The 69,692-nt window shown below is 43.0% G+C and overlaps 6 protein-coding genes across 6 annotated transcripts in view; 3 read left to right on the top strand and 3 right to left on the bottom strand.

Annotated features, from left to right (window-relative positions):
* Window positions 1-20,815: 20,815 nt before the first annotated feature.
* On the bottom strand, window positions 20,816-25,825 carry LOC115394623 (inositol monophosphatase 1-like). Its single transcript, XM_030099966.1, has 9 exons — window positions 25,688-25,825; window positions 23,588-23,684; window positions 23,205-23,344; window positions 23,012-23,110; window positions 22,609-22,654; window positions 22,410-22,518; window positions 22,210-22,318; window positions 21,256-21,407; window positions 20,816-21,073 (listed from the first exon to the last, which is right to left on the bottom strand). The coding sequence occupies exons 2-9, from the start codon at window positions 23,648-23,650 to the stop codon at window positions 20,931-20,933; spliced, it is 861 nt and encodes a 286-aa protein (XP_029955826.1). The 5' UTR covers window positions 23,651-23,684; window positions 25,688-25,825; the 3' UTR covers window positions 20,816-20,930.
* Window positions 25,826-31,544: 5,719 nt separating this feature from the next.
* LOC115394615 (inositol monophosphatase 1-like) lies at window positions 31,545-42,008 on the bottom strand. Its single transcript, XM_030099959.1, has 9 exons — window positions 41,931-42,008; window positions 41,520-41,632; window positions 40,542-40,675; window positions 39,870-39,974; window positions 39,571-39,616; window positions 39,254-39,362; window positions 38,988-39,096; window positions 38,262-38,413; window positions 31,545-32,170 (listed from the first exon to the last, which is right to left on the bottom strand). Exons 2-9 carry the CDS (start codon window positions 41,580-41,582, stop codon window positions 32,049-32,051), a joined length of 840 nt encoding a protein of 279 aa, XP_029955819.1. The 5' UTR covers window positions 41,583-41,632; window positions 41,931-42,008; the 3' UTR covers window positions 31,545-32,048.
* Window positions 42,009-46,408: 4,400 nt separating this feature from the next.
* On the top strand, window positions 46,409-49,741 carry LOC115394534 (ADP-ribosyl cyclase/cyclic ADP-ribose hydrolase 1). Its single transcript, XM_030099865.1, has 10 exons — window positions 46,409-46,519; window positions 46,732-46,848; window positions 46,985-47,108; window positions 47,457-47,583; window positions 47,675-47,810; window positions 48,118-48,200; window positions 48,317-48,390; window positions 48,490-48,582; window positions 49,228-49,314; window positions 49,605-49,741. The coding sequence occupies exons 2-10, from the start codon at window positions 46,740-46,742 to the stop codon at window positions 49,702-49,704; spliced, it is 933 nt and encodes a 310-aa protein (XP_029955725.1). The 5' UTR covers window positions 46,409-46,519; window positions 46,732-46,739; the 3' UTR covers window positions 49,705-49,741.
* Window positions 49,742-53,187: 3,446 nt separating this feature from the next.
* On the top strand, window positions 53,188-58,757 carry LOC115394477 (ADP-ribosyl cyclase/cyclic ADP-ribose hydrolase 1-like). Its single transcript, XM_030099794.1, has 8 exons — window positions 53,188-53,518; window positions 55,135-55,261; window positions 55,374-55,509; window positions 55,901-55,983; window positions 56,887-56,960; window positions 57,264-57,350; window positions 57,465-57,548; window positions 57,639-58,757. The coding sequence occupies exons 1-8, from the start codon at window positions 53,334-53,336 to the stop codon at window positions 57,694-57,696; spliced, it is 834 nt and encodes a 277-aa protein (XP_029955654.1). The 5' UTR covers window positions 53,188-53,333; the 3' UTR covers window positions 57,697-58,757.
* A 3,647-nt stretch (window positions 58,758-62,404) lies between these two features.
* LOC115394506 (TNFAIP3-interacting protein 3-like) lies at window positions 62,405-65,365 on the top strand. Its single transcript, XM_030099831.1, has 10 exons — window positions 62,405-62,439; window positions 62,826-62,932; window positions 63,013-63,088; window positions 63,309-63,383; window positions 63,457-63,522; window positions 63,633-63,752; window positions 63,839-63,961; window positions 64,044-64,121; window positions 64,395-64,520; window positions 64,611-65,365. The coding sequence occupies exons 1-10, from the start codon at window positions 62,437-62,439 to the stop codon at window positions 64,749-64,751; spliced, it is 915 nt and encodes a 304-aa protein (XP_029955691.1). The 5' UTR covers window positions 62,405-62,436; the 3' UTR covers window positions 64,752-65,365.
* Window positions 65,366-66,743: 1,378 nt separating this feature from the next.
* The window catches only part of LOC115394647 (F-box/LRR-repeat protein 7), a 25,613-nt gene continuing 22,664 nt past the window's right edge, over window positions 66,744-69,692 (bottom strand). The window contains exons 3-4 of the mRNA XM_030100005.1: window positions 69,422-69,692; window positions 66,744-67,656 (exon numbers count right to left, since the gene is read on the bottom strand). The exon at window positions 69,422-69,692 is cut by the window's right edge and continues 347 nt beyond it. Of these exons, the coding sequence (XP_029955865.1) occupies window positions 66,920-67,656; window positions 69,422-69,692 (1,008 nt within the window). The 3' untranslated portion in view covers window positions 66,744-66,919. The remainder of the gene's footprint in view (window positions 67,657-69,421) is intronic.

The following is a 69,692-nucleotide window of genomic DNA, read 5'->3' as shown; positions in this document are numbered from 1 at the left end:
GAAGCTCGCGCTCACCAACTCTGCAAATGTTCAAATAAAAATGACACACATAAGTTGCTTTTTTTCAGACTGCGGCAGCGCGGCAATCTGTTAAGGCAACACTGACATAATGTCACCTCGCGGATATGGACAATATGTTAGCGGATTTCTTACGCAAACGAGGGGAGAAAAAAAAAACATTAGCATTTGTCTGGAGTCATGTGTTGTCATGTTTGTGGCCACCTGACAAATGTCAGCATAATATTGGCTCTCCTCGGGGAAATATCCTCCTCTGCGGCTTCACAGACACTTCAGTTGCTCAACAGTGAGTCGGTATCTCTGTCGGTGTACTGTGGGGTTTTTTTTTAAGCTCTAAAACCAGCCGCCTTCTGCTTTAAAAGTAATGTGACAGCAGCAGGGGAGAACCAGACATGAAGGAAAAAGCTGCTTCACAAAACCAAAACAATGAGTTTAAACACCTTGAAACAGGCTGTATGGAAAAGACTCATCCATTCATCTCTAACTTCACTGAAAATGAAGCGACCGTGATGGGATCACTCTGAAGGTCTGGATTCTAAAAAGTTTGTATTTAAAGATGTACAATACTCTAACATTGTACTTTCAATATTGTCAGTCGTTCAGTTTAGTTTTCACATTACTCTAATTTGTTTTGAGGTACATGTACTCCGTTAAGTATTTCAAGTATGTAATTGTATTTTGTCTGAATTAATTTTAGACTTTTAAATATCCTGCTTTGTAGCTTATTTTTTCTTTTAACTGAGCAGTTTGCCAGAGAAAATGCTCCAGATTACGTATTTTTTGTTTGTGCAGAAAAATCGTTAAAAGAAGTAGATATTACATAAATGTACATCAGAATTGATACCAAAGTTATCACTACTTTAAAGGTGCATTAGGGAGTTTTTCAACTTTAAAAATACTTATTTTCCACCATAAATATGTTACAAATATTCAATGATGTGTAGAATGTGCCCTGACATATTCATTGCAAGTACCGCTAACAGCGCTAAATTGTCACTTGAAAGTTGCAGAGAGAAATTTGAGAGGCTGTGACGTAATGCGCGCTCCCGCTGGCCTGATTTCCTTAGGTTTCGTTTTGTCCGCCATTACTCCACCAGATGCTTAACTGAGCAGTACTGAGGATGGATCTTCCAGAAAGTAAGAAAAGACCGGCTTCTAGCACTGCCACAACTCCAGCATAGACTCCACGCAGGCAAAAGAAACTTAAATTTTACTCGAGCGCTACGAGAACAGCGAGGATGGAGTTCCCCTCTTCCGTGCACGTACATGGACGCAAGCCACAGGGACGAGTATTTCACTAAGCTGCAGTTACGCCCAAGGCCTACAGGGGCCGTTGTTTCACATAAAACGTGCAAACTCCTTAATGCACCTTTAAGTAATTTGAGTATTCTGTGTTCAATTCCTTTGCAAAATTTACCTCTGGATCCTGGTCTTAAAGCACATAATCGTAATAATAATAATAATAATAATAATACAGTTGATGCTTGAGTTATTTTAACCTTCATGTCTTTATTTCATTGTTAGATTATTTACTGTGTCAAATATAGCATTCTCTGGTACACTTACAGAAGTTTCTGTTGTTTTATTCTGTGTTTTTTATGAGTTTATCTTCTTTTGTTTCAACAAGATTACCTCTATATATACATATATGTCAAAATAAAAAAAGATATAATGATTTATCCTGTCTGCTATGGTCTCATGTGTACCATCTCACATGCGTGTGTGGGTGTTGCACTGCAGATGGTTCAAATAATCAAGGTTTTAATAGTAAGAGGATGGTAAACACATTTCACTTATATACAGTGGCGGCTGGTGGTTAAATTTGTTGGGGGGGGGCTAACAAATGCTTGCATAATACTGATTAGTTAACAGAGCTGCAAAAGCAACATCTACTATGATACACAGTTACATCAATTACAGATACTATCCTTTTTTTAGTGCGGTCTCTCTCTCTCTCTCTCTCTCGCACACACATATACATTTACACACTACAAACTTGTTCTAATCCAACTTCAACGACTGCCCACAGATAACCTGCTGCAGCTGTCTTATTACAGCTGGTTGGTGACATGTAGCCAAACACGCCTTCACTCAGCAAAAACAAGGCCTTTAACAGGTCGACATGGGCCTACCTTATTTGAAAAGAAGCTCACATCGACGCCTTTCTGGGATGCAAACAGGTCAATCACCATGTCGCTGAAGTCGGGTAACTTTTGGATGAAGTCCGTCTGGATAGACAGCATATCAAAGTGCATTCAATCAAAGCAAATAGTCCACCTGGTTCATGCTGACGCCGCCATTGCTGAACTTTTTCTCCCTCCCTCCCAACTCTGGCACCAATAGCAGCCCTGCTGCGTTAACTCGCTGCTGTTGGTCAAAAGTCAGTGGCCTGTGGGCTAACTGAAGCTAGCCCAAAATGCTCAGTAAACCACGGGGGGCGGGACATGGCACCTGTCAATCACTTACAAGAACGAAATGAATGTATCTGCCAAGCGCCAACCTCCGCTCATAAAACATTAAGATAATGCGGAAATGCAAAAAAGCTGTAATTCCGGAGAGATTCCAGCAGGGGGCGATGATGCTGGTTTCAAAAAGAGCCCAGGTCCCATTGGAACCCATTAAAAAATGCCGATTTTCAGAGTGCAAATATACATATAAAGCGCCCGGTTTCAGCACATATTTTGGTCTCTATCACTAGTTTCTATAACCGTGTTGGCTTCACCAGACTCTGATTTTCACATAAATCATCTGTTGATTTTATATTACGAGTTAAAGTTTTGCATAAATCGCCCTATCACAGCGCCTCCTCTGTCCACGTGATGCGGTCACTTGACGGGCGGGACCAATCACTTTACATCCGGTTTCAAATATTCAATGTGGAGACGTCCTGCTGGACTCAGTAAAGTCTTCAGAACGGCGGTTGGGAACTCTATGGGTGACGTCAGGAAAGGTCTATCCATTTATATACAATCTATGGTATCTGCTGGGGCTGTAAAAAATCAGCCCATTTAGAGATATTCTATGTTTTCCTTTTGACTGATTGGTGCTGTTGCTACCTTTGGTTTTATCTAAACTTAAAACAATCAGTTGTAAGTTACTTAAAGCAACACTAAGGAACTTTCAGTTTTCGTTGATTTTGGCGGCGCCAGTGGACAAAAGCGGTAGCGTTTTGCCTGACCGAATACTACAGTTCCCATGAGGACTAGCGCGTGGTGTCGTAAATTGCTGCTCCTGGTGGGCATGCTGTCGGACTGAACTCGCCTTCATTTGTTTCCAGTGGCTGTGTGAAGGATGGATAGCGACGAGGTAGTGAATCTAAATTAATCTAATGGTGGCTAAACAATGTTATATCATGATGTGAGGCATGCCGTAAAGCAGTTCGCACATTTGGAGCTTTTTAGTGTGCAGGTTTCCTACCACCCTCCTCACAGCTGCTTAGTCCAAGTGAAAGCAATACTGACGCCCTTAGCCCGTCACAGAGGGGTCATTCAACTAGTTGTAAGTCGAAGTATCATCACAAAAGATATTAAAATGTTTTATTAAGGTTGAAAAGTTCCTTAGTGTAGGTTTAAAAAATAATTTTCTGATCTTTTTTGTGTTAGCTGTCTTTTTGTGCTGGGAGGGCTCAGCCCTGCTAGCCCATTTATACCAGCCGCTTATATAGCAGTTTACATTGTTAATCATTTTCACGGACCTGTCATTCAATGTTCTCAGTCCATCCACTGGGAGCAGTTTGGAACTCAGTGACTTGCTAAAGGATGCTTCCACAGGGAATCGAACCGGCAACCGTCCAATCAAGAGAGATAAAGCCGTTTTATTATGGATAAACTCAAAGTTTTGAGAGAATAATGAATTATATCTAAACTTTTCTACGTTTTGTAACCTGTCCAATCAGAGAAGGAGGCGGAGGTTTGGGTGGTGGAGCAGCTCTTCCATCACACACACACCCCTCCTCTGTTCACACACCGAACTCTGAGTTGTTCTCAGTGATGTGCATGATGTTGAAATGTGTGTGAATGTGTCATCACAGCCTTCATATCAGTAAAGTCTGTGTAACATTTACAGTCCCACTCGGACCATAGAATAAAACCTGTATGTGATTTACTTAGCTCAACGGCAGCAAATTGCTCCCAATTTATTACAAACTCCCATGATAAAAACACAGAGTAAATATTTCCTCTTGGCCCAAAAACACAGTTTGTCTTCTTGCAGCTTTTATGCTCCTCCCATAGGTCACCGTATAGCTGGAGTGGATAGATAAATACGCAAGGATATGAAACAAAAAAAACATTTAAATGGGTCTGTTGGGTTATTATTCTCACTGAAGCAACGTTGGCATGATGAACATAACAGAATATAATTCACGATACACTGTAAAGGTAAAACCAGGACTGGCGCACCTTTAAGAGTTATTCATTTAGGTGTATCTTCCTTTTTACAGTGCACTCCACATTTCTAACTTAATTTGCGGCAGTAAATGTGCAAAGCACAATGTGTAATTTACAACTGCTGTTTTTCAAACCTCCCTTGACTTTATTCACACAACACCGTGTAGGTTTTATATTTGCCGCTGCCGCCTGTCTTGCGTCGCCTTATATTTGGAAAGTCCTGGATTTAATGTGCCGGGGTGTGTGTCATATTTCCTAAAGTTTTCCTGCATTTTAATGGAGAGTCTGAAAACAGAACAGAGCCCGCAGAGACCATGTCTTGGCACAGTGTAGCATCCTTTTAGAGGGAAATGACAACCAGGAAGCAACATGACATTTTCCCCGCGCTGGAGCAGGTAGCGTTGCCGGGTTTGTACATGAAGCCGCCGCTTCACGGCTCCAAGGCGAAATGGCAACTGAAAGCCAAAGATGACGCCGGACTGAGGTATTAACTCTAATCAACCAGGGAAATCTGCAGGACTCGCGTGTGGAATGTATTGTCCTTGAGAAGAAAATCCCTCTACGTCTGTGTTCGTCCTCCAGTTGCTCCTTTGCTCTGTTCAGTCACTCACAAGAGTCTTTCATCATAACAAAGTTGGTTGAGGGGGAAAAAAAAAAAGTGTGAATTCGGGGGAAATTGCCTCCTGGAAATAATTAGCCATAATCATGCTGTTCCATGGCGATTGGTGGCATTAGCTTACCTTCACTTTTAATCACTGTTTGTTTATAAGCACCCAGGGGTTTTTAAAATTTAAATATGAGCACAGGACGGGAACTTCAGAGGTGGCTTTATGGTTATGTATGGAACACTTTCCAGCAGCAGCGCACAGGAAAGAGAGCACTTCACTCACGTTAGCAGTGCTGCTGGTGAAGACAGCAGACAGAAATCTTCCTGTTTTCTGTTTTGTTGTTTTTTTTCCTCCCGTCACCTCACACGTTAGTCCTATTAAAATAAAAGACACTTGAGTATCGGCTCCTCCATTGTTCTCCAAATATGTATCCAGAGTGAATCTAGTCGTGTTTGTTGGGACTTAGAAACCCAGTTGCTCATTACGCTCATCTATTGATCGCCTCATCCAGAGAAGGGAGATTAGCGGTCAACTTTCAACACCTCAATCAATAATCATCTCCCTAATTGGGTATTAGCAACAAGAAAGTGGATTCACTTGTCACACAAACAAGCAGAGAACGGCTAAATTCAGCATCCTGAGGCTCCGGTATGGGCTGTTATCCGTCCAAAGCTCGCTTCCGGACCTTTATTTTAAATGAGGGCGCTGCTCGTGTCAGGGATGTGCTGTTTGTGTTTCCTGTGAAACATCATAATCCAGGACTTAGTGAATAATACTTCAAATCCCACAGGACGGAGGTGCACATTTGGATTAGTAGGCAGACTTTCCTCTGTCCGTTCAGTGTTTGATGTGAGAGGAATTTCAGAGATATGGTACTGACCACAGAGAAATACACACAAGGAAGAGAGATCTAAATCCACAGAGAGAAGTACAACACTGTGTGACCCTGATCCTGTGACCGAGCAGCCCGACGGAGTCAGTTCATCACACGATGGAGCCCTGAATCTATTGGCACTGAGCTTTAACACAGGATTAGGATTTGAGGGGACTGAGATTAACCTGCATCTCACTTAAATATCGATGTTTTCTGGGAATTTAAATTGCCTGTTGTGGTTGATGTGTTTGGGGTTCATCGTTTCTCTCTCAGTGATTCAGTTTATGGATATACCCTGAGTTTTGTCCAATGTTCAACAAAGACAGTTGTAGGGATAGAAATAATGTAAAAAAAAACTGCATGTATCTACAGATGTTTGCTTTTACACAGCAATATTTTGAAAACAATGTCAGAAAACTGCAGAAATACAGAAAATGAAGTAGCTTTCATTTTGCTGTTGGTTAGTTTTGTAATGAAGCAAACATTTCTAATTTTCATAATTTTATATTCTTTTGTTTTCATTTGGAAAAATCATGTAAACGGGGCCTGAGAGTCACCGGTTTGCCTCAAATGAATGATTTTGGACTTTAGAAAGGAACTGGATCAACCATAAATAACCAACACATACACAGGAAGAACATGCAGACCCCACACAGGAAGGCATCCACACAAACAGTCCCTCCAGACTGTAGCCATTTAAAAGCCTTTACCATTCCTCGGTGTGTGTTGTGTTTATATGTGATGGATTTGTCTCGGCCACTTGAACGCCGTACACCCTGAGCACGCTCTCCGACATTCTTCTTCTCTCGCTCTGCTTGTTGGCTTCCCATCTGGCCAATCGGAAAACGACTCAAAGAAAGCACAAGAGCGGCTCGGCTTCTTGCTCCATCTCGATAATTGAAACAAATGCCCCTTTGAAACCGAGAGTGTCTACTTAATTTACAGAAAAATGCAATTGGAAAAGCATTTTCGGAGGCGCCGACATTTCATCCGCGCTTGCTAACGACGTCGCTGCGCTCAGAGCCAGTTTGAGAGCGGAAAGGAGCGTCGAGCTGCAGATGACTCTCGTTTCCTGAGAAGCTAAAGACAAATAAACAGGAAACAGTGATCAGAATACATTACTTTTAATTGGAGTGTGGTCTTCCAAATTAAAATACAAACTCCTTCACTCGCGGTGTGAGAAGAATATATTCCTCCTCGAACGCTTGATTCAGAAGCAAAGCTGTAATTTGACAGCGATGCTGGGAGGCATCGGTGTGACTGTGGTTAAATGTACAAAGGAGAGTAGAGAGAGAGAAATATTTGAAAAAGATGAAGCTATTTTTGTCTTCACCTAAGATACACCTTGAACATTTATTATCTCCTCCCTGGCAGAAGTAAAATAACTACTCAGCGCTGATACGGACAGGCGGGTGCCGTCTTATTCAAGCATTTAATAACCGAGTAAATATAACACGAGATCTTGGTGTCGACTGAGGTACCAAAGTATGACAGTCTTACATATGAGGAGACGAAGCCAACGGTTTGTTTGTGGTGTTTGAAGGGAGTTCAGAGTCCCTCACTGCTGAACCGGAACAATTAGAGCTTCTGCTTTTATCTCGGTCCAAAGTCTCCAGAAAATAAACTATTGGGAAAAATAATAAACGAACTGCATCCATGCACAAAATTGGAGAAGGCTAAGCAAGTGAAATCCTGAAATGGAGCATGAGGCTGTGCAGCTATGGCCTTCTGTCTCTGTGATGAATTTCCAAATGGTGAATGAACGAGCGAACTCTTTTCTTACACGATGGCAAATTCTGATTTGAATGCCAGTTTCCAGGGTTGCAGATGCTATCTAGCTTTAGTTTCTGATAAAGGCTACAAATATATCAAATATAGGTATGAAACCAACGATAGTAAGAGTACTTTTTTTTTTTTTTTTACTTTTTTCCATGTAGAAAATGATAATTTTCTGTACAAACCATCAGGTCTTCTCAGAAGGCCTATAAAAGCCCTCAGGGTTCCCCTCCGGCATGTCCCAACATTTTCACGGCAAAAATAAACCGGGACAAAAATGGTCTGCTGCAGATGATGGGCTCAGAAAGACAGGAAAGCACGAACCGTCAGACCGACAGAGACGCCGACTACCTCCAAGAGTCTGACAGGAGGGAATACAAACATGACTTTTATGTTTTTCCTCATTCCAGCTTCGACACGTCCAAGAAATTTCTGAATGATTTGATTTAAATGAATCCCAAAACAACGTGAGCGACCTCGAGCTCTCTGCACAGGACCAGACCGTCCTCTCACGCCAATAAACACACAGAGGAGGGCGACAGTGCTCAATATAAAACACTGGCTGAAGATCCATAAATACTTGTAAGATGTGTGATTATTGTGGTTTCTTTTAAAACAAGTCTGCTCTGTGATGCTGTGAACAGGGTGGCTTCTCAGTTCAAGGTACTTATAAGTTCATGCACCTTTTCCAACACTGGTGACTTCTTCCCAGCAGTCTGATGAACCCATTATTGACTACTGAGATGCCTTCACTCCTCATAATCTCCAGAATATCCCCAGTAATTGTGTTCCGTGTTGACAAGGCATCATGCGATCTTTGCAGCTTCGCCGGCTACACGTCCACGATGCGAATCCCCTGTAACACCCCGTCCCAGAGGGGCTCTATTGGACTGAGATCAAGCGAGTGTGGAGGCCTTCTGATTGCAGCATCATGAACGAGAACTTCAGTCAAACTGAACTGAGCCGCCAGAACTCCGCCAGCCAGAGCGGCGGGGTCGAGCCACGCTTCCACGGTGTTTGCACCAACTTCCGACCATCTGAATGCTGCAGCAGAAACCCCGAATCACCAGATCAGGCAATGAGTTTCAGTCACAATCCGAGTTTTCTGCGAATGCCGCCGTGCTGTGTGCTGAGAGATTGTCTTCTGTGTAACTTGGCTGTATCGAGTGATTATTTGAGTCAGTGACGAATTTCTGTTAATTAAAAACAACCAGGGCATTTTACTCTGACTTCCAAAAGACACCTTGGACAAATGAACTCACCGGAGATTTGGTAGCATTTGTGAGACGGTTGCATATGAAAAACGCATTTTCACAAGTCAGGTATCAACCAACATGTTTAAAGTCAATGAAATCTCCTTTATTTCCGATTTCTGATGTGAGTTTTATCAGATTGTCAACATGTCTGTTACCTAAATGTTTCATGTATATTATGACTGTGAATCCCTTCCAGATGGAAATAATCTTTAAGTGCATTTTACATTGAAAACTTTGAGACTCTTCACTCTTGATGTCAACCTTCTGTTGTGTTTGGTTTGTTTTTCTCGCCACTCTGAGGTTACATCGTGTGACATTTCCATTACAGACAGACAAAACCAAGTTTTTCCAGTTTTTTTGTTGTTGTTTTTCTCTTTTTTTCTGCCATTGCTGTTCACTTCACCCAACACGAACTCAGAGGAATTTCTAGTTTATCTTAAGGCTAAGGCTCGGGTCCTGACCGGGCACTGCGGGGGGCGGCTAGAAGGACCAGCGGACCATGGCGTGAGCAGGCGCTGGCAGCAGGGGAGCCGCAGCACCCCTTCCTCTCCGCGAGTCGGCGGGGCTCCCAGAGGGCCGCTGGTAAACACTGCGCACCAACCCCGAGGCCAATTAGCCCGCGAGATGGGCCTAGTGAGCGGCCTGCTGGGAAGGGGAGGGGGATTTAATTCAAGGACCAGACACTGTGAGAGTTCAGCTATCCTGATCGCTAAAAGGGCTCAGCTCCCAGGGGTATCGTTCAGGCTTTCAGGAAATATAAAGCAGTTTTAATGTTTGCAACAAGAAAAAAAAAAGAAAATTGAGAACTAACACACCATGGAGATTTTATATAATCACGAAGCGCTATAATCTGAAAAATAACAAGCAAGAAAGAAGCATCTAGAGGTTTTTAGTCCGTGACCCTTGAAGGCAGATTCACACACTCATTGTCAGTGTCTACTATTCACATAATTCCAGTTTGTTTTGCCTTTTTTCCTCTGCTATTTAAGTAATGACTTGACAAAATGAATTTCATCTTAAGTCTAATATCTGTCACGGCGCCTAATCCAGTCAACTAGAATAGCATAGCGAGCGTGTGAAGCCGAGGTTAACAGGAAAGCCTGTAAAACGCAAAACTGTTAATTAGAATCGCACAGTATCTAAGCAACAGTTACAGGGCGCCCGGTGAAATTAGCTATTTAGCGGGACACCATCCTGCTCCTGTTGGCTCTCCAGTTGACCTCTGCCCTGGACACTGTGTACCCATCCTGTTTTACTGCCAGATAGCGAAGCCGCGATGCTACAGCGAGTTGCTCCGCGTGGGTGAAGCGTGTGAAACAGATTCACAAGACATGACAACACTGATATTTACTTTTCGTTTCATTTTTATATTTATTTATTTATTTATTTATTTATTTCTGTTTCTCAATAAGTGGGGCTAGCACGAGCCAAATGTTCCGAAAAGTATGAAAACAAACATAGAAAGTGTACAGGGTCTCGATGAAAGGACATGGATCTGTGCTCGTATTGGAAGAGACACACTAGAGAACTGAAATATACCCCGAAGCAGTACAGAAAGTATAAGTAATGAAGCGGCTTGAGACCTTCTTCTTCTTCTTTTTTGTTTTTTTTAACCATCCACATATCTCATCCACTTGTCTTGATGCTGCTAAAAGGATTTGGAGTAATTGCTATAATGTGGTGATGTGAATTATTAACTTCCCGACAGTTCCGGCTTGTAATAATACACACAGTGAATCTACGGCTGTGTCTACATGTTTCTGTTCTCGACCCGAAATGTGCAAATGTTGTTCCCCGTTGTCAAGCGCACGGCCAATTATTGCTCTGGACCAGTGGATGTTAACCGCTACACCGTCACGCCAACCGATGAGGAGCGGAGAGGAGAGCAGAAGGATTTCTGCGAGTTTTCCAAGACGGTTGGCCAGAACATCTGCTGGACCGCCGTGGCTTTGGGGTCTCTCCAGCCCGCACTGGTCAGTATCGATTAGAACTGGAAGAGCAGCGGACCGGCCGCACGCCAGAGCTCATTGATACACATGTAATGGAGGCCCCACGTCGGCGCTTACGGGACTTAAGGGATCAGACGCTAACGTCTCCCCGTCAGATAGCGCCGCGCACCGTCAGAGGTCAAGTGAAGTCCGCGCCTCGAAGGCGGCGGGGCTGTTTTGGCAGGAGAAAGGAGACGCCATGTACATATGCGCTGCGGCGTTTGTAAATCCTGCTGTATGAAGTAAGGCGAGCGCTATTTACTGCTTCAGCTTCTCAGCACATCGACGTTATCCAAAGATTTCATCTCCAGTGCAGAGCAGCTTTGTTGCCATGGTAAGTCATTCTGAAAGCAACAGGAAGAGCTGGATTTTTCCAATAAGTACCTTTTTTTAATGATACGCCACGTCCTCATTAAGGCATCTTCCTTCATTATGTTGAATATAAAGTTAAGCTTAAAGGCATCTTATTGTGTTTAGTTATCTTTAGCTCTAATGATCTACTTCTTCAGTTCTATTTTCCCTGTTTTTTTCTTAATTGAGTGACAAATAAAACCTTTTCTATTCGAATATAATCACATGCATGTGTGTTTTTACAACATGAGGATGCTTCTTCCATCGTGTGGGCTCCATTCACTTCCACAAAATAAAAAAAAATAAAAAATGTGCTTCAATCAAGAGAAGCCTCTTTTTCCTTGGTCTAAAGCTTTAGCGCACAGGTCGAGTTCAATAAAGTAGTTTTCCAAGATTGCCGAGGAAGATCTTGACTGGCCTTCAGAGGAGTCTGACCTTGACCCTGGCAGACACCTTTGGGATGAATCGGAACAATGCTGGCGCTCCAGCCAATCACGAGAGCCGGACTTTCACAATTACTCTTGCAGATGAACTCCGTGAACCTGAGAAGTAACACTCAACAGTGGAGGCGTTATTAATAAGAGCATGTTAGTGCGCTGACTTTCGCGATCTGGAATTTCACGTTGGTTTATTGTGAACTATTGAGCACAGCTTAGTGCAGAGACTCCTGTTATGCTGTAGGATGAACCTGACTTGGTATGATCCATATTTGATGAGCCACAGTGTCAAGTGTGTGTATGGAGACCCACATCCCAGGCTCACCTGCTGCGGTGCCATTATAAAGAAGTTCGAAGCGTCTCTACAAACACACACAAACGCCGCTGAGAGGACCCGTCCACTGCAGCAGTCGTTTGTTATCTCCCTGTCATAATAGGTGAATGTGGACTTTGTGCTTGACTAGAGGCCATAAACCTTCACAGCCTAACAAGACTTGTCTGCTCCAAGACACTGAAGCAGTGTCTTCTTCCAGCCTCTCTCTCCCTCTTTGCTTCACGAAATGAGAGGAGCTTCTCAAAAAAAAAAAAAAAAAAAAAATGTGACTCCACAACACCAGCCAGTGTGTCCCCAAGGATACTGAGCTACTACGGTCTGCCAGTCTATCACACAGGAGCACACTGCTTTTGTGACAAACTGGCAGACTAACATCTTTCATTTCAGTAGCTCCTCTGTGCCGCTCCTCTTCCTAGACAATCCTCACAATAACCTCGGTGGTGAGTGCATGACTACACAGTGTTCCCCGTTGCTTTCTGTTGATTCAGTGCAGCGCACTGGTGGATATCAGCTCTCCAACACTCCACATTCATTAAGAAAATGCTTTAAATACGCAGCAGAGAGCCGTCAAAAACCCCACAAAGGTCAGGATGCAGATTTAATTACTTTTTCGGCGCGTTGACACTCGCGTGCGCGACGCTGAATAACAAGCGGCCATCCCCGCTAACCCCCCGGATTATTTGCTCGCAGCAGAAACGTCATGCTTTGTCGAAGTTTTTGCCAGAGGATAGACTGGCGCGCGAGCTCTATTTTAACAGGTGAGCTGTCTGGGCCCCCTTAAATCCTTCGGAGGCTGTATCCATTACAGGATCCATGAGAGGCGGGTAAGAGGCAGAGAGCATGGAGGGGCTGCTTCACTGCACACCACACAACCCCTCTTTACACTCCAACTGGCAATTGTTAAATTCACACCCGTGTCAGTCTTCTTCACAATTTAGAGCCCTGTCAGGTATCTCCTTGCGGACAAAACTTCCCCGCAGCCGCTGATGTTTCAGAATGAAACGGCAAAATGGTTCTGCAGTCTGATGGCGGCGCCTTTTTTCTTTCCTTCTTTCTTCCCTTTTTTTTTTATTACACAGCCTTAAAGATTCATGAGGGAACTCGCGTTCAAACTAGCTTAATATCCTTCCTGTTTCATACTAGTAACAACACAGTCTGGCAGAGAGAAGTGAATCATGGTGCCCCAGTGGCTTGGAAGTGCCCAGATATGCAAATCTGTGAGTTGGTGCGATAGATTATTCAAATGCGCGAAGGCTTTGCCGTTGGGGTCGCCCTGCCGCTCAGCCGTGGTCACTGCGCGTGGGTAATAAACCCCTCGCGCTGTGAGGGTCGGGGGTGAGGTGAGGCGGGCCGACGGGGTCACGGTGATCGTTTCCAGGACAGACGACAGGCACAGGTCCATGAAGTCTCCGTACAAATGCATGTTCGTTTTTTGTTTTATTTCCTCTTGCAAAATAAAAATGGAGTTAATTTTGGAATCAAATAATCGGGTTTGTGAGAACACCGACAAACGCTGCTTGTTATTCCTACGATGCATAATCACAGGCATCTCTGGAGGGCGGCCTCCCGATTTCAAACTGGATAACAGATTTATCGCAGAGAAAAGAGGTTAAAAACTCTTGATTGTTTGAAGCTTTGAAGCGATTGTGCCTTAAATTATTTTTAAATCAGTGGTGTCCTTTGATTCATTGCAAGCTGCAACAAAAACAAGTTTTTCCGTCTGTTGAACCTCTACAACACAATATTGTTTAAAGCCAAATATGCAACTGGAACTTCAAACCAAACATATTTTGTTGCATATTAGTGCACATATTTTGTCATTTTTCTGAAAAATGTGAGCAGTTTTAACCCTTTTTTTTTTTTTTTTTTTTTTTTTTTTTTTTTTTTTTAAGCAGCAGTCAGTTGTGGATTTGTTTGAGCATCATTTTTAAGAGAAACACACAGCGTGCCTCTGAGGAGCAGTTTGCTTTTTGTTTGCATACTGGGAAGACAAAAGATTTCTTGGACAGTGGTTTGGTTGGAAGCTCCTGACTGACTTCCTCGGGCTGCCTTTGACTCTCTGTGCCAAGCCAATTTGTTCCTACGAGAAATGCCTGCTTCCTTTTTTCATTTCCACACTTTCTTTTCCCTTTTTTTTTTTTTTTTTTTTTAAAGGCTAAATAATTCCCAGAAACACCCCCACGTAATCTCTTTCTGCTGGGCACTGTAGCTGTTAGCAAATATTACTCAAAGAGGAGTAAAAGTGCATTTGATGGGAACTGTTTCCAGCCTTGTTAAGCCTATTGTCGGCACCAATTATTGATATAAAACTCCATTGTGGTGCAGAAGAATGACCCTGTGAGACAGAAGTGAGGCGTCATTATCTGCGGCCGACGTTTGAAACATCAGCTCAGCCTCATATTTTTTAAGGTTCTCTCGGTAAATTTTTCGCGGTGGCTTTAAAAAGTATCGGGCTGCTGAAACAAAATAAATTACGCTTTTAAAAACGGGCGCTCGATGTCTCGGAGAGATCAGGGGTTAATTCATTTTGGAGCAGCAGCGGGAAACGGCTGCGATACAAAGGAACGGGCGAAGAATAATCTCATAATGGCATTTGTTCCGATATTGAGCATCATCAAGCTGCTCCTTTAACTTTTCCATTAGGAGTTCAGAACTTTTACGAGATCCGCCACTCCTGTCGATTAAGAGGTGCCAGAGTGCAAGGTGAGGCTGCTACATTTTGCAGGGTTATTTGTCAAATTTGCAACTAATAAGAAACCTTTTCCCCACAGCGGTTTGATCCATCTGCCACTGATCTGGGGCTGTAACTGCTAATTGCTAACGCCTACACAAGCACCAGGCGGAGATATCGATTCCTCGTTCTCACGTCTCAAACATCTTGAATGACGCAGAGGAGCCGGTGGTGATGGATGCCCACCGGTTACGGGACCTGGTGCTGCCGGGGGAGTCTAATTTCCTACCGCTGTGTACGTACGTGCATGTGCTAAAAAAAATTAAATAAAATCCTCAGACTGAAACACAGTAATTAAATGTGCAGTTTTTTTTTTTTTTTTTTTAGATTAAGATTGTGTTTAATAGATCAATAATGATGGACAGAGAAGACAAAGAAGATTAATCAAAGTGCTCTGAAAATTGAGCACTTAGGCAAGCAATTAATATGTCAAGGAAACCTCGAAGGGACAAAAAAATCCGTTAAAATAAATGTAGGCAAGGCTTCGGGGGCTATTACTTAGGATTATCGCCATTGATTTAGTCTATATCTGTGTGTGAGTTTGATCTTAATATCCCTATTGATTCACGGCTTTTTAGCAGCGTTTGATAGACACCGCTCACACAGCGCGTCTCATAAAACTTTCAGTCTCACTACGACGTCCGGACCGTTTCCTCAAGGAGGGTTGCGCACATCGATCCGTTCCAGATGGAGAGTCACAAGTTCAGCGCGCGCTTTCACGGAATGCGTCTTAACTTTTATATTAGCGTAATAGTGCATCACAAACAACTGGGACTGGGAACCCCCAAGTCAATATGGCTACCGGCCAGGACAAGCTAATTTCTTTGGCTTTGCTTCAGATGCTTTGCATAACAGGACATAAACTGACTGACAAGAAGTAGAAGGGAAAGACAAAACATGGAGGCGGGAGGGGAGGAATGGTCTGAACTGTGTATCCGAGCCTGTATTACCAAATGATGACAGCTAAATGCTAACAAGCACACATTTAAAGGGCTTCTGGCTTTTTCCATTCTGATCAAAGCTGTTGTTGTTTACTTTGGGGTTCTTTCCCACCCGTGGGATCTGCAGACTCCATCTCATGCAGCCCGCTTTGTTTCTGGCTCTACTGAAGCAGAAAAGGTGGACTCTTAGTGGATATCTGGGGGCTTCTCTGCCTGCGATGGTCTCCCCTTCCCGTGTCTTCGGTTTCACAGCACATACCGACACACCTCCAGACATTTGCCATGAACAATGATCAAAGTGTAGTTTCTGTCTGGGACTGTTTTAGAGCTCTCCACCGGCACTGGTGATTGCAAATATGCACTCAACACTGTTTGGGTTACATCATGTGTCTATTTTTTACAGAATGGATGATTTTCTCCATATCTTTGAAAAGCAATTTGAATAATTTCACCTTCAGTGCTGCACTCAAAATTTGCTTAGATTTTTGACACGATCTCAACTTGAAAAGTGAACAAGAGTGTTTTTCTCTTCCCTTCTTTTACCCTACATCTTCTATAGCCAGTGTGTTATTATTGCCACTTAGCAGCAACTTTATGGACCGACAGGCTCATGCAGCCCTCAGCCGGTATACTTTTAACTGCACTTTTTCCCCCTCCTAACAACTTGCCCTTTTTAAAATCAGCTCCACAAAGCTGCTTCTTTAACGGAGCGCTGAAAATTGTGGAAAAATATAAATAAATATGTTGCAGGATGTGTGATCTGGGTCCCTCTCTGCTTGTCATGATCGCGCATGCAGATCCTGCTTGGAGCACTGAGAGTGATTAATTAAAACAGAGAAACAACCAACAGTCGAATCATTGTTGTAATGCTGCAGATCATTCAAATGTGTTTTCCTCATCTTTAACTAAAGCACTGGGACAATATGAGGGACTTTTGAATGTCAAAGCAGCGACATGTTTTAGGTTTATTGCTTTGTTTGCTTGGGGCTTTGTCACATGAGCATCACCTTCCAAATATCAAGAGAAATGCAAAATGCTGCTCCACACTGACTGGTAAACGAGCCACTCCGTCAGTTTCACGTTACTTTTGCAGGTAACTGTAAAGAGGAACTGAGAGAGAGAATTCAAAACGCCAGACGCCATCATTTAAGTCACAAGAGCTCATATTTATTCCAGCAAAAAAACAAAGTCCACCAGATCACAGAGCGGGGGGGGGGGAAAAAAGAATATTCACTCAAAAGTCCAAACACGCAGAACACAGACTGAGACACTGGAGAGCTACCAGCACAGAAACACAGAAGACGCCCAGTGTATCCACCACAGCCGCCACGCGAAGACCATCACACACTCAGACGCCGGTGAATCACATCTGGCCAGGGGATAATAAAGGATACCAAGATACAAGAGACGAAACGTGACAGATGCTCATAAAATCAGCATCGCCGTTATTAAAGCAAGTTGTGGAGCTGCTGTCTCTGTCCAGCTCTCAGATGGACTGCGGGCTTCAGCTCTGAGGGAAACAGCGTCTGATGTTAAAATAAAAACATTAAGATTAGGACATCTGCATTGAGAAGGATATTTGAAATTAAAGCATCAGTTTTTTTTTTTCTTTTTTTGGTAAGTAGTGACTTTTCATAACCAGTGAATATCTCAACTACAGGCAGTTTTTAAATAAGTGACAACTTACACAAGGTATTATTTTATGTGTGTGTGTGTGCGTGCACCTGTTGAGATTCCTTATCACACTCCCAGCTTTGAAGAAAAGCTCCTATAAGCATGGAAATATGGCGGTAATAATGGGAGTTTTGAATGTGACACCTTGAAAAGATAATTGGCTGGAGCTGTGAGCCCGGGCAGCAGATCAGCAGATGGCGGCTCCTGTAATCCACTTTGACTGAAAGAGGGGAGGCTTCTGTTCTCATTTCCTTGGACTCTGTTTGGCTCTGTCTCTCATTTCTACCGGCTCTCTGTAGATTCTTTTGTGCGTGCGCTCCTCCGACACGTCGAATTTGTGTTTCGCACGTCCTCCGGGTCACAAACCCCACGCTGGTTGCCACATAAAGTCGCTGGCATTTCCAAGCTGTTGCTACTCCGTCAGCCATTAACGCCTAATGCGATCGCTGATATCAGGAGTGTATGGACGACAGTTACCCGCTTCAGCGCTGCTTTATCCGGCTCAGGGTCGTGGGAGGGGGGTTGATGGTCTTCGAGGTGATCAGTGAGTGAAGGCAGGGACAGGTCACCACTCCATCACAAGGAAAACACAAAGAAACAAACATACACTCACCAATCAACCTCCAGCACATGATTTTTGGTCTTTTGGAGGCAACGGGTTTATCGATAGAAGATCAATGCACATACAGAGAGAGAGAGAGAACGGGATCTTTCCACTGTGAAACAACCACTACACCATCAAATGGCCCATGATATTTCCCCGCATTTATTTGCTCCGGTTCCTCTGCAGGCAGTATAATATTTAATGTAGTGCTGCAGCCTGTGGAATGGTCAGTGTTGTCATGACATGGGAAGATTTTATCTTGTCATATTTTCTGTTTTTGTTCATAGCCGCGCATAAAGAACCAACGTTTTCATACTGGGCACACGATTAGCATTTTCTTCAGTAGCATTTATGAGCAGTGCGTAAACACCTAATGGATGGTACACTCTTCGTTATAAAGGGAAGCAGATGTGTGATTTGCTGTCTCATTAATCTTTTTACGAATGAAAGGATGAATGGATGGTAACCAACGCATTTAAAAACATGTTTGTTTGTAGATTCATTGTGTTTCATTGTGAATGCGGTTACAGTAATAAAGTTTAACACGCTCATAAAACTGTAAAATGTCCTGATGTCAATTTATGGCAATGTTATACGCATTCTTTTCTTCAATGTTGTTGCATTAGTGTTTAAATAATGAGATAAAAACGCCGGCATCCAGCTGGAAGAAACATATTTAACATATTTAAATGTGTTTGATGATAATATTATCAGGCATCCTTTATATTACAGCTATATATATATATTCCATATGTATCTCTTTACTTTGAGAGTTCAAACCTTGAAGTCAGCGGTATTTTCTCGGTGTTGATGCTTTAGAGGAACATGCTGCTGAATACAAACCAGGGTTTTATTATTAATTATCCTAAAGTCCTTAAAACACCAAATACGGGATGTTTGCAGGAAAATGAGTCAAAACAAAAAGTCACAGTGTTGAGTAAATATGCTAAATTGACTTTTATGAACTTGCATGCGGCTCCCTGACCTCTGTGGCATTTACTGTAACACCCTACAAGGCAAATTCCAACCATCTGGGTAAGTTCAAGCAAATGTTAAGATGTCCCACGTTCGCAACAATTTTCCCCTCCCACCACACACACACACACACGCGCACACACAAAAAAGCATATCTGACATTACATATGCGATACTGGAAAGTGGAAGGGAATTGTGTTTCATCCGTTCAAAGATTGACGAATGATCACCATCACACAGCCTCATCACACACTGCGGCAGTGGCAGATGTGTAGGGGCATAATTATACACAGAAACTGCAGTTATTTATGTTTCAAAGGCAGCAGCGTAAACATGTTCATAGACCCCCTCCTTCACCCCAGCATCCACCCATCCCACCTCCTGCTGTTATTGTTGCTGCTGTTGTTCCTTGCTGATCCGTTTGCGACTGGCGCTGCGATTCACTCTGTTCACGATTCCTCCACATCTGCGTTTCTTTCTCTCTCTCTCTTTTATTTTTTCCACAAGCAATCACAAAGCCATTTGTACATTTACAGACGAAGAAGGAATCCAAAAGTGCACCGAAGACATGAGAAATCTGCCTGATATTGGCTAATTTTTCCTCCAAACTGCAGTTTTTTAGCACATGAGGTAATTTAGAGTTTGTGTTCAGTCAATGCCAAATGCATTGATGCAACTTTGAGTGTTTTTAAGAAATCCTGGATTGAATAGAAAGAAACAAGAGACTCCTGATGCTTCCTTCTAATTGCTGATGCATTATTGACCTCTAGTGGTGAATGATAATACCTGTGTAATAAACTGCAGGAGCAGTAAGAGGGCTCTCAGGCTCCAGCTGATTTTAACAGGAAGTTAATTATGTGACACTTGACATGGCCCGGTGTTTATGAAGTGATTTCAGCGCTGACCTGAGGACTGCAGCCTCTCGTGATAATAGGCGCCCCCTGCAAAAGTTCAATAATTTCATCCACATAATTTCATTTTGGAGGAGAGGAGAGATTAGAGATCTAGTCAGTAATTGATGGCGGAGTGGGAGTCAGAGGGCTGTTTTTAACATCAGGCTGAGGTGGCATACGGCTGGATGTCAATGAAGCACCAAAAAATAGAACATTTTACTGACATATAAGAATTTAAAACATCAATTAATATCTTTAAAAGGTGGATTGCAAAAGGGTCGACCTACAATTCAAACACATAATTATGAGGCTGCCCCTCACTGTCTTCCCACTGACTAGGAATGTTTTTTCATGAGGGTTTTGAACATTTTATTGCAGCAAATACTCAAATCTTTCAATGATTAAAGCTAAACCCACAAGAATGAACCATCTAAAGCAGATATTCAGAAAGGGCGAGCGTCAAACCATCTGCAGTGTAAATGCATAGCAGTAAGATTTAAGTCAACTGGCCCATTGATCAACGAACATGCCATTGTCACAAGCTAAGTGGTCAATTTTGGTGAAATGTTTGATTTCGTGATAATTTTGACATATTGTCAATGACTGTTGGAATCTATAGATAATAAGCAGCATGACAGTGAAGTGCTTTCATTTCCACATGGCTGGTTTGTCTTGTTAACTGATTGCAATCGATTCAAGTGTCGTTTTATACTAAACATTATGTGTCAAACTAATCAGTTTTTATTGAGTTTCAGCTCTAAAAATGTACTTTAATAAAACAACAGTTTAACCCGTCTCAGGGGAAAGATATCCCCCTGATCCCAGATTTGTGCTGTTGCAGGATCCCACTCCCCCAGATCCCTCAGCCCCCCACCCCCCGGGACCAACACTAGTACAGCAGATTGAAGAACTGTCGAGAATCAGATGCATTCAGATGCACTGGAAGCATTAAAATGAGGGTAATAAGTGGAGAAAGCTGCATAACTTTATTCAGACAAAATACAGTGAAGGACTCAGCGTTTCCTGCATGTTCAGTGGAAAGAAGCTTCATTTGAGAGGGAGTGTCCTCCTCACACAGATGTTTAAAAGCTGCTTGGCTGCTGCAGATGTTTGACTCCGTCATCCCTTGGCACTTCGAATACTTCGATTTCCTTGATGATCCGCTTGGCAATATCTTCGTGGTTTGCTGAAAGCATCCTCCGAGACATCAAATCGAACGGTCCCCCTAAGATACCAAACAAAGCATTCATTAAAAAGGAGTCTAACATTCAATCTGTGCATCCAAAAAGAAAATCCAGCTTGAAGCCATATTACATTTTTTTTCCTTCTTTGATGTTCTTGTTTGCTACTAAATAAAGTGCATAAGAAGCATTTATTTTGGTATCAAAGGCGGATTACAAAGTTTACCAGAAACATCCAGAACTATTCCTCCGGCTTCTCTCACGATAACGGCTCCAGCAGCGACGTCCCAGCAGTGGATCCCGATCTCGAAGAAGGCCTCCACTGCCCCGGTTGCAACCAGACACATGTTGGTGGCAGCTGTCCCTGACCCGCGGAGCCTGCCGCACAGACAACACAGCAAGAATCTTATAGTCTTTATTCATTTTTCTGCTTTAAAACCCTCAAAACTTGATTTTGATTGCACAGCGTGGCTTTCTGTTAGTCTGTGTCTCTGTCATGTGAATTGTAGACAAAAACACCCTCGGTATATTAGGATTGGTCTTTGTCCCAGTTCAGAAAACATCTTTTATGCAGTATGAATACCATGAATACCCACATGAGGTTCAGTGCACAATGTCACGGCCAGGGCTTTTGACCCGAGAGTCGAGAGACACAATGAAACCTTTTCACGGGAGGATAAACCACAGAAGATGACAGGTGAATGTGCTGCTGGTCACAGTGTGTGAGACGAAAGCAAAGTCTTCAGGACTCGACTGGAAGGACAAAGTGTGCCAGGAAAAAGTGCTTCAGTAAGAAGGATGGAAAGGCCTTGAGGCTGTTGTCAGGTGAAGTCCATTCAAGAAGCTGGAGGAGCTTCTGAAGGAGTGGAGCGAAGCAAGCAGCAGAAGCCTACCTCTAGGTTTAAAAGGATTCTGGATTCTGGCTTAGAGTGCGGTGGAGGACTGGAAGAACTGTCATCCTAAAGTGATCCAAGGTTTCCACTGCCATGTCATCTGTGAGTGCTGCTCAGCAGCGTTCAACAAGTCCAAAGTCTCCACAGCAAACACCCGAAGGACTCTGGAGCACTTCATTCTACCTCTCTGCTTTCTGTTTCCGTCAGACCCATCATCTCCATGCCACCGATGCAGTAAGCCATGCATCACACAATACTGAGAATCGAGCACGCATCACTACACTCACCCATGCACTGGGATGCAGAGGATCTTCTGCATGGTGGAGAAGATCTTTTCCACTTTCGCCGGAGTCCTGTCAGTCCCATGCTCAGAGATGATGATGGACTTTGTGATGTCTATCAAGGCAGTATGTCAGGAAGTTATGTTTGAGACTCAGCCTGTTGACTGCCACTCCGACGGCTCAGATATTTACAGTATTTACAGTACCTTTGACATCGGACACAGATATCGGTTCATCATTGCAGAAAGCTCCTTTTCCGTTGCGTGCTCTGTACATCTTATCCTCCAGGCAGCTGTACACCACACCGAACTCCAGCTGGAAGCACAAGTTCCACCAGCATCATGAATGCCTTGCATTAACTACTTTTATTAACACTCAGGTTTTGCTTTATTTAATCAGATTTACCTCCTTCTTGACAGCGAAGGCAATAGACACAGCTACGAAAGGGAATCTGTGAAGAAATCAGTTAATGTATATCAAATTAATGGGTAATTACAGCCTTACAAAAAACCCTCTAATGCTTGTTTTTGGGGAGTAAAGATCAATATCATTTCTCTTTGTGGAGAGAAACCTGATGAGAGGGAGAAGTTCACATCGATTAGCATAAGCAGTCAGACACAGCGAAATGAGCTCTGGCCAAAGGTTATTTCAAAAAGCTGCTTACCAAACCGAGTCGATTTTACATTTAGCATGAAGCAATATGAGAAAACCTCCTGAAGATGTAACGTGAGTAGATGAGCTTTTAGGAAAAGCAAAATGAACTGGGCTTGTTAACTCAGAATGTCAGACTGTTTTACCAGGATCTTACCCATGGACGAAGTTGGTGGTGCCGTCTACCGGGTCTATGATCCACGTCGGCGCGTCAGTCAACTCACAGCCCTTCTCTGTCGACTCCTCCCCAATGAACCTGGAATATCAACGAGTAGGAGAAACACTGATCCTCCACACACTTGAAAATACCAGTATGATGTGTTCCTACAGTACATGGTAGTTGCTCTCACTTGTGAGCTTTTTCTCCAAATTTAGTTTTAAGAGAACCGATTATGATTTTCTCCACTCTCTCGTCGGTCTTGGTCACAAGGTCCACAGTGGAGCTCTTTGTCAGGACTTTCATTTCTTTGTCAATTTCTTGTTTAATTACCTGTTAACAAAAAAAAAAAAAAAAACACACACACAAAAACACTTTCTTTTATTGTCAGACTCAGAATCATTTTTATTGGCCCAGTACAGGTGCCCATACAAGGAATTTGCCAATAATTCAAAATGGATCAATGTATTCTGACAGGACATTTCCTCAACATCTTCTAGGAATTTTTAGTGCCACTTCAAAACAGTTGGCAGTATATTGGATGTGCTCTTCGCAGAAGAATAAACAGGAACTTACCATCCCGGCTTTTCTTGCCACTTCAACGGCAAACTCATATGCCTCCTGCCATTCGTCGGCCATTTTTGTTTCAGTGGTGTGATGCGATTAGGAGGATCTGTGAATAAAACAGGTCAGCTCTGCTCAGTTCACACAGGTTTAAAAGGCAGTAATTCACAGGAAGTGTAATAAAACTCTGTGACACAATGTTTCTGACTCAAACAACGTACGGGTATTAGCACAGGTCTGTTTACCACATTTCTTTTGCACCAGAACTTGTCGTGCAACACTTCCTCTGCAGCTGAGACGTTCCAGATCAACAAGTCAACAAGTACGAAACACATTCAGTTGAAATTCTTTATAATAAAATAAAATGCATTGAAAGAAATTCTCTTCTTGTTCTGTTTCAGGCTAAAAATGACATATGATCTGCCTTTTCAGTTTTGGGGGGTTTATCCTTTGGAAGCTGGCGCGCCCTGGGCCTGGCCTGCAGTGATCCTCTCTGACTGAAGAGTTCTCCCGATCAGTGTGAGTCTGATCGGGAGTGTGTCTTCAAGTCACTGTGTCCTCTTTTAGGATCTGCTCCCATTTCAAGTGGAATTCAGAGAAACCTCCACATTTCTCACACTTCAAAATACAAGGGCTCGTGTGCAATAATAGACTCATGTCGTGCATCGTACTGATGTAATTCAGCTTTTAACACTGTTGACATTGACCTCCAAACTGTGTGCCTGGAGTGTAAAAAGATTATTTTAATTGATTTTACACTGCATGAATATAAGATTGGATAAAAGTGTCAATGGTGACAGGAAGGAGGATAAAGGACGACCACAAAGTCATTTTAATGACAATAAAACTCAATCAAACAACTGTGGAACCCAATCAGAGTGCATGAAGAAAAACTCAACCGTACATGGTCAGGATGGAGAGTAGAAAAAGAGAGAAGGGGAAACGGAAGGAACAGCTGGTACCATGGGGGGGGTGGAGCTAAGAGTAGAAGAGCATCATCTTCAAAAACAAACAACAGCAGTAGGTGGTGATAGTGTTCCACCTAATTGCAGACGCAGAAGAACACACTCCTCCAAACTCCACACAGACGTGGAGAGCAAAGATACTCCTTATTTTATAAAAAGAAAAAGATGGTAAATACAGGATCAAAACTGAAATGATGCAGTGTCTTTTAAAATCGAAGCTTCAGTCAGTTATCCAGAGAAGCGTCGCTTCCCACCACACAGCAGAACAGGCCGCCTCAGAAAGAGTGCAGCACCAGAGCAGTGAGATAACCTTGTCCATTAGTTGGTTTTGTGCAGCCAATTCATCCATTCATCCGTCCATCCACTTCCGACCTGGAGCAATCTCATGTGACTGTGTGTGCAAAAAAAACCACCCAGGAGAAGTCACCAGGCCATCACAGATTTCATGCTTTGGAAGTAAGAAATACAATACTTGTGTTTAAGTCATTATAGCAGCCGTTTTTAGCTGGACTGAGTCAAGAACTGAGCTTGTTGTGCTAAAATTAAACACACGCTGCTCAGGAAATACACAGTGCTGAGAAAAATACTGCTTTCCAGGATCAGATGATCCCAGTTATAAACAAGAATATATCATTTGTGTAAAGAACTTTTTTTTCCAAGCTGCTCCTTTGTGCAGATGTCACTTCACTACAGTGTGACATGCTGGTGTGGCTGCAGCAGTGTTTTCAGAGAAGGCAGTATTTCAACTTCACAGGATGTTATGGGTCAATTTAAACTTTCATGTCGGTCCTCTGGGTTTGTCACTGTGGCTCAGGTGAGTGTGTCAGCTCTAATCTCCCCTCCTCTGATCTGTCATGTGAATCCTGGAAGATGCTCCAACAACTCAGTGATAAAAATGAATGAAAGACAGTTTTCTTATGGGTTCAAAACTGGAGAATTTAAAGACGACATGCGAGTTCCTCTGCAGAGGACATTGTGTGCTACTTCAGGACGTGACGTGACACCACCTGTAAACTCAGTGAACCCCGCTCTGCTCCTACAACACATGCACCTATCTCCATACAACACATCATGTGGGTTATTCCTGATATTTGCATGCAAGAAGAGCCCGAGCTCTCCACAAAGAAAATAATCAAAGAAGCATTACCTGCTGGATTCAGACACTTCTCTCTCGTATCCGCTAGACGCAAGTGCACTCTTGTGTAAAAAGCTCAACTTTAAATTGCCTCATTGGGGAGATTAGGCAACTACAATGTTGGCACAACTAAGTGGGAAAATTACTAGCCCCGCCTCCGCCTGCTTTCTCACAGCAGCCAGAGAAGGTAATGTCCTGTCCTGTCGAAATCAGACCTGCAACAACATGATGCCACATTATATGAAGCGAGTACAACCGCTGGATCCACTCAGTCAGTGGAAATTTTTAAGTTTACGAGTAGTGAATGAGTAGGGGCTCAAGCAGAGCCACCCCGCCGTGCACGTGTCTGTCATACCTCCTCAACATGCAAACATGAGTCATGCATTAGATGTTTTTTTCGACGCAGGATCTGGCACGACAAACAAAGCTGCACGCCGGTGTCTGTCGTAGCTATAGGGATTTCTCTGGATGTCCTCTCATTGTTTTTCTGTGGAGGGAAGCAGTTTGAAGGCTCCCCTGTTGAGTCTGGGTGGATTGCATGTGAAAACACGCCTGGTTCTCAGTCCTGAATAAAAGTCAGACAAAGTTTTGACAGCATCTTTGTGAAACCTTATGTTTGGCAATATCAAAAGTTGACCTGTAAAGGAAATTCATGCTGCATGGACTGAGACACCATCATTACAAAACATGTCCTTCATCAGACAGTCAACACCAAAAAGCACTGATGACCACTGAATCATTATTCTTCTTTTAGGTGGAAATATTACCCCCTGCTCTCTCAGTCCCTCATACTCTGATCCAGTGAAACACCTCCAGGTTGAGAGGCAATTCAAGACTTGTTGACTCTCCATCAGGGTAATAATACATTTTCTGATTAGGCATTCGGGTTTTGCCGTCAGTGGGTTCAATGCTTGCTGCTCGCTCATTTGGTTTCTTTTTTTACGACTTCTCAGATCAGTGGCAGGACCAGGCAGCTCCAGCAGCATGACGCACTCCCTTATCATCATGACTGACAACAGAGTCATCAAATTTTAGTAACTGGGGGCTCCTTCTGGCCCAGGCTCCTCCTCCTGGAATCAAGGGGCTATATTCAGCTGGGGAGTGCAAGCTGTCAGTAAAATGTGTCTCTACTGCAGGAGACTTTACCATCTTCTGGCCACAAAGAGTGAATCCTGAATCCTGAATTCTCGACCTCTGCCTGTGACCCGGATCTCACTGTTTCTGGTCCTGATCAGAATTGTATGAAGATGAGCGCTGTCCTTCAAAAATGATTAGCTGTCAGTGTTTGAGAATTCAGATCTAGTTCATGTAGAGTCTCACAACCCAAATGAATCGCTAGTATTCCTGAAATTAAGCAAGCAGGTGATGCATCAAACATATTAAAGAGATGAGATGTACTATAATGACATTCATGGCTCTGTGCCCACAGTGACATGCTGCAAAGCCACAATGACTTCTCAATGTTAAGACAGATCACATCAAAGCAGTTGTATCCGACCTCTTCTGGCAGTTGAATTCATATAATGAGCGCAATACGCAACTGGGGATGTATAGCTCACGTAATACCACACAGTACTGTTTTCTAGTCGTAACACTGCAGTGTGTTTGGAAGCTGAGTGGAAATGAGTGTGTGGTCCTCTTGTGGATGCCGTTCCTCCTGCCACTGTATCTGTGCTGTCACCGCTCATGCTGGTGCTGCCGCGGCTGAGTGAGGCGGCTCTGCAGCCCACACTGCTGCCTCAGCTGCAGGGAGCTTTGCGGGCCGAGCCCTGCTGCTAATCCTGCGACTTCAGCCTCTGTTGTTGCGACAAAGCTTCAACTCTGAAACTGCAGCTTCTGCATCCACTTGCAGTACATCTACCCAAGACAACAAAAAAGCCACTTTTAAGTAATTTTTAGGTAATAACTGTTATTTTATCACTCTGGATTTTTGAATGCATGCAGATCTGAACACTAAACATCAACCCCACTCAGAGGAATCCTGACATACTGTAAATATAATGACTCATTTCTCATTTTACCAAAGGATAGGGAATCACAAACAGAGGTTGTGTGAGTGTGACACTTCTTGAGAGTTTAGCAGCTCTTTCGCTTCCGTTTTTATATCCTTTTATGTTATTCTAGCAGTGGAAAGTATTTTGAAAGGGTCCCCGGTGAGTCAGAGTGGATTACGTGTGCAGGCATGTCTATCCCTCAGTACGCCAGACACCTGAAGTTTTTGACAATGTCCTCATATCCCGGCCTACACAGATACACACGTGTGTCTGTCAACATCTGTGTCTGGATTTCACAACAATGCATTCCAACAGCAATCAGGGTTTTGCATCTCAGTACAGATGGCCCAATCAGACCCAGCTGCCACACCGTCAAAAGAAAGAAGTACAGAAACCACTTGCAAAATGACTTTGCGCAGTAGCGTTTGACCCAAAAGTGGCAGAAGATATATTCTTTCATTTAAATGGATAGTGTGCTGAAGCCCCCAGGGAGTGTGAACTATCCAGCTCTTTCTCCTGTCAGCAGGAAGTCGTGTTTTACTGCAAGACGTATCGTTCAATTAGTGGTAAATGCTGCATGTCTCAAGAATAAAAAAAAAAAAAAAGATTCTGTATGGCCTCAGATGTGAAGATAAAGGCTCTATCTGAATGTCTACAAATAAGTTAAAAGAAAACACACTTCGCCCTGTTGGTCGTCTTTTTACTCCGCATGTCGACAAATTTCAAACGAGCTTCAGGTTCCTCCCTGTCTGATACAAAAAAGGAATAAAACAGCAGAAGCAGTCTGGTTCACTAAAGGACTCGTTGAGACACGACGTTTATCACCGCCACACCTTACATAACTCTGAGTTATGGCTGCTGAAGTATGCCGAACTCGTCCCTGCTGCGGTAATGACAGGATGCCTGCTGAAGCAAGGCTGAGCCTCTTGAAGCACGCTAGCATTCTGATTGTGACTCTTTTTCTTTCTCTCTCCTCACCAAACCAGCCTTGTCAAACTCAAATAAAGCAGACAGACAACATCATCATCCTCTCATACAAGTTATGGATTTAGCAGAAATCTTAATACACAAGCTGCAGCTAAAACAAACACAACCCTGTTGAATTTAACAGATCCGAGGGGGATATTATGGAGGGCGGGATTTGTTGGAGGTTTTGTTTGACTGGGAGCTTCTGCTGCTTTGGGAGCAGCGGGAGAACAGTTGTCACCCTCTTGTCCCTGCTGTGCACTAAATATAAGACGTCCTGAGAAACGTCGGGAGACATGCGGGGGAAAGTGATAGGACGGGCAAAACAAATACATCAGTCCTGCTGTCTTCCTGGCAGGTCTGTCATGAATTATTTATCGGGGATGACGGATGTTTTAGATGTTTGGTTTCCCTGAATCACAGCTGTAACTGAGGACTGTCCTGACGCTGGAGTTTTTGAAGGTCAGCGGTGATCTATGAACGACGAGGGCTAAGTCTGAATACGCATTAAGTTCAGATGCATAGTTTTACAATGTGTGACAGCTTAAAAATGCTTCAAAGTTTTACAATGTTTTGATAGTTTTAAAAAGTGTGAGAGTTTTACAATGCTTGATGCACGTGGTTTTGAAAGATTAGATTTGGACTAGCAGCGCGGGAGCTGCCATTGTTTTTCATTCCCTGTACGGCCGAGCTGCAGGAAGCTGGAGGTGAGTGAATAATTGTGCAGAAACTGAGGATTCTTCAAGATGGAAAGCTGCAGGGTGTCCTCTAACAACCTGAAATTACTCCTGCAGGGATCTAAAAAGGAGACATGCTTTTCATGTTCTTTTATCCGAGCAAACAGGACAGACGGCGCTTCACACGGCTTCACAACGAACCCGTCAGGAGATGCTAACTGAACATGATTATGAGACTTTGCAAAAAGCACTGTGAGACTGTACTTAAGCACAGGAGTAATTTGACTTAAAGGCTAACACACAAACATGCTAAGACGTAACAATAGCACCAGGATATTATTTATCAAAGCTCAGCAGGCATGCTAACACTTAATTCACATGGCGAACACAATTACATTGATTATGGTTAGAAAATTAAGTCCATATTCTTTCCATCTGTAACTCCATGTGGATCTACTTTAGTCTGCATGGAGAGAAAAGAAGCCCAACCATTCTTTTCTCCAGAAGGGAAACTATAAAATGTAATCTTTAAAGTGGTTTTGGGTCAATTTTAGCGTCACTCAATTCTGACTACTGATCTCTTCCAGCAGTGGGTTTGGCCACAGCCTGGAGTTCATTAAACTGTCAGGACAAAGGCATACGGTCATGGAGAAATACCAAATATCTTTTGAAAATAGTTTATAGAGTGTATGCTGTCATGGTTCGTCCTCCGGGAACAACAAGTGTCTCCTCTGAAGTCTGACAAATTGTTCAGCCTTTTTAGAAATGGGATGCAATTGTACATTCTGCCAAAAAATAAAGAGGGCTGCAGAGTTTTATCCTCACAAGACTGTAAATGAGAGTAGATGCATATAATCCCTGGAGTGTTTTACTTCAGCTAAGTTTTGTCGTCACCTCAGTGCCTTTTGGATGATTCACTGCAGATCATGGAATTCGATGATTGATTGGTTACAAGTTTCTCCTCAGATCACATTACCGAGCTCAGGCAGTTTGAACTTCCAATCACAGCCTCCCCCGCCCAACCTGTAGTGCCGCCGCAGTGAAGCAAACAGCGCTAATCTATAACAGACCACAAACACACGCTGCAACAAATAAACGTCACCGATTCTAAATAAAGGGACAACTTTGGTCCCGATTATCCAAAGGAATCTGTGTACACATTATGATTTGCCTCTTTTTTGGCTCACGGTTTGGTATGAAACAGGAACATGCAGCGTTTACAAGTTTTCTGGAGAACAATGGTTGGCACCAAGAACACAGCGAAAGTATAAAAAACTTACTGGCTGCACCATTAATGGCTCTATAAACAAAGAGAACATTTAAATTAAAGCAAAACAACAAAAAAAATGCACGGAACTGATGGCAGTTGCTGAGGAGCTGTTTGGTGTAAAGACGGAGTTTTAGCAGCTGACTCTGCAAATCATTCCCAACCCTGGAGATGATGTCTGAACCCCCTGCTGCCGACAAAACACGCACCACTGATTTCATGTTCGGGGGGGCTGAAACATATCAGACCGGGAATTGCTCCAGTAAAGTGCTTTAAAACTATTTGTTAGTCATCAGCAAAGGCCCAGTCCACCGAGAGCACAACTCCCAGTCTGTTCCATAGCGCACCAGCCCCGGGGGGAGCAGTGGGCCGCTCTGCATGTGCAGTACAGGCAGCAGTGGCTGAAAGGGCAGAGGCAATGCAGCGCGGGATTTCACACGCTGTAATGCTTTGATGCCTCTATTAAATCACAATGGGAGCAGCCCAAATTTTAGGTTTTTCAGCAGCATTGCTTCTCTTCATTGAGCATTTCTATGTATGGATGGATGGATGTCTGTTTTTATGAACATCCTAATACATTTTTGCACAAATCACTAAGCTGATGATCAATGGAGGGCCGTGTGCACAGGGTGGGCATTCAGATGATCCTCCTGTGTCTCAGTGGAGCTCCACCCTTAGTAACCAGGCTATTACTGAGCAAACAAACACAGGCAGGTCTCTCATCTCTCTTTGCAGGTTTTGTAACAAATTGTTCAACTGAAACATTTCAAGGGGAAACAAGTTCTGACAGTGAATCCACCAGTTAAGTTTCCATTTCGTTCTATTGAGTTTTCCAAACTGAAGCTTAACTTCTTTGGCAGGAACTTTCTCCTCTGGCGGACGCCTCCTGACCTGGTCACTGCGGCCGGTTACCGTCACATCCATGCAGATTGAGAAAGGAGGCAGGACTTGAGCAAGAATCAGCTTCATTGTGTTTTATTTTCTTGTTTCATTAAATAGATTAAAAAATCCAAACAACATTACTCATGTGGATAACTCTGGCTGAGTGCTTCACTTTGGCCATGAAGAGAAAGTATACAGTACTGTAATAAAGAAACTTTAGAAATGAATATCATCTAATTCTAATTCACCTGAACTCTAAGTTAAAATACTTAATTGCAATACAATTGGTCAAAACAAACACTTAAGTTATCTTGAGGTATCATATCAGTAAAATTAACAAAAACAAATGACTGAATGATCCCCATAAGGGAATAAAAACATTTAAATTTGAACGATAAGAAGGTTTTTTTTTTAAATCTGGTAAACAACAATGTAGAACAAACAGAAGCGGTAAAGATCCAAGCTGTGAATATTGCGCAAACCGACTCAGATGTTCCACAGAGGTAAGTTTCCTGTCCTGGTTCTTAAGGCGGCGGCGGACTTGAGCCGAGTGTGTTTTCGAGTGGAGGGAGGAAAAGCGCCGGGGTTCATTTGGATTCTGCGTCATCCCTGCCGACGTTGAACTCCGTTACCTCCTTGGCGATACGTTCTGCAATCGTCCTGCTGCTGGCGACGATCAGCCGGCGAGACATCAGATCAAACGGTCCACCTGGTGGGAGGAGAAGAAGCAGGAACATTGTGGCTTTTATTGTGTTTTTTAAACCTAAAACAAGCGTCGTCCTCAAATGTGAAAGCCAAAATAAGTTTTCTATCGTTTGAACAAAAACAAAATAATTTAAAGACCTAAAAAGTTATTTAAAAATTTAAAAAAAGCTTTTATTCTCAGTGGAAAAACATTGCTATTCTTTTCAACAAGACTGTGCTTCACCGATGACAACAAGTCTCCAAGAGTCCTTTCACATGCTCTGCTGTTAGTCTTTCTTTCTGACCGCTGATCTTTCCTTCCACTGTCTTCATAGTGTGGCAACAATCGCCATGGCAACCACTCCGACGGAGCGACTGTCTGATTAGTTATCATCTCCTCCTCTGTCGATACATACAGTGAAAAAAGAGACGTATCAAACAGCTGCAGGTGTGTCGTGAAACTTCAGATTTCCTTGGAAATTCTTTTACTTTCTGGTGAATTACGTGACGCACATAGCTGGAAACAAGGTCGCAATTTATAACAAAAGCAGATATGGGGACGCTTTGAAGGATTGATAGGGTCGATCAGATAAAAGAATAAAAGACCGGCATTACAAGAAAACACAAAGCTTTGTGTTAAGGTCATCGCCGTATTGTCTCTCCACCCCGCCCCCCCCATGCTCACGTGCCTCTTGTAGCCACTCATACTTCGTCAGTTAATTCAATTCAACTCAGTTGCATCAGCGACTGTGGAAAGGAAAAACTCCCTTTTAACAGGAAGAAACCTTTGCAGAACCAGGCTCAGAGGTGGCGGCTTTCTGCTAGTCCAGTTGGGGTGAGGGGACAGAAAGAGAAGGAGATAGGACAGACAGTTTCTTGTATCTACATACATTTCATATATAAACAGAGAACATAGGTTACAAGAGGAACAATCATCAATGACATGTAGTAATAGAATGAAATTACATTGAAACGAGAGAAAGGAGCAGAACTGGGAGCTGGTTCCACATGGCAGGAGTAAACGCTGACACCCGCTGGGTCCGGGTTACCTTAATTAATCAATGGATCAGCTGTTTTGATTGATGCCCAATTAGAACTGATTGCACCCATTGAGTCCAGGTTGTCTCAATAGATCAATGGATCAGCCGCGATTAATGTTCTATATGCGATCCCTCAATCAGTCAGGGAGGCGCTTGTTTCTGCGCTTTTGGTTTGAGGAACCTTTGTTGTGTTTCCTTTATTTTTAGTTACCTTTTGGCCTTGTGTTTGTGGTTTGACAGCTCTAGTTTAGAGTTTGATTTAATTAATAAGTGCAGAAATGATAATCTAAAGGAAATAGCTGTTTGCTTAAACATCTCTATTGAAAAGAATGTTCTGAATAGAGATTTTAAAAACTCTCGTCATTGATAAGTTGGTGGAATTGGGGTTAATTGTTTTACCTGTGTGTATTCACCCGTGTGGGCAACCTGAGACTGAGGTGGCTGGCAGCCACAGACCTGCTGCTGATCATGCTGTACCTGGGGAGGTCAGTGAGGCGGCTGAGAAGCCCAAGTCTCCGTTCACCCTGCATCACTTTCATCCTCCCCAGTGAATGCAGGCTCTCTGGGTGAGGCCAGAGTAAAGGTCAAACTGGCACGACCCCAGATGGAGGCCCAGGGGAGTGCGCACCTGTCCATTCGCGGACCAGTGGGGGGGGGGGGGGGGGTGCGTGCGTGCGTGCGTGCGTGCGTGCGTGCGTGCGTGCGTGCGTGCGTGCGTTGGAATCCAGTCGCGGGCCGGATTGGACAGTTCGCCAGTTGCCGACCCCTGCTTTAGAGGAGGGCCTAAATTATGAAATCGTGCAGATGTCCATTTTACGCGCTTATGAACTGGTCGATGAAGCCTATAGGCAAAAATTTTGAAAGCACAAAAAGCCCCAGCTCAAACTTCCATTGAGTCCGCATGGGAAAAGGGAACCCTGTTGGATAAATGGTGCAATGCTTGTAAAGTGAATGATTTTGTTTCTCTTAGTGAGTTAATTCTTCTGGAAGAATTCAAGGCATGTTTACCTGAGCGCATTGTGGTGTACCTCAATGAACAGAAAGTCTCATCTCTGTCCTCAGCCTCTGTACTAGCCGACGAGCATCCGCTTACACATAAGTCCGTGTTCCAGCCTGTCTCAGAAAAGCCTTTTGCTCCAGCAGCACCCGGTGTACAGACTAAGGTGGTTCGTAAAAGAGATGAGAGAGATTGTTTTTGGTCATGGAGCACTAGCCTACGTCCTAAATAAAGAAATCCTGGTGTGTAAAAGGATTCCTGTGTCCACACCTGAACATAGCATTTATCAGATTGTTTTACCCTGTGTATCAGCAACATGTGCTGTCAATTGCACATGAGAGTAATGGTCAGGGCATTTGGGAGTTAACAAAACTTACAACCTCGTTCTGAAACACTTTGTTTGGCCTGGATTAAAATCTGATGTTACCAAGTTTTGTCGCTGCTGTCATGTCTGTCAGTTAGCGGGTAAACCAAACCAGAAAATTCCCCCTGCTCCACTCCAACCCATCCCTGCTATAGGTGAACCCTTTGAGTGTGTGATCATAGACTGTGTGGGTTCATTGCCCCGCTCTAGGTCAGGAAATCAGTACTTGCTCACCAATATGTGCACCACCACCCGTTACTCTGAGGCTGCTGACCAAGGCACTAATTTCCAGTCACGACTTTTCAACCGAGTCCTCAAAACATTAGAAATAAAACACTGTCTCTAGTCTGTATCACCTTGAATCCCAGGTGGCATCAGACGTTCAAGTCTATGTTCTGCAAATACTGCTTGGACACAGTCGGCCGGTATAAGTGTCTCTTTAGTGATGTTCCAACTCGTACCACTGTTTTGCAACATGATATTGATGTTAGAGACGCCAAGCCCATCCGACAGCCGCCATATTGGGTAAATCCAACTAAGCGTGTGGTAATAAAAAAAAAGAAACTGATTTTCTGTTAGAAAATGGTTTAGCTGTTCCCAGTTTCAGCTCTTGGAGTTCTCCATGTCTTTTGGAAGCAAAACCAGACGGTTTACCTCGATTTATTACTGACTTTCGTCGTGTGAATTCCATTACTGTTCTCGCTTGTATCCCCTTCCTCGATTGCGTTGACACCATTGGGACCGCAAAATATGTCAGCAAATTACACTTGCTAAAAGGATACTGGCAAGTTCCATGCATCAGAAATCTCCACTTTTGTAACTCCAGACTGTTTCCTGCAGTATAGAGTAATGGCGTTTGGAATGTGTAATGCCCTGGCTACCTTTCAACGACTAGTCAACACTGTTTTGTCTGGGCTGCCTAACTGTAAGGCCGACTTGGATGATTCAGTCGTGCACACCATGACGTGAGGTGAGCATCTATACATCCTTGAGCAGCTGTTCACTCGTTTAGCTCGTGCCTCTTAACATTAAATCTTGCCAAGTGTGAATTTGGCAAAACCACGGTCACGTAGCTGGGGAAACAGGTGGGCCAAGGCCAAGTCAGACCCCTCACAGCTAAGATACCTGCCATAGCCGAATACCCAGTTCCAAGCACGCGGAGAGCTCTCTGCCGTTTCCTAGGCATGGCAGGATACTAAAGGGGCTTCTGTTGTAATTTCTCTTCTGTTGTTCAGGCTCTAACTTCACTGTTGAGTTAAAAAGTTGACTTTGTTTGGTCCCCTTCCTGTCTGCATGCGTTTAATAGCGCTAAGTCCCTCCTTAGTCACGCTCCCGTCCTCACCGCTCCCGACTTCTCTCGCCCCTTTAAACTCGAACTCGAAGTAGAAGCCTCTGCGGTCGGGGCCGGAGCTGTTCTATTGCAGGAAGCTGGCGATGGAGTTGATCACACAGTTTGCTACTTCTCGAGGAAGTTTGACAAACACCAGGCGAAGTATTCCACCATAGAAAAAGAAACCCCTGCTTTGTTGTGGGCGCTCCAACACTTTGAGGTATATGTGTGTTCCAGTCCTCAGCCGGTGGTGGCCTTCACTGACCATAACCCACTAATTTTTCTAAAACGCATGTATAACCACAACCAGAGACTCATGCGGTGGGCACTGATCGAGCAGGACTACAACCTGGAAATACGCCACAAAAAGGGATCAGTTGCCGATGCGTTGTCCAGAGTATGGGGTTGGCTGATGAAACCGTTTTTGGTGTTGTTGCAAGTTAGACTGCTGACTTGCAGCTTAAGGGGAGGGGTGTTGTGGTTTGCCAGGTTGCTGCTGCTGCAGGAAATAAGCAATCGCCTCATCGCGGCAGCTCGTCAGTCAATCCTGCAAAGCATCAGAAGGGATGAAAACGGCTGGGAGGACACTGACCAGCAGCAGGCTGTAACCAGCCATGCTCACGCGCCTCTTGTAGCCACTCATACTTTGTCAGTTAGCGAGGCGCTTGTTTCTGTGTTTGACGCTTGGTTCTGTGTGTTTGGTTTGATAGATAGATAGATAGATAGATAGATAGATAGATAGATAGATAGATAGATAGACAGATAGACAGATAGATAGATAGATAGATAGATAGATAAAACTTTATTAATCTCCCAAAGGGAGAAATTCAGATGTCCAGCAGCAGACACAAATTATATGCACACAAATAAATAACAAAAGTACAATAAAATAGTGCTGATGTACTCGGTTTGACTCAGGCACATCTGTTGAACAGCCTGATTGCTGAGGGGATGAACGACCTCTTGAAGCGCTCGGTTCTGCAGCGCAATGACAGGAGCCTGTTACTCCGGCCACTCTTTTGAGCTGCGACTGTGTCGTGCAGTGGGTGTTTGGGGTTCCTCAAGATACCCTGCATTAGGGCCCTCATCCTCCTCTCCAAGACTGCTTCAACAGAGTCCACCTTCCTCCCCATCACAGATGCACACTTCCCTATCAGTCTGTCCAGCCGATTGCCGTCTCTTTTTGTCATACTGCCACCCCAACAGACAACCCCAAAGAAAACAGCACTTGCAACAACAGACTGGTAGAAAATGTACAGCATGTCACCACAAACAAAGTGGTGTCCAACACCCATTGAGTACAGGTTGTCTCATCAGATCAATGGATCAGCCGCGATTAATGTTCTATATGCGATCCCTCAATCAGTCAGGGAGGCGCTTGTTTCTGTGCTTTTGGTTTGAGGAACCTTTGTTGTATTTCCTTATTTTTAGTTACCTTTTGGCCTTGTGTTTGTGGTTTGACAGCTCTAGTTTCTAATCTTACGTTTGTTAATAAATAACTTTAAGTTCCACTTACCATCTGTGGCCTTTATGTTACCGCCATTTTCCCTCTCCTAAACGAGCTGGTCGGAACACTTTGCAAGTCGTTTGTCAAAAAACATAAAACTACAAGATTATAATTCATGTTTCAGGCACTGAAGGGAGAAAAGTTACTTGTCATTGTGAAGCAAATGCTGCGCAGTGTGAGTCTGAAGTTAATCCCAATGTGTGAAAAGTGGCAGCTCTGCTCTGTTTGGGCTTAATTACACATTTATTTAATGTATTCCGTTTGCTCTGCTGTTGAGCTACTTGGATTACTGTAAATTGGAAATACATTTTATCCCTTCCCCCGGTGTTACAGAGCAGAGGAGGTACACCCGTCCAGCATGTGGCTGAATGCAAAACGTCTTACATGTAATAGAGAACGTGTGCTCAGTGACAGGAAAAGCCAAGATAAGAGTGCAGGATAACAGCATGGGAAAGTCTTGTGTCTGATCTGCTATCAAAAACACTGTAATTTCAAATGCGTTTGCACGAAACGATGTACACAACTTCCTGCTGTGCATATTCCATTTGAGGACAGCTGATAAGTCAGCAGGCTTGCCCTCAGGGTTACCCTAATTTACTATCAAAATTCTCTTTTCAAGTACAAAGCCGCTGATTATCATTTATTCATCTCTGACTGGGTCTGGCTGGCTTTGATGAGCACTGAGACGGATGAAAACAAGTACCAAGAACAATTGGCATCGATGAAGAATTCATAAACAATTATTTCTGTTGTGTCTGTGCTGAGAGGACTGGGAGCCGCTCGGCCTGCTTCGTTCCTCCGCCCAGTGACTCAGCGGCAGCCAGCGAAGAGCTGAGTGAAGTGACGCCTGAGATGATGATGTTTTCTCAGTGACTCACCTGAGATGTCCATGATCACTCCCCCGGCCTCGGTGACGACGGCGGCGCCTCCGGCCATGTCCCAGCAGTGGATGCCCATGTGGTAGTAGGCGTCAGCCGATCCACACGCCACCAAACACATGTTGACAGCCGCGCTGCCTGGGGAGCGGATCCTAAACATGGAAGTGAGACGTTTAGCTGCAGCTTGTAGGGCAGACACGGACAGCCGTGGGCAGAGGGCCAATTCACAGAAATGAAGAAAGGATTGATTTCTCAGGTGATCAGAGGAGGAACAATAACTACTGATCGCCGTTAAACCAAATATCAATCTTAAGTTATCTTCAGGAACTTAAGATTGAATGCACTTAGTGTTGTTCATCCGTGTTCAAAATGACAATGATCTTGTTCTCATTAATAAATGATCTTATGAACACTGTATATGTATCTTTCAGTGTTGCAGTGGGAAGTGATAATGTTCAAACCAAGCATACTGTGCTGGATTCAGCTGTCCTTGTGTCTTGTTTTCTATGATACGAGTCTTTGCTCTCAGCTTCTACTCTCCTGATGTCTTTTATTCTGAACGGCCAACAGGAAACACAGTCGAAGTAATTGTTTCCTGAAGGTCTGGCTGTGAACAATTACACCAGCTGTCAGTTTTCAGACAGAGCAGCAGATGTTTGCCGTGTTGTTGCGGTTCATGAGACAATGGGTGCGACGATTGCAGCTCACACATGAACAGGTAATTACCCGTGCACAGGTATGGTGAGGATTGCTCTGATGTTGGCCAACATCGTCTGGAATTTCACAGGATCCTGTTTAAAGCCCATCTCTGTCAGCACCAGCGACTGGCTAATATCTGGGAAGTAAACAAAAACATCCGATGATCACTCAGTAAACATTTCATTTCCCATCTGGAGTCACAGAAACATGTGAGATGTGGGATTCTGCCTCCACCTGGTGGAGATCTTCCGTGACCACAGCTCTGAATCCTGCCGAGCTTCATCAATATTCACCTTCTTGTCCGGACACTTTGATCGGCGCGCCGTTGCAGAACGCTCCCTTGCCTTTGCGTGCGGTGTACAGTTTGTCCTCAATGCAGCTGTAGACGATCCCGAACTCGATCTGAGGCCGAGAAGCAGCAGAGAAAGCGGCAGTGATTTATGTGGCGGGGGAGGAGAGCTGAGAATAGAACAACAGCTGTTTATAAAAGAGATGTTTACAGTGCCACTCTACACAAACTCTCAGGGTTATTAGGGCCACTATAATGTTAATGTTTCCTTTAATCAGGACTGCGGAAAAACAAATGTGATTTGCATAGAAAAGAGCTTACCTCTTTCTTCACTGTGAATCCGATTGATACGGACACAAATGGGAACCTGCCCAAGAGGAATTTATAATATAAAACACTCATTTATTGAACTCGCTTTAGATTTAAGCTCAGAGGAATCCAATTCTATTATCAGTACAGTTTCATCTGGGATGTCTAATTATCCCAGGCAGAGAGGACAATCCAAGAGAGAATCTAATTAAAAGATAAAAATAGTCAAGGCAAGACTGAGATAAAACAAATCCACAATGATATCGGGCTGCTCAGAGTCTCTTACAGAATCCAATCGCAGGCGGGAGTACCTGTGAACGAAGTTGGTGGTTCCATCGATAGGGTCGATGATCCACGTGGGATCGTCTGTGAGGACACTGGGCGCACCTGCTGCAACCGACTCCTCACCTATGAAGCTTCAAAATACAGACAGGAAGAAATCATCCAGGCAAATTTTAATCTCCATGCATCAGACAATTCAACTGTAAATTTGAGACTAAGATTTGACTGGATTTTGTGCAGCTGCTTCCACTGCGCTGAGTTTGCATGTTCATCAGAGGATGAACATGCAAACTCAGCGCAGTGGATACGCAATATAAATTGCGTATCAGTGACTGTTTCTCTTGGAATTTCCAGTCCACCGTGTTCCCTGTTCCCTCACTTATGGCTGGAATTAACGCCAGCAAAATGCAACTCTGAACTGCATCCAGCAAAGAAGGATGCATTTTTTGGCAACACTTTTGTCACTTTGAGAAATAAGCTGTTTGTGAAATAGGGACTACAACAAATACGAGTAGCTGTTTAATTCAAAACCAAATTCTCCAAACTGCAAACAATGAGCCAAATAAACTGAGCGACACAAAGCAAAGAACGGCAAATGCAAAGCTGGAACATTTGGACGGAATTTCTCTTACGTTAAAATATTATTCTTGTCAGACAGACAGTTCAATAAGCAGAAACACCACCATGTAAACGCTGTGTACCTGTGTGTGGGGTACTTTTCTTTGATGGAAGATATAATAAGCTGCTCCACTTTCTGGTCGGTCTCGGTCACCAGGTCAGTCGGGGAGCTCTTCTGCATCACAGCGATGTCCTTCTGAAGCGCCTCGCGGATCACCTGGCAGGAATGCAGCATAATAAAACAGAGACTTTTGGGGGGATGAGTACATCTAGATTGTAATTTCAGTGACTGAACATAGTGTGTGTTGTGTTTCAATATGACTGACAGCTATAGAACCAAAACAATAAACTTTCTTGGCACCTTCTACTTTCAAGTTGTGTTTATTTTATCTAAATAACAATTGTTCTGATGATTTAAAAAGCAATTTCAAACATTAGTTTGTTAGTTCGAAATAGAATGACACTTTATTTTTAAGAAAATAAATATAGGTGTTTTTGACCATGATTCATTTTTCATTATTTGAATTTTCTTCGATTTGAAAAAATATGGCCTTATATTCGACTAAGAAACTAAACAATAGAATCAACATCTAATTGCATTGCATGGCATCAACACTGTCGTAACATTCTTAAAACAGACATTCAATTATGACAAAAAATGTGGAGAAAAAAAAAGCCAAAATCTCAATTTCAGCTCCTTTGCTGTCAGTTTATGCTTATTACATATAATTTAGCTGATCTGACACTGTGAGTCTTCAGCTGCAGGACACCTCAAGACTTCCCGATACCCCTAGTGGTGGCAGCAGATTATTGAAGAGCGTCACAGGTGCACGGATGTACACATTTAGTTTATTGCACGCACCCTTGACGGGGTTGGGATCAACATGTCTGGATGCAAAAGCATCATCTTAAACCTGAACAAACTGCTGCATTTTTCTTCTCTGTGCTGATGAAACATGAATACCAGGGTGTAAGGTTATTCTGCAAACCTCATTCCAGACGATTGCATTATCTTGTTCAGCTATTGTACACAGCCTATTGTTGATGAGAGGTTTGATTACCTTTCCAGCCTTTTTAGTGACCTCTATGCAGTGGTCCATGCACTCCTGCCACGGGTCACTCATGGTGATGAGGAAGTGGAGCAGATACCTTCAAAAACACGGGCTGAAGTCGCCTGTAAGAGGACGTACGACTTCCGTCATTCACAGGGACACGGATGAATCCATCTAAAACTCTTGCAAGCATAAATAAAGAGAATAAAGAAGTAGAGATAGGAAAATAATCTACTTCACTCATTACAAAACCTGTCTGTTAGCGTACATTAGCTCCAGGCGCTCACTTTTACTGATGAAAAGCGTTCATAAACGAGCAGTGACACTAATGACAGCTACGGGTACAAACATGACATTCCAGATTATGACAGAGACCTGCGCAATAACTGGACATAACTGTGTTGTCAAAGGATACTTTACCAGTTTCAGTGTGCTAAAGCTAAGCCTGCACACCCCCGGTTTGTCAGGTTCCACCCCAGGAGGCGGGACTAAAGGGAGCTCGCACTCCGATTTGTCAACCAGTGACGTCAAGATGAAAACCCTTCAATTCTATTGGTTTATATTGTTCTACGTCACTGTACAGTAACCAATGAGCATTCTGAAAAAAATGACCGGCTTTTGAGTGCTCCTGTATTTAGCTGAACAGAAGAGGAGACGGAAATGTTTATTACTTTTAAAAGTTACATTTTTACATACATACATACTGCTGCATTTTGTAATCTTTTTTGAAAGAGGTCTAAAACAGTTTAGATGACAAGTGTCTGCAACAGCGGAAGTGCTTTACATGTAAATAAAGGGAACACATTAAAAAAGTTGATTAATAATCGCAATCTTTTGTGATCAAAACAGGCATAGAACGCAGAATAAATAAAGTAAAACCTTTATTAGGATAAACCTTTTTTTTTTAATGGGAAGCAAATCCCTTTTTTAGGACCTCAGGGGTTTGGCTGTTTCATATTGGAGTCTAAACTCTATCCAAAACCATTCATAGCTTTATAGACAAGAATTAATATATTGCAGTCACACACTGTGACACAGTCCTGTTTAGCAGCTGATTTTTTTTTTTTTTTTTTTACTGAGAGCTGTAAACACACCATTACAATAATCCAGCCTGCTCAAATTAAATGCACAGTTTCTCTGAACCTGGTTGAGTCAGAAACTCTTTACTTCTTGCAATATTTTTCAGATGATAGTAAACTGATTGCTCTTGTCTTCACGTGTTTGTTGACTTTCCGATGTGAATCCATAACTACACCCAGATTCCTGGCTCCGTGTGGTGTCTGGTGGGATATGGAGTCAAGATGAGAACTGACCTTTGACCTTTATTCTTTGCAACAATCATTCATTGACACAAATGGAAAATGGATTTCATTTAGAGGGCATTTTTCTGCTGCTTGAGCATCACCTCATCAAATTCACCTATTGACAGACGTTCACATGCCAGTGGAGGCGGCTGCCATGCAAGGCACTCAGTCCATCCATGGGGTCCAGTCTCTTGCTCAAAGACATTCTGACATGTGGACGGATCAAACTTGCAACATTCCATCATAAAAAAAAAAAACAAAAAAAAAAAACCCAAAAACAATAACTCCAGTTAACAAATATATATTTATCACAGACTGGCAGTCAGTTGATAACTGCCTGTTAATATCAGTGGTGATTTTTCATGGAATAACACAAATACAGCAGTAAGTGATTACAGAACTAGTTCAGCCTTCTTCCTCTATTGTCTGTTTATCATTCCTGCACAGCGTTCATTGCATCTGCCTTGCATCTGCACAAGGCTTCTTTAGTCCAGGTGGTGGCAGCAACAACACCATGCAGCAGCTATGGCAGCTGACAGCTGATTCTTTCTTGCTGCAGGATAATTAGAGCTTTGACTTCATTATCATATCAAAAACTTGCTCCTCTATATTATGAAAAGACTGGCAGACACAACAAATGTGGGTAAATTTAGTCAAACACAATTCATAAAATGAACTAGGTGTGACCTTATTTCAGTGTTGCGTTGTTGTGTTTAACTGAAGTTGAAGGGTGATAGCTTTACCTTCATCAGCCAGGAAAGATGTAAAAAACAAATCTGTGAAAATATATTTCACGTCATGTCCTCAGAGGAGGTCAAAACAATAACTGAAAGTCTTTTCATCAATAAATTATAAATCATAATTATAAACAACATCCAAAATTCTGTCAGGTGATGAGAGCGTGGTCTGAGCAGACTGTGGCTTTATCACAAGCAACTTCAGTGGTTAGAATTGTTGGCTCACAAAAAATATGCAATATGTTGAAATCTGGGTCAGGCCTTTTCACTCTGGAGTTTGTTCTCTTTGTGTCTGTATTCATGGGAAAATCCATTCCTTTTACAAGCCAGTCCTGTTCATGTTCACGTCTCAGTAACTGTCAGCTGCTCTCCAGACACCATCAGTCATTTCAATACAAACTGGATGGATGGATGGAGTTTTTGGGGGCAGCGGGGTGCATTAGAATTGATTTGACAAGCTTTTTCTGAATCAGAAACTAAACTTAACTTAGCTAAAGTTTTAATTCAGAGACAAATTATCCAAACTGCAAACAACAAGCTGACTTTGATTAGTGGCACAATGCAATAGACAGAAAATGCATCAATGTAAAGCATCTCTAATCCATCCAGTTTATTGATCGAGTCTGTTGGTTTGTCCTTCTTTCTCTCTGAAGTGGGCAGTGTTGGCTGAGCTATATCAGGTAAATCAAGATTCCTATTCAATGATCCCAGAAATGTGTGATCAATCACCGCTTATTGGTCAATAATTAAGCTTTAGCGCTCTATTAAGTGCTTAAGCTTTACCACACGCACCGTGTTTGTTCATTTTCTGAATAAGCCGAGCATCCATTCAGCCGCTTAATCTCAGCAAACACTTTTGTCTTTGAGCTTCCACAGTCCGGTGAAGACATTGGGTTTGAATATACTGAGTGTTAATAAAGCAATTAGCTTTAAAAACATGAGGCCACTGTCTCATCTATAATCTATTTAACCTCGGATGCTCTCCTTCTACATTCACTGTCATCTTTTTCTCTAAGCAGTTCTTAAGCTGTCTGGCAACAGTTGGGAATACATTAAATCCAGCAGTCTCTGTGAAACAGCCTTGTTAATACCAGGCACGTTAAAGAAACACATCTTTTAGTGTCTGTACTTTCTCTGTGATTTTTTTTTTCTTTGTGTACAGAATTTAAGATGTCATGATTTTTAAGCGATTGAAACAAACTATTCCTTCTGGCCACATGATATTCCGAATAAAACGGAGCCATGCACATGTGCCAACACCTACGATACTGATATGGAACCATCTGGCACTCGGCTAACCGGAGAACCAAAGGCAAGGCAAGAGTATTTGTAAAACACCATTCAAGGCAAATCAAAGGGCTGCGCAAGGACAAAGAAACATGAAAATACACCAGACATTACATAAGACAAACACAAAGCAGTGACAGTGTTTTCAGTCCACTCACAATCACAGATGTTTACTTTCCAAAGAAAAGTGATGGTAAACTTGTTCTTTCATTCCAGATCAAAGTTGACCATTGCATAACCAACACTGCCCCAAATAAATAAGATACACTCATTAACTACTTACAGCATTTTAAAAGTTTCAAGGAAATATGGAGATCTACAAAGAATTACATTTACTTTTTTTCACGGAATCATTTCCAGCATTATCAACCAGTCACATTGTACTGCAGGATTAAAAGCTTCTTTTTTATGACTTTCCACAGATGCAAAAACAAATATGTGAGAGTTGCTCTGGTTAGATGTTTCACAGATATTTCTGAAGTAATTGTGAGTGCCAAAATATATCATATTTTTTTGCACACCTGATCGTATTTCTGGTGTAGATTTTATTTGAAAGAGTCTGTTTTGTCCATAAAATGATTTGATGTAGCTTCATTGTAGTTCCATCAAAAGCCTTTAAAGCTTGTTGTTGTACCTGCTGGCTGAATGAACCATCTGTGAAAGGCAAACTTCACTCTGGGGAGAAACGTGTATCTGTGAAGGCCAGAAAACCTCCAGGCCGCCCAGGCCAGACCACGTTTGGCCCCTGTCCCAGTCCTCTACACGGCTTTATTAGTTGTCCCATGTATGGAGTTTCTGTGGAACTAATTGCCCCCCTGCAGGACAATACGAATTAACCCAGCTTGCTGTATTTCTGCTTCATGCTCCCAGGCTGATGGCATGACATGAGAAAATGACTCTTCTAGACGACGCTTTATCAACAAAACCAACTTTCAATGACCTCTTTCAATGAATCGGTTCTTTTTCTCGTCCGATGATTTTCCATGCTCCGGCTGTCTTTCTTGACACTCACATTAACACCATTGATTCACAGTCACTGGGTGTCGTGTATAAACTGGATCCTGCGAGGAATTAATTACTCAGAAGACAACAAATGTGCCCGAAGTGTTTTCGGGAACAAACGCTGCACTGAATCTTTCAGAGAGAATGCTTTAATCGTTTATAAAACCTCATTTCTTCACGAGTCCCTTTCATCGAGAACTTGCTTAATATGAAGCGTGTCAGTACTGAGTCTGAGTTCAAGCCATAATCCAAGCTATCAACAAAGACGGCGTCGGGCCTTTGTCCTGCGTCCCATGGCGTGGTGTCGCTGAGAACAGCACTCACTCTGTCTCTGGGGATTCCTGACAGCATCATAATAAGAGTCATGTGGATCTTCTCCCTGGAAAAGCAACAGCCTGTCTTACAGCATTCAGGAACTTCTCTCGCCTCGCGAGGACCGATGAGGACCAACCTCTGGAGCGCGTAGTCTGCAAAGGGGGGGTACGGCACTCTGTTAATCCGTCGGTCTGTTTGCCTTCTTCTCCACGATGCCTTTTAACTGTGGTGAGCGTCCATGTTTCCAGAGTTCCAGGACATCGTGATTGATCGCAGGCGCTGTTCACTTTCACCTGCAGTTGCTGATCTTTGCTGGTGTTGGTGTATAACCTTCAAGTGCAAGAAAAGTGATTGTTGTCCCGAGGTAAGCAATCATGTTTGTTTGTTACGGCTGCCGTGCGAGTGTTTGCAGAGCTGCCAGGTTTGACAGCTGCTGACAGAAGAAGTGGGAAACAGGTTTTGTACGTGGCGGCAGATAATTAGATTTCAGTCAGTCACACACATCTTGTGAGTCCACGGTAAAGAACCAGCTGGTTTGCAGCCACAAGGTTGTTTTTTTTTTACCCCCCTCTTTAGAGTGAAGCATGTTCAAGCTTGCATCTCCCTTGAGCAGCCATGAGGCAGGCCAGGGGTTCAGCACCATCGCTTCCCGTAAACCATCTGTGTCCTTTGTAGCGATCAGTGTGACAGCATGTAAGTAACTCCAGATAACAACAGATAATGTTCCCACGTTATTATCTGTCAGTTTTTACTTTGATGAGCCCCTCCCTGCTGTGAAAGAGAATCCTTCCGTTTTTCCTTTTCTCTCGTCTCTGCTTCCATGGTATAGGGTTTATCATGCTGCAGCTCTGCCCGTGTCAAACGAGAGGACAGCACGGAACCACCCCTCACATTAAGCACATTGTGATGGGAAGGTGTTACTCTTACAGTGCACTGGTTAACCCCGGTCTGAGGTAAGGTGCTGTGCAGCCGTTTGACAGTAACGCCACGGCAGTCTCCACTTTGCTTTCATTTGCACCTTGCATGACTTGACACAAGAATTCAGCTCTGATGAACTTGAATGGCCTCAGGTTGTTGAACCAGGCTGGTAGTGAAACCTGCATGAAGGGCAGCTTTTGAAGCGATGCTCAATCAGGTTCTTTTTTCAGCGTTTAGATTACGGACAAATTAGTAACAAACAAAAGCTTCTAATGTTTTATATTGTTTAAAATCAAATTACCGATCAATATGTTAATTTTAGTCTTTAAAACTTCTGAGCTAATGCACCTCTTAAAAGCAGCTTTTGGTCTTTTAACATGTAGCTACGACTGTGAAGAGATCTGGAGGCGGTTTGAGGAGGCGGTCGTCCATCCCACCACCTGCAACGTGTCAGTTCAAGATTATCACCCCATGTTCAATCTGATGCCACAAATCTGGCCCTGCGATAAAGTGAGCAGCTTCCACTTTTCATCTCTGAAACACCGTGTTGTGTCACAATGCCTAATGGACGCCTGCGCTTTCATGTTATTCCTGCGATCAGTTCCTGTTCTGGAGTAAAACCAGGCCGCTCATGCACAGCTACGCAGCTGTTCTTCGACACTTCTGGACCCTGGAGGACACACTGCCCGGATACATGTTCAATGATCTCATCTGGTGCGGCCGAGACACGGAATCTGGTACGAAAGCTGGAAAGAAACTCCCCAAATGCAAATACACACAAAGCTCAGGGAAGATAAGAGTTGCTTCCAGACTTGAGAGCAGCTTCATCAAACAGTGGAGGTCTGCGCTCTCCGAGTGCTTTCCTGGTTTACCAAGTGAAACACAATATGCAAACATTTGCTTTATTCTCAAAAGTAGAGTACATATAATATCAGGTTGGGGATTTCCAGCTGTGCTGCCAGATGTGTCGCGGAAGGGAAATTTTGTATCACATCACTAAAAGTTGTTGTTTGCTCATTCACGCTCTCATTTACATCTGCGCAGGTTTTGATCACAGCTCGTGTCCGGAGTGGTCCGCATGTAAAAATCATCCTGTTCACTCTCTTTGGAGGAAAGCCTCGCAAAACGTCAGTATGTCTCACAAACTGCTGAATGCTCTCGAACGGAGTTGCAGCGTTTGCCACTCCTCTGCACCCAAACAGATTATTACTCTCATGTGATTTCCTTTTATTTGATTGTCCAGTTTGCAGAGATGGCATGTGGGAACATCACTGTCTTACTAAATGGATCTGTTGTCAACGCTTTCAACAGGAAAAGGTAAAAAAAAAAATACATATAAGTAATAGAAATAATGTACATTAATGGTAGTTTATCCAAAAGCACTACAATTCAGTGTGTTTGCTCATTTTTTCACAGCATGTTTGGAAGTGTTGAACTGGACAGTCTCAATCCAGAAAGGGTGGCTCACGTCAACATTAAGGTGGTGACCAACCTAGAAGGACCTCATGTGTGAGTAGAACAGCTGGAACATCTTCACTAACTAAACATTACCACTGTCAGCTGGTGCTAGACATTCAGGACTTTACTGACTTCACTGTGCATATTTAATTTGATTATTGTAGCTTTTGTGCATTAGGCGAATGATTCATAGTACAGTTTTTATTCTTTCTGATTCAGTTTGTTTTTAATTTTTAATTTCTTAGAACTCCAGGATATTTTGTTTATTACACAATCTGACCTTTTCTCTGGGGCAAAGTGGTTTCTGGTTGGTTCAGTACTCGCGCTTCAACTTCAGTGTGAAATTTGTCTTTATTTTCAGCCTATTATAAAAGTGTTTAATGAAAAGAATGACATTACCTTTACCACAGTACCTTTAAGATGTATGTGCCACCAGAAGGCATTTTATTTATGAGTCGTGTTCTTAAATTGACTGAAATCTATTCATCTGTATTTGGCGTCTGCACATATTAAGGCTTTTTTTACATTTTCAAAACATGCCATGTCTAGGAATAGTTTGCAAAATTCTTGATGTCCTTTTGAAAACCATTTGATAAATGCATAAGAAACAGTCCTATTAAATGGAATTAACCCCACTTTAAAAAAAAAAAATCTAAAGCACTGCTGATTTCTTCTTCTTTTTCCCCCCTGCTGCAGAGAATCATGCAATAAAGGATCGATTGTAAGCCTGATCCAAATCCTGCAGCTCAGAGGTTTCCGCTGGACCTGCTCGGACACGGACCAGTAAGCAGCACCTCAAAGCACGACGAGGGTTCACAGAAACAAACCCATCGCTCTGCGTCTTTCAGAGTTGCAGAAATTAACCGCCTGTTGCAACACTGTCCGCTAAAAACAAACAGTCATCTTTCATCACAACAACATCACACATTGTGACCAAGTGGAAAACTGTGTCAGACGGAACAAAGATCTCCTTGTGGACGCAAACAGATGGACAAAAACATCATGATATCACACACCTTTTTTTTTTATGGATGTTATTGATGGATAAACATGTGTTATTTTTTTATTTCCAGGACACTGATGAGTCTTCAGTGCATCCAGCGCCCAGAGCGCTCATCATCCCAGAAATGTGCAAACAGCCTCGTCCACAACAAGAGCCTCACGTCCAACTGAGTCCCAAACGAGGATCGCAATGTCTCGCACCTGCATTATCATTACTGAATGTGAAATCACGCTGATTTCCATGTAAAACTTACTTTGCAAATGAAGGAAGAAAAAATAGTTTGTTCTGTTAGTGCAAAATTAATGTATAATAAAAATGTTTATTTTGAAATGTATTTAATAAGACTTTAAATGAAGAAAACATCCACTAAAAAGTTGATAGTAATATTGAGCTTTTTCAAAATATAGACTGTCAGTGGCAATTTATTAAAGAGTGTACATTAGTCCATGAGTTGGAGTCACTCAAGGGTCAGAAAAGATTCTCGGGGGAGTTTAAAGTCTGAAGAAACTCTTTGAGATCTAAGTTCACGAAGCAAGAACTGCAGACCCTTGAACATCTTGTATAATCTGTACATGTCAGTAGTTACAATAAATTCAAATATCATACATATTCTTTCATTCTGTTTGCAAAGTTTCAAAATAAATGGATGTTTTTGTATCTCTCTTGTTCCATGTCATGTTTACAGCATGTGCAGAAAGCTGCAGAACACCCAGGCTCAGTGTCTCTCTCCCGTTGAACTGCAGTGAAGTAATCCTGTCCAAGTCAGTCAGTTTGCAGGAGGAACTTTGAACCACAGTAAAAACCAATCAACCCAGTTACTCACTTAATCGGCAGCGTATTCACTGCACTGCATACCCAGAGCAGGAGACACCCAGCAAACTGTGTTTTCCTGGATCATGAACAATAATACAAAGCAGCAAAAGCAAACTGGTTTACTGAATGGATAACCTTTAGTTTGGATTCGCTCACTTGCTTTCAAAGATTTGTTGCGTTTCTCAACATGTTCACCGCTGATAATGATAACCTGCAACCTTCGAAATATTGCCTGCAACCGTTTTTCGGCTTCTGAACAGCTATTACAGGCCTAACTTTGAATCTGAACTGTAAACCCACAAACATGTTCTGAAGAAAGGAGTGGAGCAGGTTTATGCTTGCTCAGAGGAAAAATGTCATTATTACACTGATGTGTAAAGCTGCCAAAGAGGAGGAAGGGCTTTATGAGGAAGCAGTTGACACTCTTAAAGCATTAAATAAATAAAGAAAATTTATATATTTTACAATACATCCACTTTCAACAAGCAGAAAATCTTTATTAATTTGAAAAACATGTTCAGTGTCCTTCTCGGGAACAGAAATGCCCAATTTGCTTGGCTGTTGCAAAATACAGAAAAAAAAAAAAAAAACGTATATTGTTCTTGAATGTTTCTGTTTGGAGGATAATTACCAGTCAGGAAGGCAAATTTCCCAGTTTACAGGGTTCACATGACACTAACAAGCCTCAGACAGAGCTGCTTTCTTGCTGCTATTAGAGTCCAGAGGAGAGACAAACTGTCCCATGTTCACATGCAGCAACCGTGATCGGGGAGAAATGCATGGAGCTCTGGAGGTAGAGTTCATCTTTACACGACAATCATGCACACTCGCTGAACAAACGTTACTTTTTTCTGCTGCAGACACATCGACCAAGTGGTATAACTGTGACCAAGCTTCACAGTTACAAGCCACATTTATTTTACTGAAGGTCATCGGACACAGAGAGGACAAATACACTGCGTGCAGAGAAAACACTTCAAATTAGAAGGAACCTACTTCATATTTGAACTGTGACCGCAAGAAAAATTTAGATTTTATCTGCTTATTTTCTATATTGATAATAAAGAGTAGAATAAAATGGACAAAGTGTTCATAAACTATTAAAATATATCAAATATGAATAAGCTAATCATACTTTATCATTAATCCCCCTTTGGGAATTTAATTTTTCCACAGTTACCCATCCTGTTTTCAGGATGCAGTGGGCAGTCACATCCAGGGAGCTGCTGGAGGTCAAAGGTCTTGCTAAAGGAGCCACAGTGGCAGCCAGTGGGATTTGAACTCGCAAACTTCCAATCCCAAGTCCAATTCTGTTGCCTGGAGGCCTCGGCTGGCTCCAGCTCAAGTTATTTACAGGATGTTTTAATAATGAGCATGACTAAACAGCAGAACATGAGCTGAGAGGACGCGGCTGTGAAATCTAACCGGTAGCATCAATGGTTCTTGGCAAATGAAATAAAATTACTGTTAAATGTCAAATATTTGTGTTGCTCCTGTCAAGTCAGGTCTAGTTTTCTTTAGCTTCATCATCACCGTCACTTTCATGAAATGTTTGTCAGATTAAAGGTCTGATACTATCTGATATAAAACCAATAATGTGACTAAACAGAAATTTCAAAGTAGGAAGAGCTGAGTGAGTTAAACACAGGAGTTACAACCCTTCAAGGCTTTCTGTAGAACTCCAGCGTGACGCTAATGATATTCATGCATGCTGGGACAGTCCTCTGTTTACTACCGTGTAATCTACGTCAGCTATTCTTTCAACAGTATCAAAGATATCGAAGTAAAATACAACACATACAAAATAAATTAGATGGAGGATTGAAGTGTGAAAGTTAACACAATTAATGCAGTCTGACACAACAAGGGTGTTTTTTGTTTTTGTTTTTTGATAACTGAATCATAATGACTGTCAATATGAGACCAACTATAAATCACTTGATAACAGTTATCTAAAGTCACATGCTACACAGGACTCTTGTGACAATAAAAGATGTCCACTCCAGAGTTTCAAACTCCAGTGTTATTTTTACCAACCAGCAGTTCGTTTGTCATGTTGGTTGGTTCTGGGGAATGTAGCAGCATGTTCCTGCTGAATAGGAGGCTACTTCCTGGTTTTTCAGACCTGAAAAGGTCTGGCCCGTAAACTGGAATCATTTTTCAAGCTTTTTATACCAATGGACTCAGTATGTGTCCTGGCTGTGCTCGACCTTTGCCCTCGACTTGTTGATATTCAGAGGTGCAGACAGGACAGCACCTTCGATATTTTCCTGTCTGTGTTAAGCAAGCTGGCTGAATCATGTGCATCAAATTATTTCTTCATTTATTTCAGGTGTTCTGTTTTACCCCTTGTTTTCGTGTTTGCTTGGTATTTTGTGTATTGCAGTATTGTGCAGTTTTGATTTGTGCTGTGATGGACTGGTGTCCTGTCCAGGGTGTATCCTGTCCTCAGCTCCAGCCTCCCACAACTCTGCAAAAGATGAAGTGATGAAGGTGGATGGATGGATTTTTTTCTTTAACAATATCCATAAAAAAAAATAAATAAATAAATAAAAAAAAAACTATGTAGAAATGGTGGACAAGCTTTTTGGGAACTGTAAAAGTGGCTTGAAATGACTTTGTTGTACCTGGTGCTTTATAAATAAATTTGAATTGAGTTGAAAATTGCTGGCAATTTTTTTGTAAATGTCATTTTTTTTTATAGATTTTGTGAAAAAAATATCCAAACAGATCTCACTGCAGTTTAAAAGGGAGGACGGCGTTTATATTCCCATAATTACCTTGGGTAAACTCCCCATCATCCGCCCACTGTTCTCCTCATTGACACCTGATCGGAGCCGCGCGCATGAGGCCACGTGCCAGACTGCCTGCTCCGGGCGCGCGGCCGCTCTGCGCCCCTCCATAAATAGACGGCCGAGCACGAGCGCGGCAGAAGTGACAACAAACAAGGTTTGCTGTAAAACTCCACTAAAGTTGCGGTCTGGAAATGGAGCGGGGGGAGACCGGAAAGCCGAGGAGGACGCAGAGGAGGCGCCGCCTGGTCCTGCTGCTGGTCGCGGCTCTGCTGCTCGTAGTGATCGTGGCCGTGGCGGTCGGCGTCTCTCTCCGACAGCAGCCGCACCAGGAAGAGTTTAAAGACACGTTCATCAACAGGTGTAAGGAATTCAAAGGGTAAGTGCAGATTCTTCTCATTTTTATAATTTTCAATTACTGTTATTGTTGTTTTTGCGCAGTCAAAAGTTTGTTTGTGACACCTGTTGAAGTGTCCTTGAGCAAGACTTTGAACCCCAAACTGCTCCCGGTGAATGGACTGAGCCTCTTGCATGGCAGTGGTCTCAATTTTTTTATTTTTTATTTTTTAAATTAGGATAATAGAATAACATATACAAACTGTTTGACCCCACTGCAGTGGGTCACCCTCTGTGGTGCAGCATCAGGAGGAATGGAGGGGGTGAGGGTGGGGTTGGGGGGGTTGGGGTCATTGAACCTGCTTCAACATGCATCCAGATGCATGAACGGTAACCTTAGACAGATAGGCCAAACACCCACTCACATTCCAAACCTGCAGGTTATTTTGAGAATCTGAAAACACGGTTGCTGATGGTGAGAAGCAGGAAAATCACGTGCAGAGAGAAAATGCAATCATTAAACAGGAAGTTTGAAGCCAAACCCAACATCAATAACGGCCAATAAAAATATCAGCAAGAGTGTGATAAGAGGATTACCAAATTGCATTTACACTCCCTGATGTGCCTCTTGTATAGCTGATAAAACCTGTGGAAAACAATTAAACTTAACAAAGTCACTTGCATTTCACCATCTACATAATTCATTAGATTTCTGTGAGAGATCATTTTGAGTATAGCTGCTCCATCACACAATTGCATTATTTGTTCTAGATATGATTCATTAGAAGAATAAGTGTGTTGATTCAACTTCAGTTGTGTGAAAGAAACGGGAACAAATGGTGAAGTTCGTCAATACGGTCACTTGCCCCACAACGGACACCGTTGCAATGCTGAACCACATTTACGACAGCAGCAAATTGCTGAACCTGACATCTAATAATGCTTAGAAAGATCCGCAAAATGTCAGCCTGACTGTTGGGTGACCTGTGATATAAGCTGGGAGAAGCAGGGGGGTCTTATTCTTATCCTCACACACTTTCAGAACCGGCTCCCTACAGCTACATCGACGTCTCCCAATGTAATTCTTTACATATTTTCTCACCGAGACATGAACTTTGTGGATCATCACATCTTGATTATGGTTTTCTGAATATAAGTTGTTTGTATATTTGCTTGCATATTATACTTTTTTTTTAAATTGTCCCAGCCAGGGGAGTTCAAGTGTAACAGACTAAAGTCATAAAGATAGAAAGGCTTTAAGTTATCATCGCTGCTTGCATAGGAGTTCATCTCCAGGTTTGTCCGTTAATGATTGATTGACTGCTGTGTGCACTCTCCTCTGTTCTCTGCTATCGACACGGTGTCATGTTAATGTCAATTCTCCCCCATCTGTCTACCTTTTTCCACATTTAATTAATATTCCCTGGGAGTGTGTGAGCGGAACACACTCTGTAGCTGTATTCTCTTTTTAATTTAGTTGCAGAAATACAAATACAACAGGCACGCATTCATTTTCCAACACTGCAGTTATGTCCTCATTTGTTGTACTTTTATGATTCTTTCTTTAAAAACAGTTTTTATCTCTACTGTGAACTTAAATGACATTTTACCTGCACCAGAATGAGCCTGGACTCTGAACACTTCATTCTGCTGTTTCAGAGACAACTGTTCAGGAATATGGGAAGCGTTTCAGCAAGCTTATGTAAACCGTGACCCCTGTGACGTTCCGGTGGAGGCCTACGACCCTCTGATCGCTGCAGCACCCTTCAAACCCGAGTGCAACAGAGTAAATATCAAATCCAACATTATCTGCCTTCGTCTGTGTGAGCAGACGCCTTTCGGGAGGAAGCTTGATGTGTTGGTGTAACGGTGTGTTCCTAACTGCGCCCGTGGGTTAGATGATGTTCTGGAGCAAAACAAAAGACGTGGTCCACGATTTTACCGAGAAGAAGGACTGCTTCGTCACGCTGGAGGACACCCTGCTGGGGGAGGTGCTGGACGGCCTCACCTGGTGCGGAAAGAAGGACAGCAGCGGTGAGGCTCCTCCGGCCGCCGTTCACTTCAGAAACAGAAAAACATTAAAAAAAAAGAAGCAATGGCGTTTGTACTATTTGACATTTGAAAACAGGTTTTCTGTGCGCAGTTAACGTCCCGGCCTTTGAACTAAATGTCAAATATTTGTGCTGCTTCTGTCGCGTCGGGTCTTGTTTTCTTGAGACTCATTACTGCACGTTTGTCAAGTCATGATATAAAACCATTAATCTGATTAAACTGACATGTCAAAGAAAGAAGAGTTGACCGAGTCAAACAGTCTTCAGATGTTATTATGACTTCCAAGGTTTTTTTTTTTTTTTTGTGTATTGTGGTTTAGTGCAGTTTTGTTTTGCATGACTTGCGTGTAAACAACACGCCGTTGTTGTTGCAGAGACCTTCACCAGCGGCTGCCCAGGATGGTCCGACTGCGTCGACAACCCCGTCCGCTCATTCTGGAACCGAGTCTCGGCCGCTGTAAGTTGGAAACGAGAGTTTACTACCATTTTAAAAAGCCGCAGCGCATTGTAGTGTCATGTTGTGATCAAAGCAACACATGTGAGAGAGAAAGGAGAAATGAAAAGACAGAACGCTGCCCGGTTCTCCGTCAAAGAGGCTTTGTGTCCGTCTCCTTGGAGCCGCCGTGTGCAGCTCGCTCCTGAGAGAGCACCGGCCCACACATTCAGAGGAGCCCTGCTTTGTTTCTCTTCGGTTTGGCTCAGTTTCATCCTGTTAGATAATATCTAACACATGCCGTACATATTTAGTTCAACATCTAATGTCAGTGGAGCACAGTGGTCTGCAGAGAAATAAAAACACACATCGTAAGCAACATCAGCTGCAACATTTTAGAGGTCAGCTCCTAAACCTGACAGTAAAGTGAGGAAATGCTTTCCTAATGCTAAAAGTGTTTTCCTCCTCATTATCTCCTCTTTGTAGTATTTCCCTGAGTGGCAAAGTCTGACTAACAACTTGACTGTTTGACGAGCATCAGCGCCACATACCGTATGATGGATTACAGGAAAACATCAACAGCACTTTGGGCTCTGTTAATGCGGTACATTGCGCTATAAAAGTGTAGTCCATTAAACATAAAAGATGTGGTCTTTCTACATTTGTGCTGAAAACTAATTGTGACGTTGACTTTATACCGCAGAGACAAAACAGTGATAAAGAAGACCTTGGAGTTATTTTGCATTCAGTAGATTCTCAGCTGGCAGAATTAATTTTCAGTGGGTCTCGGGCCTTTGACAGAAGAAACAAAAATTCCTGAACATCGCGAGGAGTGTGACTAGAAGGACTGCCGTCGGTTCACACCCCCTAACAGTGCTGGTTTTCTGAAGCTTCTAATGTAATGTGTGTTTTCCTGCGTGTTTGCAGTATGCAGATGTTGCCTGCGGCGACGTCACAGCAATGCTGAGCGGATCCATCGAAACGCCGTTCAGCCCTGGCAGGTGGGTTCAGGTGCAGCTTTAGTGGTGACAGAAAAAGAAAACTGACATTTCACATGGGAAGTGCTGCAGCCTGATGCTTCAGCTGGTCACTTGATCATTGATGGTGATCTTTTTTTTTCATTTTTCTTGATTTGGAAACTCTGTGCAGAGTAAACCTTCTTCAAACAAATCAGATTTATTTGTCTTTGGAAATAGTTTGGAGAGGGAAAAAAAATCATTCAGTCGAAGATGTTTGAGTGGAACTGATACACAAAGGGGCTCACAAGGCAGCAATTTTCACTTTTTCTTACTTTTTGCCTTCAGCATTTTCAGGACCGTTGAATTAAAACGGTTTGATTCCAGCAGAGTAAATACCCTGACTGTTGTCCTGGTCACACAGGAGGAGAAAGTGTAAGAACCTCTTTTTATGCACACATTCATTGCCAAAATATTGCCTTTTAAATGGGAAAAAGTTAACGTCTTTGCATTTATTTTATTTTTTGTTTGTTTTTCTCAATTCTTCAGGGCAAACTGTACAAATGATTCTTTAAAGGACCTCCAGATGGAACTACAAAAGGGAATTCGGTATAACTGCAAAGAAGTGCCTGAGTAAGTTCGGCCTGTGGCGCTGCTGGTTGTTAGAAGCTTGCACCATCTCGGTCTATGGAGCCATCATCTTTTTTTCTTTTCTTCTTACAGATCTCAGATCAGTGCATGCAGCTCTGACCCCACTGCCTCCTGTGGGTCCTGCTGGTGACGGCATCATGTATGAGTCTTTTGTTTCTATCTTTGTCAATGAAGTTCTGATATTTTTGTACCAGTGGTCCACTGTAAATTAGTAAGAAATACGTCTTTTCCACTTTTTTTTTTTTTTTTTTAATGAATGTGCCTGATGCATTTTTCCAACACTTACCAGGTGCCTTTGGATTTTGTACAGTGTGATGGGAAAAGTAGTGAATCCATAAGAGTGTTGATGAATATTTTACGAGGAAAATTGAAGCCGCAGCTATCTTTATTCATCTGACAATCGCAGTTGTACTTGTCAGATTTTAGCATATTTTTAAATCAAATGTGAACACATGAGGTGGCGATGTTGCCTCTTTCTCTCTCCACACCAACATACTGAGCACAGCGCGGGGGTGAGGAGCGAGTCTGATGATGGACGTGCAGAGGAAGTGGGTTACAGCTGCTGCTTGAAGTGTTAGGAAGTGTGTGTGAAATCGGAAATGTCCCCAGGCCCGGGGAGCAGGACTACGTTTTCTATCCAAGCTGATTCACAGCGAACGACTCCACAGTGCGCCCACGTGACGGCACAAAAACTTCACCCAACGGGTTTTTAAGTAACTTCATTTAGCAGTGGCTTTAGTGCCATGAACATGTTTACATTTCATATATTTTAATATTTTAATGTTCACACATTTATTAATGGAAAGGCTTAATGCAGCTCTGCTCTGTGGAGGATTCTGTGTAGTTTATGCATATTTAAATTTGGAAATTACATTTTTAGCTGCAATTTCTCAATTTTATAAGTTTAGATTGGTTAATTAATAATGATAAAAATCGCCTCCTGTAAATACTGCTGCTGCTGATACAACACTGTTTCCATCAAAAGCTGAACGAGCCAGTTTATACATGGTTTGTGATGTAAAGATAATTATTATCATTACAACCTGAGATCTGATCCATGGAAACATCTGATTTAAGAACACTTTGTTTTTTTTCTGCGTTTCTGTTAAAGTAAAATGTTTCTTGAATGAAATGCACTGAGAAAGTGACAAACCTTGTCTTTATTTATATGTTTGTTATTAAAGGAATCCAAAAATGAATAAATGTAATATGGTGCTTTATTTTTAATTGTGTGGTAATTAGAGTAATAATCAGCTCGGTTATTTTTATTAAAACTATGATTCTCTAATCAAATTTTATGTTCTTTCCATTTTTTTTTCCTCCACGAAAGGAGCAGATTTAGTTTCTTTTTCTGCTCACCTGAAACTGAAACCGTCCTCCAGAGGTCACGCCGGAGTGTTTGCCAACCTGCTAAACCACTGAGCAGAATAGAAAGTGCACCATCAAACACACGAGCCACGCTTTTGGTTTGATTTTTTTGTAGGTGTGAACAGGAGGTGTGGAGTCACACAGGGGGCGTCGGGGCGGATGTACACGCTCGAGAGTGAGAATCCGTCGTAGAGTGAGACTGCAGTGGGAGGAGGCGTGAGGCTCTTCTCACAGAGTCGAGCCTCCTCTTTCCTCTCTGGTGACTTGCTGCTGTGTCACACATACGGTAAACGAGCTGCGTCGGTGCTGGGAACCTCGCCCGGGGTTCTCGGTGCACTGGCGGCGCGTGAAGAAGGCCCCTTTCTGCAGAACCACAGCATGGGGTTCTCTGACGGTCTCTGGTGTCAGTAAACACAGCGCAGGTTTGACTCACTACAACACTAGGATAATGTGATGATACCTGATCCGTTTCTATTAATAGATCTCCTCCCAAGCTTACCCTGCAAGTATCCTTCATATATTAGACTAAAACTTTAGTTAAGTCAACATTTCAAACTTTAAGACTTGAGCTCTTTGGCATAATTTTAATCCCAGTGTAATAAATGGGATTCCAGAACAATTAAGCAATGGCCATTTACCAAATATGTTCACTTCCAGCTTTTGCTTATTTCTTTAAAATGAAGCTCGATAAGCTGATATTGACCACAGAATTGTTAATCCCATGTGTCGATTCCAGTGGAACAGCTTTGTGAAGACATCCAGTCAGAATTTTTGTCTATTTTGGCATTGTTTTTAATAATGTTAGAACAGTTTTATCATTTCCAACAGATTCTATTTTAATAACACATTGGGGTTTTTTTTTAAACAGACTCTAAAAAGTCAAAAATGTAAAAAAGTAGGCCATGAAATATTATTTTACCACATGAGTGTTGAAGTTCTCGATACAGGATGAAGATAAAAGTTCCCCCAGTCGTTTAGTTCACTATTAACATAAATTATTGCACCTGGCGTTAATGATTTATCAAAGACGGTTCTTGAGAAATCACTGTGGCAGAACTTTAAAAAGCATTATCAGGATTACAAAGTGAATTTCATACTAGAATAGAGTTTATCGGCTTCAATTTAAAGAAATAAGTGTCCAAGCTACCAGCTTGAGCCTAATTTGACGACAGAGACCGATAGCGGTCGTATTTTCTCACACCACTCCTGTGTGACAGTAGATTTTAGCTGACACAGCCACTAATATCCCACTGTGAGCCAACCAGTGGTCCATCTGGGTGGAGTTTTCTCCCCAGTAGATCAAGAGTTTATGGCGCCATTAAAGGTGACAAGCTTCAACATGTCAATGTCTGGGTTTGTGAAGTGCTGTAGTTTTGTTCTTCTGAAGAATCGTGTTCTGGAGCATCAGTGCTTTGATTGGCAATTACCATAAATGAGGCATGTTGTCAAGTAAAGGTCTTCTTCTCTATCTACGTCTTCCAGTCTGATCGTCTTTGAGATCAGTGTAATTTGACAAGGCCATATCTGTTACCAAAACGTAAACTGCTGCTATCTTCAGAGGGTGTTCAAGGTGTCAGAGGTCCCCTGGAGACTAAAACGGATCAAGAATTTGCTGGGTTTAATTTCGGTTGCATTCAGTTTGGTATTTTGGAAGAAGTTTCAGTGACACCCTTTAGTTGTGGGCTTGATTACTGAAAAATATCTCAAGTGTTTCATATGTTTAGTGGTGAATATATAATACTGTCCTTCTTAGCCTCGACTTATTTTCCTAATCCTGTTAGATAAAATTAGTGAGATTACAAAGAAATAAAGTTTAATAATTAAAGTTAAAGTTTATTATTCAGAGTGTCCTCATCCAGCACTTAAGGGCGATTACTTTAAGACAAAAGTTTCATTTTAAATGGATGTGTTTCTATCTGAATATCATACTGTGGGGTTTTTGTTTGTTTTTTACAAAGAGAAAATATGCAGCATCTGGTTCTCCTGGTTTCAGTGAAAAAAATCCTGCAAATCACCTGCTGAAACCCCCAAAATAAAATTAATAGCAGTGGAAGCAAAAAAAACCTCTATAATTGATGGGAAGTAACATTTCAGTATCTGTGCCTGTGAGTTGAGAGAAGATCCCACGTGAATGGACACTGATCTGTCATTAAATGAGGAGACGTGTGTGGCAATATGGCAATTCCAATGCTAAAAGTTCCCATAATATTCAATGAGTAGCTGTGGGTCACGTCCCAGACGTAAACAGTAATTAGTAAGGCAGGAGCAGTGCTGTGTTTTCCCTTCCCCTCCTTCCCTGAAACACAGCAGATCTGAGTCAACACCTCTGAGAAGCTGTCACTCAGGAGATTGAGTAAGATGACCGGCCTGCGCGATGTGTGACTTTCCCACCGACCGCAGCCCACAGGTTTTACATATTTCTGGACAGTTTCATTTCGAGATTAGCAGCACTGCAGCGGCTTGACTGACTGCAACAAGCCATCCAGGAAGTCGGAAGGAACCCAGTGTGCTGACATGCTGACACACAAAGTCCAAGCGGGCGGGCCACTGCAAGAAGTGACAGCTTCAGCAGCCTGAATGAAGACTATACCTCCATTATTTTATCATTTTCTTTGCTGATGCTTCTGTTTCTGCTCTCCATCAGTCAAGTTCTTGTATATACTTCTGTGTTTTGACTGGTAGTGGTTCAATTGATAAACTTTGAAGAAAGCAAACCCTCAATCATGAACCATGTATACAAAAATAAATAAAGAAAAATAAATTGAAAGCTGTCAGTTTTATTGATTTTCCATTGACCCCTTAATGCCCAGGGCTGTTCTACAACAGAGGATTATTGAACAAGGAAACTAGTTATATAAATGCATAAAAGTATTGGTGTATCTAAAATCATATAGTTGTGTTTCATTTAATTATTGGTTGAGCATTTATTAAATTTTCTTTAATTTTCACCCTGCCAGTAAGTAAACTAGTTAGTTAGTTAAATGTAATGCAAATTGCATTATTGGATAATTTGAAGAGCAAAATTCCACTTATATGAATAAAAATATTAGATATTTAAATAATATATTTAAATAAAAACAAAATAAGTATTTAAAAAAAAAATATTTGCAAAAACGACACCTTCCTAAAGTTCTGTGAGTTTTGACCAGATGTATTTTTCGTCTTGCTCTGCTGTAATGATATCCTGATAATAAAAGAGCCACATGCAGGGCCGCTGAGTCGCGCTGTTTTTTGCAGTGTGGATTTTTTCTCTTCGTCATCGGGTCGTAAACACTCACGTTATTACCGCTCGCGCTCCTCTCCGGCTCTCTTTGTACTTTCCTTTCCTTCACAAAACCCGCGGGCGGCGCCGCACGAGCCCTCAGAGGGATTCCCGGCCGCTGATTGGCCCGCGCGGGTTTTACTCGTCACGGGGATCCTCGGTATAAATACCGCGGTGCAGAGTGGGAGAACACAATCAAACACATCAATACTCACTCCAGAGCCTCGAGCCTTCTACAGCATGGTGAGTTTGTTAGTTTTTGATGTTTGTTGTTTTTATTTCTGGACCTGTTTTTTTCAGGAAGTATTAAAAAATACCTTTATTAAAATAATTCAATGAGCTTCTATATGTTTTGTTGACTCATTTCATTTTATGTTATTCCCACACAAGTTGGTCAGAGAAGCCCTCAGGATGTTGTGGTTCTAAATTTGTATCTTTAATTTTGCAGACACCGTATTATTCAAGGTTTTTGTTTTTATTTTAGTTAAGTTATTTATATAGCATCGCCATCTCATGGTAACAACCATAAGTCAGGATGAAGACTAATAGTAACATCATGTACTGGCATCATCTGATGTTATAACTGAGTTTTACAAAAAAGTAACATTGGTTTGTGTCTTCTGGAGCAGTCCCTGCGTGAAAACTCAAAGGACGGTCCTCCAGTGGAGACCACACATTCCACTGAGAATCTCAAAAAGGTCCGCAGACTGTATCCATCTCTGCCGAATGTCGACGGGTGAGAAACATCATGACACGCTGTCATTTTTGGGCGACATTCATAATTTTAGCAAACTAATCCGAGCCCTTTGCTTCCAGGTATGACTTCTGTGAGGTGGAAAACCTTCGCACATCTGCTGCATTTCCTCCGGACAGTCCTCAGGAAATCACACAGGTATTATGAGAAGAGCCCCCCCAAAAAAAGAGATGACATGTCCTCATGTTACTGGAAGAAACGCACACAACAAAACTTCCACAAATGTGTAAAAGGAAGTGTCGATTTACTCATATTGCATAATTGTCATCGATTTACAGGCGGGTGGATGCCGGCGCTGGCTATACTGTGCCACATTTTAAAAAGTTCCTCTTTTTTTTCTGTGTGTTTTCTGCTTCAGTCAGGAGAATCTCCCCCCTGCAGTGATGTCAGGCTGAAAGCACAGATACTTTTCTTAGAGGAGCAGAGAAAACAGGTGAGTACATCTCAGAAGTGTGATTCATACTCACACTGAAACGGGGCCTAACACGTCTCTCTGTTTCACTCAGCTACTTTCTATCAATGAGAAATGGGCAAAGGAGTACCGGACCATGGTGCGCTATTACAAAGACAAGGTGAGATGAGTTCAATCTGTCAGTTTGTTTTAAGGTTTCAGCTTTTATGAGAAAGTGACTGTATGCTGAAGTGTGTATAATGTGTAATCTGTTTTTCCTCTTATGTCCAGATTCGAGTTGTAAAAGCATCACAAGAGCATGAAGAGAAGAAACATGATGAAGGACAGAAGAATATCACATTAGTTAAAGATCAAAAAGTCAGACTGGTCATAGATGAGGACAACTTACAGGTAATTTCAGCCGGCGCTCGTCATTTCGGTGATTTCTTTTATGTGATTTCCATGCTCATGATTTCCTGGCGTGAATCCCCCCACAGACCGGCGAGAGCAGCTCTGAGCTTCTTAAAGCCAAGACTGAAACTGAAGAGCTGCGGCTGCAGAACCGCACGCTGACGCGCAGAGGGCAGCACCAGCAGGAGGAAATCAGACGGTTAAACAAGGTGAGAGAGAGACGGGGAAGACCACTGCAGCTCATCGGTGTTCTCCGCATTGTCTGACGGTAACCTCGTGGTGTGTGCGCAGGCTTTAGAGAAGGCGCTCCAGACCTCGCAGTCCGACAGCGTGAGCAGTGAAGACTCTGCAAACATCTGGAAACATCAGGTGAGCTTCTCATCAGTGTACTCTTGACTTTTTTTCACACAGTCGTTTGACATTTTACTGACTCAGAGTCTGAATGAACTACATAAGTTGCCCTTTAAAACCACACTTATAAATAACCGAAGATTTTCAGACCTCCACCCCTTGTTTCCAGCCTTTTTATACACAGCACAGTCATGCTGATCTTCGCAGCTGTCTTCGGAGGGAGTTTCCCACCGTGTTGAACTGTACTCACTGCGTACGTCTTCTAATGCTGTGTTATTTGTTGTCACACAGGCTGAAGTCTATAAGGAGGACTTCTGCAAAGAGAGGAAGGACAGGGAGAAGCTGAAAGAGAAGTATCTGGAGCTGGAGAAGCGATTTCGGAAGGTTTACAGTGAGCTGCGCGTGCTCAAATCTCAGGTACCCAGCTGGGCCTTGCCTGGAAATTCCCGGATTGTGCGCAGTGATTGTAACGGTGAAGGCTTTAACGTGGCGCCGTCTTTCTTCCAGGTTACCTTGGTTTTGAAGCCGCAGCCGGCGGTTCAGTGTCCCTGCAATGTTCGGGACAAGAATCCGAACTGGGAGATCTGCAAAGTTAACCAGCACTACATCCAAGAGCAACGGCGCCACGCGCTCAGTACCAAAGAGTGAAGCTCGCCGCTATCTGGAGACAATCCAGAGCACTTTATGGAGATTTCTGCGGTTCAGTTCGAGCCGTCCTCTGAGGAGGAAGCCCAGACAGAAGAGTGGAAGGACGCACTTCAAACAAGAGGCAAAGCAGCAAGAAAAGTGACTTTCAGTATTTCAGTCATGGCTCCCCCCTGTCCTGTGAACCAGCCTGCTCCTTTCCTTTGCACAAACACTATTGACATGCAGATGAAAGGTTGGAAAAGAATGAAGAACACTCCTGTTTTCAGTACCTGTAACCTGAATGAAATGCCCCGAGAGAAGAATGAAGCGTCAGTAACAGGACAAAGCTGGGCGTCGTACCGCTGTGCCTGATACGTTCATGCTAGACGGTGCTTCTGTATTTGTAGGAGAGAAAAGAAAGTCAGGTTGAGGGATGGTTAGATTATCACACACATTATTATTTTAGTAAATGCAGCCACTTTAAATTGACTTGATTAAGTTCCCACTGAGAAAACAGAGGGATCGAACCGGTGAACATTGCATAGGCACATATATAAATATATTTATGTATGTTTTATTTTTCTACACTGTACTTGTTTTGTGTGTATTTATCATTAAAGTAATCCACTGAGTGTAACAGGTGTTGAGTGCGTCTTTACAGTTTAGAAGTGACACACGTCTCCTTCCTGCTTTGGAAGAATGTGAAGAAAATACCAAATTTCAACGAATAAATAACTGATTGAAGATTAAATACAGTAATAAGAGGGTTTTTTTAAAGCCCCTCATATGGAAAGGATGTGTGATTTTGGATATAAGATACTGTTTGTGCCTGATTCGGCGCTATAGTGACCTCTAGTGGTGAACAGTTAGATCGAGCGTGAGGCAAATGGAATGAACTCCTTTCTCACTTTGGCTTCAACCAAAAACTTTCCTCTCCAGCGATCCTTCATCTGCAGACATTCTCGGACGTACCGGCTAGTGCAGTTCACATCTGGACTGTCTTTTCTTGCCACGACTGCTGAGTCCTTCCTTGCGTGCTGAGGACTTTGTGCTATCGTGTCTCCACATTATCATCGGGCTGTCTTTGAAATGATTTCACCACCATGCAGAGACACCTCATTAGGCATGAGTCTTGGGTCTGCACCGCACGAGTGCGACCACGGCCAGGAGCTTTCATCTCGGACTCATCCGACCACAGCACTTCGTTTAAAAGTACCCACTCTTTCATTTAGATGGAGTTGTTTTGCAGGCACTGTTTCAAAAGAGAATCAAAGATTAGCTTGTTATGATGAATCAAAGACATACTTAGGTTTTCACATGAATCTGTTGATGCCAAACTTCCAGATGGTACTTCCTGACGGTCGAGGTAATGAACAGGTCTAGCAAAAAATTCCAACAGGAAGCATGCGATGCTTCAAACCTGCACACTTTGATATTTCCATATTTGGCATTCCTTCCATATTTGCAGCGATCGTAATGAATTATAAACATGTGCAGACTTCAGCGCTTGGGTTTTTGGAGAAATTTATTGGCACAGTTATAGCAGCAATGTGTTCTTGTTTACTTCCAACAATGATCCCATTAAACCGAGTTCCTGTTTGGCTGTAAAAGACCTCTCTTGTGATATTATTGACCTATAGTTACCACAAATGCAACTGGCAAACGGCAGAATATGACACTTGGAGCTCAGTTGAAGTGATTGTCAGTACAATTGCATAAAGTGCACATGCACACAACACAAAGAAAGTGAAACCGAGTTTATCTGAAATCCAGAAATCTGCTCTGCTGCTGCTACATTCTCAGTGGTTTAGTCTGAAAGATACTTGCTGTTTATAAATAGTTGGAGTAATGTATGCTACTGGTTAACTCTCAGGGCCTTTTAACTCAGAAAATATCTTACAATGCTTCGTAACGGGAACACAAATGTACCCAGTGCTCAGGAGTATAGTGTAATACTGAATGTCTCTGCCTTTGTAACTGATAAATACGTTAAATACATTCTTTTGGAGGCTTTTTCAAAGGACAGTATGAACAGCCACCGAGTGGATGGAAAGAGACAAATTCTGGCCAGTATTGCACACCGGTTTTCCACCAGCTCGGACACATCAGCCGCTGAGCTCTGCCAACGCACTAGCAGGAATATGAAGACATCCCGCTTGTCAGAGGGGCGGTCCAGCTCCCTCCCCGCCTCAGTAGAAGGCCGGGTTCGTGTGCTCGATGACGCAGCGCCGGCAGTGGCGCCGGACGAAGCGCAGGGCCTCGGGCGACACCTCGCAGTCCTGCACGTTGAGGAGCTGCAGCTCGCAGCAGTTGGCCGCCAGCGCCTTGAGTCCCCTGCCCGTCACGCTCTCGCAGGCCCGCAGGCTGACCCGCCGCAGGCCCTGGCAGTACATGGCCAGCTGCTCCAGCCCGCTGTCGGACACCAGGGGGCACTTCCCCACGTCCAGGGACTTGAGCTTGGGGCAGCTGCGGGCCAGGTGGCCCAGGCCGTGGTCGGTGAGGCCCTCGCAGCCCCTGGCGTTCAGGTAGCGCAGTCTCGGGCAGTAGCGGGCCACGTAGCGGATCCCCACGTCCGTGATGCGGGTGCAGTGGGCCACGCTCAGGTAGCGCAGGCAGCCCTCCAGCCGGGCCACTTCCCGCAGGCCGAAGTCCCCGACGAGGCGGCAGTCGCTGAGGCTCAGCTCCCTCACCGAGGGGCAGTGGAGAGCCAGGTGGCGCATGGATTCGTCCGTTAGTCTGGTGCAGCGGCGCAGGTACAGGTGCGTCAGGCGCGGGCAGTGCGAGGCGATAGTTCGCAGGCCCTCGTCCTCGAGGGAAAAGCAATCCGTCATGTCCAGGTAGTGGATGGAGATCTGCTGGCCGTGCAGAGGGGACAGCTGGAGGGAGGCCTCCTGGGTGAGGCTGATGCAGGTCACTTTGGAGCAGCCTGGAACAGAAAGACAGGAAATATTCAGATTTGGCAGAAACTGTAACCTCTCACAGACACGAAATGATTAGATTTTCTTCCTCCCAAAGAACACAACCCATAGCTGCTGCCTTTTTCTTTTAATATGTTAACTTTTATTATTGGAATTGCCTCATTTCCACACGCGGGCCTCCTCCCTTGGTTTAATGAGAGATCAATGTCCAGTTAGTGTGGCACATTTCCCAAAACACTGAGCTGTGATTCCCCAAGCGGCTTCATTTTCCACCATCATCAATGATATTTTTTGACTTAAAGTGGGACTTTCCACTGCTTTTTCACCGCAGGCTTTAGCAGGTGATTTTATTATCTGCTCAGAAAACCAGTGGCTTCCTTAAACGCTCCGTCTCATTTTCAAAGTTTCTGCGTTCTCAAAACCAGTCAGTAAAAGAGAAGTTGCTGATTTTAAAAGAGAAGTTAAACTTTTAAAGCAGCCTTGGAAGAATTAAAATGCTGAATTTCTTGATCATGATGGGTGATGAACTTTTCATCGTGGTGTTCAAAACTCCCGCCTCTCAGTGAGAATGTATTCAATCTGGGTTTTAGGGGGATTTTCTGTGAAGAATTTGTTCTCATTGCACATGATTACAGAAACCACCATCCATTCAGTCCCATTTATGTTTTTTTCCAGACTGTACAGTCCACAAAGTATGTTTGGGAAACATTTACTTAAAGATCAATTACTTTTTCCCATTTCCCATGCGTGGGTTGGCCCAGTGACACATGCTTCAACTGTCCGCCAGGGGGCGATCAAACTGCCATGACTTCACTTTGGGGGAAGCTGTCAGCAGCCAGCAATCTACATCCATCAAGTCTGACTTCCAGAAGTACTCACACGCCTGCATGCATTAACTTTTCTTCAGCCCCCAAGAGGTTTCTAAAGTCCACAGTCCAACTTCTCGATATGAAACAGCAGCTTTTGTCTTCACTCAGCGTGAAATGACTTCAGTGTGTGCATGCAGCAGGTGAATGCAAGTTCAATGCAATTCAGCCTCGTATTTGTACAAAATGAGGATTGCAGATATTATAAGTCACATTAAAATAACATCATGAGAGCCAACAGAGACACCTGAAGAAGACTCAATACAGGGATTGTGCATACTATATGTATTAGGAGAGAAGTGCTGCAGTTCGGTTTTTCGCCACCTGAGGGCGCCACAGTTAAACCTGCAGCCTACAAGCGAGGACAAGAAGATGTGAAAAACCTCTGACAAAACCTCAAATTTGATCAGTTTTTCAAAGAAAGCAAATCAAGGTCATCCGATCTTAGCAAGTGAGCTTTCGCTGCTTTATTTATGTGCTTAAAACCCACAAAGTTTAAAAAAAAAAAAAAAAAAAAACCTGTTTTCATAACAAAGGACCTGCTTCCTGGTGCTAATGGCTCCGGCACTGCTCCGCCACCAGAACCCAGTCCAAGTCAATGTTATTTGTGTCACTTCCTTAATGAAAGCAGCAGACCGCTCCTCTCACTCGTGTTGAGGTAAGCTCTGCTCTCGGCTAAAGAAAGCCTTTCTTCTCCCATATGGGAGCTCGAGGTTGGCAAAGCTTCTCCTGCTCCTCTTAATGATTTTACCAGCGCGAGCAGAAATGAGTGAAAAAGAACGGAGAGTAGGAATTATTTTAAGGTGAATCCACACATGTGTGACGTGAGGCCGCTTAATAAAACTCAGTGACCCTGCGCCCATTTAACCAAGCTAAGGTAATTTATGATTTATGCATTTCTGCCTACCTGAGAGGTTCAGGTGTTCCAGGTTGGGACATCTGGACACCACCTCAAACACAGCGTCGTTGGAGATGTTGTAACAGCCGGCGACCTCCAGGCGCCGCAGTTCGGGGCAGCACTGCGCCACCACGTGCAGCCCGCGGTCCGTGAGCCTCTTGCAGCCGTTGGCCACCACCGTCTCCAGCGTCAGGCAGACGTTGGGGGTGTCCTGGCACAGCCGGTGGGTGAGGACCCTGATGGCGCGGTCGGCGTGGAGCAGCTCGCCGGTCAGCCGCAC

The sequence above is a fragment of the Salarias fasciatus genome, chromosome 9 (assembly GCF_902148845.1).
Source record: "Salarias fasciatus chromosome 9, fSalaFa1.1, whole genome shotgun sequence".
Taxonomy (NCBI): domain Eukaryota; kingdom Metazoa; phylum Chordata; class Actinopteri; order Blenniiformes; family Blenniidae; genus Salarias; species Salarias fasciatus.
This window is presented reverse-complemented; position numbering and strand designations above follow the sequence as displayed.

Bases quoted from the DNA above. Each gene is read 5' to 3' on its own strand.
- LOC115394623 (XM_030099966.1), bottom strand. From the start codon at position 23,650: ATGGCCGACGAATGGCAGGAGGCATATGAGTTTGCCGTTGAAGTGGCA. The intron at 23,345-23,587 runs GTAAGTTCCTGT...TTTTGTTAACAG, and splicing joins TGGCAAGAAAAGCCGGGATG to GTAATTAAACAAGAAATTGA. The intron at 22,519-22,608 runs GTAAATCTGATT...TTGTGCTTCCAG, and splicing joins CCTTCGCTGTCAAGAAGGAG to CTGGAGTTCGGTGTGGTGTA.
- LOC115394615 (XM_030099959.1), bottom strand. From the start codon at position 41,582: ATGAGTGACCCGTGGCAGGAGTGCATGGACCACTGCATAGAGGTCACT. The intron at 39,975-40,541 runs GTACACAGCGTT...TGTATTTTGAAG, and splicing joins GAAAAGTACCCCACACACAG to CTTCATAGGTGAGGAGTCGG. The intron at 39,617-39,869 runs GTACTCCCGCCT...CCTCTTGGGCAG, and splicing joins ACCACCAACTTCGTTCACAG to GTTCCCATTTGTGTCCGTAT.
- LOC115394534 (XM_030099865.1), top strand. From the start codon at position 46,740: ATGTTCAAGCTTGCATCTCCCTTGAGCAGCCATGAGGCAGGCCAGGGG. The intron at 48,201-48,316 runs GTCAGTATGTCT...TTGATTGTCCAG, and splicing joins GGAGGAAAGCCTCGCAAAAC to TTTGCAGAGATGGCATGTGG. The intron at 48,583-49,227 runs GTGAGTAGAACA...CCCCTGCTGCAG, and splicing joins AACCTAGAAGGACCTCATGT to AGAATCATGCAATAAAGGAT.
- LOC115394477 (XM_030099794.1), top strand. From the start codon at position 53,334: ATGGAGCGGGGGGAGACCGGAAAGCCGAGGAGGACGCAGAGGAGGCGC. The intron at 53,519-55,134 runs GTAAGTGCAGAT...CTGCTGTTTCAG, and splicing joins AGGTGTAAGGAATTCAAAGG to AGACAACTGTTCAGGAATAT. The intron at 55,510-55,900 runs GTGAGGCTCCTC...TTGTTGTTGCAG, and splicing joins CGGAAAGAAGGACAGCAGCG to AGACCTTCACCAGCGGCTGC.
- LOC115394506 (XM_030099831.1), top strand. The intron at 63,753-63,838 runs GTAATTTCAGCC...ATCCCCCCACAG, and splicing joins TAGATGAGGACAACTTACAG to ACCGGCGAGAGCAGCTCTGA. The intron at 64,521-64,610 runs GTACCCAGCTGG...TCTTTCTTCCAG, and splicing joins TGCGCGTGCTCAAATCTCAG to GTTACCTTGGTTTTGAAGCC.